General features: G+C 38.8%; 5 protein-coding genes and 1 long non-coding RNA gene across 7 annotated transcripts; 4 read left to right on the forward strand and 2 right to left on the reverse strand.

The window, feature by feature from the left end:
* Nucleotides 1-3,892: 3,892 nt before the first annotated feature.
* Nucleotides 3,893-7,026, forward strand: LOC134662919 (vesicle-associated membrane protein 7-like). Of its 2 annotated transcripts, none has more exons than XM_063519225.1 (4): nucleotides 3,893-4,483; nucleotides 4,744-4,927; nucleotides 5,982-6,040; nucleotides 6,708-7,026. In XM_063519225.1, exons 1-4 carry the CDS (start codon nucleotides 4,280-4,282, stop codon nucleotides 6,996-6,998), a joined length of 738 nt encoding a protein of 245 aa, XP_063375295.1. In that variant the 5' UTR covers nucleotides 3,893-4,279; the 3' UTR covers nucleotides 6,999-7,026. The 2 variants fall into 2 exon arrangements, with proteins under 2 accessions (XP_063375295.1, XP_063375296.1); XM_063519226.1 differs by having other exon boundaries at nucleotides 5,985-6,040.
* Nucleotides 7,027-7,892: 866 nt separating this feature from the next.
* LOC134662920 (lipase 1-like) lies at nucleotides 7,893-9,069 on the forward strand. The gene has a single exon (XM_063519227.1). It carries the CDS (start codon nucleotides 7,906-7,908, stop codon nucleotides 9,004-9,006), a length of 1,101 nt encoding a protein of 366 aa, XP_063375297.1. The 5' UTR covers nucleotides 7,893-7,905; the 3' UTR covers nucleotides 9,007-9,069.
* A 1,303-nt stretch (nucleotides 9,070-10,372) lies between these two features.
* Nucleotides 10,373-33,654, reverse strand: LOC134662667 (sorting nexin-25-like). Its single transcript, XM_063518939.1, has 20 exons — nucleotides 33,203-33,654; nucleotides 32,713-33,020; nucleotides 32,307-32,479; nucleotides 31,713-31,899; nucleotides 30,769-31,012; nucleotides 27,747-27,956; nucleotides 24,482-24,656; nucleotides 20,417-20,577; nucleotides 19,366-19,539; nucleotides 17,405-17,542; nucleotides 16,217-16,357; nucleotides 15,867-15,997; nucleotides 15,147-15,289; nucleotides 14,014-14,164; nucleotides 13,174-13,304; nucleotides 11,288-11,482; nucleotides 10,970-11,118; nucleotides 10,788-10,934; nucleotides 10,606-10,752; nucleotides 10,373-10,570 (listed from the first exon to the last, which is right to left on the reverse strand). Exons 1-20 carry the CDS (start codon nucleotides 33,431-33,433, stop codon nucleotides 10,373-10,375), a joined length of 3,534 nt encoding a protein of 1,177 aa, XP_063375009.1. The 5' UTR covers nucleotides 33,434-33,654.
* A 2,463-nt stretch (nucleotides 33,655-36,117) lies between these two features.
* On the forward strand, nucleotides 36,118-37,593 carry LOC134662473 (pyridine nucleotide-disulfide oxidoreductase domain-containing protein 1). The gene has a single exon (XM_063518705.1). The coding sequence runs from the start codon at nucleotides 36,144-36,146 to the stop codon at nucleotides 37,578-37,580; it is 1,437 nt and encodes a 478-aa protein (XP_063374775.1). The 5' UTR covers nucleotides 36,118-36,143; the 3' UTR covers nucleotides 37,581-37,593.
* Nucleotides 37,594-49,327: 11,734 nt separating this feature from the next.
* On the reverse strand, nucleotides 49,328-50,800 carry LOC134662921 (uncharacterized). Its single transcript, XR_010098106.1, has 2 exons — nucleotides 50,516-50,800; nucleotides 49,328-49,526 (listed from the first exon to the last, which is right to left on the reverse strand). It is a non-coding gene; the product is annotated as an uncharacterized LOC134662921 (long non-coding RNA).
* A 6,102-nt stretch (nucleotides 50,801-56,902) lies between these two features.
* Nucleotides 56,903-60,869, forward strand: LOC134662923 (vesicle-associated membrane protein 7). Its single transcript, XM_063519228.1, has 4 exons — nucleotides 56,903-57,349; nucleotides 57,428-57,656; nucleotides 59,798-59,865; nucleotides 60,592-60,869. Exons 1-4 carry the CDS (start codon nucleotides 57,146-57,148, stop codon nucleotides 60,748-60,750), a joined length of 660 nt encoding a protein of 219 aa, XP_063375298.1. The 5' UTR covers nucleotides 56,903-57,145; the 3' UTR covers nucleotides 60,751-60,869.
* Nucleotides 60,870-63,044: the final 2,175 nt, after the last annotated feature.

Consider the following 63,044-nt stretch of genomic DNA (forward strand, 5'->3'; position numbering starts at 1 on the left):
TTGAGAATCAGGATTGTTTATTGCATTGTTCATATTCAAAATTAGCATCAAACTACTTTGCCACTCTTGGGGATAAAATGCAACTTTCTCATCAGGTTTTGAATAATTTTGAGCACTCTTTCCCAGACACTTCTACTGCTGCTGACTGTACAACTGGTAACTCCGTTACTTTTGTGATAGTTAGATTTATTAATTAACAATACATTCCGCCCCGCTTGTTTGCTAGGAATTTAAGTGAAGATATTAACACCACTTTTTAAATTGTAATATTATTGAATAATTTTACGGTTTAGACTCACTTGTTTTAAGTCACTCGCAAATTGTAATTGTATTGTGTTGTAATATTATTGAAAGAAATACCTAATCTTTATCAAGATCAAAAAAATATGAAGAAGCCGTATCGAAAATTTGGTTGATTTAAAAACGGGGGTTCCTTATATGGAATATTAGAACATTAATAGGACATTCAGCATACACAAATGTAAGGCTCAACACACGAGCTATGTAAATGATTAGCGATTGTATGGAACTCTTTGAAATGAAAACCACATGTGTGGCTTGACATCTAAATAATACAACTTTAAATCTTTGACATATTTTGATGTCAGTTATGTAGGTTACTGATTTTGTGTTTGTTACTCAGATGATTTTACATCTAGCTGTTAAGGGAAAGAGTAAAATAATACCTATAAGAGTGCTGTGATACCAAATGCTTTGAAAGCTATAGAATGGAGAACTAGAGATGGCAGTTACTTTATTATAAAATATTTAATATTTGCATTAGTTGACTTCACCGTGAGACTAAACCATCCGAGTGCACATGTCGGCAGCCGGTCGTAAAATCAGGCAGATCATAAAATTCCTAGGCATATCATGAATCGTGAAAATCGATGAATATGGAAGAGTGATAGAGAGACACAAAGCGTTTCGTTGTCGTTTCGCAGTTTTCCCTTCGGTCATATAAAGCAACCTAACGAACCTATCCTACCTTACCTAGGTACTTATCTATTGGCTTAATGTGATTACCGTAAAAACATGAACTTTACGATCGGCCGCCAACGCACAGATACGTTGAACGCTCAGGGCTGATGTAAACGTATTAGGTTGTCCTGACACTGTTCGTGCCAAAATTCAGTATTATGTTTGTCGATTTGGCCAAATTCATGTCTAGGTTTAACATTAGGGAAATAATAATACGGCTTGGGCACCAGTGCCTCCTGGGTCCAAAGTCGTCAGATTTATTATATTGAACATTAAAAAATAGAATTTATTCGATTTATTCGTGTTTTATTTTTAACCTTAAAATTAAATTTAATGACAATGACATTTAAATGAAATAAATATACTACCTTTGAGTTCACCAGCAAACTATTGTGGTTTGTTTGATTCGAAGATTGTTAAATCATACTAAATATCAAATTACACAATATGAGTGAATAGCAAAAAAAGTGTACTTTCCACAATCATGTTTGTCAAATGTTTTCAACATTAAAATACTTACCTGTAAAAAAATATAGCACATACAATCATTTCATGATGGCATCAAAACCATTAGGTGCGAATTGTGTGAACGTACCTACTTAGTCATATTCGTGATAATTTCGATTGTAACTTTTATAAAAGTAGACCAAGGTGCATTGGGATAATTTCAAATGCGGGGTGATTTTGAAAATTGTAAATATCTACTAAACTGGAAGCATTATCTACTGCTCAAATGGAAATGGACAGGTCACCTGATGCGCTCACAAAAGGACAAAAGATCTCACTGAATGGTACCTAAGAGGAAAGAAAAGACCCCATTGTAAACCGTACAAATGATGGGAAGATGACTTTCCCGAAGACTGGGGTAGGACTCTCATAAAACCGCGAGGAGTGTCGCCGCCTGGAGGAGGCATATGTCAAAGACTGCCTGACAAATAAAAAGAAACAGAAAAAGAGTAAAAACATAAATAGATAAATGCATAACTTGCATAGCGAAGAAAATGTAAAAATATATATAGGTATATCAGGAAAAAAGGGTAATTGAATTCAGTGTTAGTGTTGACAAAGTTGAATACTGCTAAGTGCTAATGGTGTAGTCGATATAAACAATTTTCAAACTTACTCTTCTTACGAAATTACAAATTGAATTATGTACCTTACATAAAAGACAACAATTATCACCTTTAACTCGTTTATTTCGTAATTTCAGATAATTAGAATAGAAGAACCCATTCTACTATAAATTAGGTAAATCTTTACCTATATACCTATTAATACGAAACGACTGTGTATTTATATAACAATTGCTTGGTGCACTCTCAGAACCACAGCCAAAAGCTAACTAAGAGGTTTTATACATATTGTTAATACAATACCAACACTTCAACACCTACGCCTATAGATCAATAGACTAGAAAATGGTGGAAATAATCAACAGTACAAAAAAGATAAAAGTCTAGATAAATAGATTTGATATAAAACTCAGGTACATGTTAACATTTAAGCCGTACAACTAAGAAGCTATTCACACAGTGCAATCTTTGGCACGTAGATATATCTAAGAAATACATTACAGGTCTAAGCATATTACATGAATATAAACTGAACACGAAGGTGAGATCAACCTGAACTCGCAAATACTCATTGCGATGTTTTTTTTTGTCCAACTTCTAACCTCCAAGAGTTCGAAGTCTGTTTACCAATTAATTAATAGATTTTTGTTACATGTAGGTACATACTAATTTAAAAGTAATGGATTGTAATTCTTTCAGTCCACTGTTGTGAAAAATAGTGTAAATCGGAATGTTTTAAGAGAGTAGCAAAATATCAGACAGTTAATTTTTTCTGTAAAATCCCTGTACGATTACGAAATTTGATATAATATTGTCTTGAGCGTCGCTTACTTTCGGGTGTTAGGTATGGTAGCGTTTTAGCTCTGGAAACACCTCCATGAGGACCAGTTCCAAGAGTTCCTGGAACAAAACAAACATAAATAAATACTTACATATGCACTATAACTACCATATTTAAAGACCTACGAATATGTTGAAATGGACATTTCTCAGAACTCAGAATATTAAAAAAAATGTTTCGTACTTATATAAAACCAATTCTTGGTATGAAAAGGTAAAACGAGAGCTTCATAAAATAATTCCTCATCCCATTCCTCATTTCCCTAATTCATACGGAAATGATACCAAACCTTAACCTGATAGCTATACTATAAGGAACAATCTTGTCAAGCGGCATCGTGTATATGTGTGTGTATGTGCTGGTTTCTTTCGACAGCCTCTGTACATGAGGGTGTGAGTGGTCGCGTCCGTTTTTCCGCTTTGGCGACTGTTAGGTCGCGCCCTACCATGTGGGGCGGTCGTTAGCCGCCATTTGAGGACGGCTGTGCCTCAGCCCGAGGCCCTCAGGTGAGCGCCTGAGACCAAATTGCACATTGAGAAGAGAGTGGTACTTAGGTACTTCTCTCACTACCTAGTACAGAAGCGGAATACGTGTCGAAGTTTTTGTAGTTATTGGTGTATTTAGGTATTCATTACATTAATTTACAGTACATATGGGGCTACTTTTCCGCACTAGTGCGTAAAATAGCACTTTTCGTGCGTATGTCGAAACTTTAAAGTGCCATATGTACTGTAAAACGTTGTTCGATACACGTGCGAATAGGTAATTCGTAACTCGTGTCGATTTATAACACTCCCTTCGGTCGTGTTTTAATTTATCGCCACTCGTTTCGAATTTCCTCTTTTTCGCACTTGTATCGAAAACAACTATTTCATATTTCTTTTTGCGGCGGGAGAGATGTAACTTTAGCAGGCTTTGTTCTCTAATATACAAAACATTTCCGATTTCAGATTCCAGAGAATAAAATTTTGACTTGCGAAAAGCAGCACTAAAAAAATTACAATCTTAAAAATAAAGTCCAGTTCAAAAATTCAGCGGCGAACGACACAGAGATCACTGTCCCGATACATGCATGAATCAATTTATCAGAGTAAACGACAGATTCAGTGGAGCGCGCGTTTTTAGCACCGAGCCAACAAGGTAAATAATTTTAGAACAGATATCTCGCCGCTATTGCTAACATGTGAGAATTCTTCGATAGTGCGCTGGTGGCATTTATATGTTTTCGCGTTATAATGTGTCTAAGATATAAACTGTGTTTTGTGTTTATATTAACAAAAAATGTAAATTAAAGTTGCTTTACTGATCTTGAAATAAAGTGATATTCATATTTTCTCCGGTATATAAACAACTAGGTTTTAAGATAAACAAGTGATTTTGAACAATGCCTATTTTATTCAGTGCTGTGGCTCTGAAAAATGTGGTTTTATCCAGATTTGCGTGTTGTGAGGGAAATTTCATAGAAATTGCGAATGAGGTGTTATCAAAGGTTTCGCTGCAAAACGGAAAATGTACATATTTTCATGGACCTTACTTGTTCAACTACATTGCTGAAAATGGACATTTATATTTCTGTATCACAGACAAAGTAAGGGGCTCTTTTTATTTTATTTTTATTTTTTATGCATAATTGCGGCCAAATTAGTTATTTGACCTTGATATTCAAATTATCAAATAGTCAGTTAGGTATTTACTTATTTCGATTAAGATCTAATTGCAAACACAAAAGGTTGTCGAATTTAAACTGTTGTGAGACATACTGACATTGAATAATTTTACGGTTTAGACTCACTTGTTTTAAGTCACTCGCGCGACATGTTTTCGAAAGGTTGTCTTGTTTTTACGCAGACATGCCAACGTTCAAAGGCGTTTCTCTTCCTGAACCAAATCAAAAGGCGATTCAAGTCTGAGGGTACAGCCGACATCCAAATGCTGGCAGACGAGATGTACCGCTACAGCGCGGATCATAGCACCATCGTCATCCGCAAAGGAGAACTGGATGAACTAAATACTATTGGTGTTCGGAGCAGTGGTAAGTTGATTCTTGTGGTTTGTTCATTTTTAACGATAAAACAACAGTAGGTATGAAAATACGATATAGGTGTGTAGGACTGTAGGTATTTAAAAAACTCGTCTGGCTTCGAGCGAGTACAATATGTTGAATTGCTCGGAACGGTAACCCAGATACATATTCGTATTTAATAGTAGTTTATGCAACAGTGACATAATAAGGGTTCTTAAAATTCAAGGGTCGAAGTTACAAAACGAGACGTAGTCGAGTTTTGTAAAAAAAGACCCGAGAATTTTAAGAACCAATTATGAGCTGTTGCATACATTACTTTTTCTATGACAGCTGCAGCAAAAAAAAAAAAAAAAAAAAAAAAAAAAAAAAAAAAAAAAAAAAAAAAAAAAAAGTTATTATTAAAAAAAAGAGATTATTAAAAAAAAGAGTTATTATTAAAAAAAAAGAGTTATTATTTAAAAAAAATTGAGTTATTATTTAAAAAAAAAAGAGTTATTATTGTAAATGAAAACATACCTCTTTCAATCAAGATGATCGGAACTTGTATCTTTAAAAAAAATAAAGCAGTTGTATTATACTCATAAGATGACTGCTAGCAGTCATCTTATGAGCCTATAGACAAAGCATTCAAATGACATTGCTTTAGATATCACTGTCAGTCATTTAATTGACACATTTAAGTGCTGGAGTAGAAAAATATTTTTTCACGTTCGTTAGACAGTTTTAAGTATCTTATTAATTGTAACAGGCCCGCTATTATCTATTTGTTGTTTTACTATTACAATTAATAAAGAGGACAACGGAGTAGGTAGGTATCGTTAATCATAGTTAATAATTGTAACAGTAAAATAATTTGCACAGATTCACGATAGTAGGATCGGTGCAAGTTTACTGTACCTATCGATTTTTATACAATTTGGTTTGTAGAAAGCAAACCCTGGCAATGCGCATAACCAACATTATTCAACTTTTTTTAGTAATTCACCCATGGAAATAAGCTGGCCGAATCTTATGCGGTTACAGCCACGGGTACTACTAGTAATTAATATTTCTTTAATTTCAGAAGAAATACTAGGCGAAAAGTTGCTGTTAATAGAAGACATCAAAAACTTAAACTACGGCGTAAGTAATAGTACATTATTGTCGAGGTTCGGAAGTAGCTACTTGCAGGCTGAGGATTCGTTTTAAACGGACTCCCAAGTCCGTTTAATTGAATCCGAAGCCAGCAAGTATCCTTCCAGCCGAGTCATACATAGTGCTTTTCTCAAAAATGGTGCAAGAAATAGAAATATTATACAGAAAAAAGTAAAACCATTAATAAGATTAGCATGCCGCCTTTAAAAAAAATGAAGTGTATTTTTCTGCTGAAAATACGCCAACGTATTTGAGACACCTAAATAGTCGCGGTACCAACATTATAATAATAAGTGCTGATCATCTGTTTGGCTGTTTAATGGACCTATGCCTTCATTTGATATGGCCATTTAAGGTTTTCAAAAGTTTGGAACTCCGCACTAAACTACGCACTTCGCGACCTATTTTTTAACCGGCAACGTCGACTTTGCCGTCCATTTTTGAGAAAAAGATTATAAAGGGTCACGCGATACCATTAAGGTAGACGCCCGAGTGCTTGTCACTGTAGCTACAAATACATTTGTCATCTCTAAACTTACCTACTTCATTAGTAACAGAGGTGACAGCAGGGTGTCATCTATTGGGCATTAGTATGTCGAGCACTAGAACGTTTACCACACATGTCTTAATTTCTTTATCACGTTTGTCTTTACAGTCAATTACATACCTGGATAAAACCCCAGAGCAAGCAATGATCTCTAACAGCATCGAAGTCGCAGGCGAGAAACCAACGTTTATTACCAACCTTGAAACCAACACTATGACCGAGCCTAGAATTTGTATTACTGGCAGCGAAATAATAGACTGCTATAATAAAATTAAGCTCAACATGCGGATAATAATAGCAATAATTCTATTAGGCCTAGCGATTTACATTTGCGACTTTAAGCCCATCGGGCATATTCTCGTTTTAATACTGTTTGTGATATTTGTTATGTTTAGATAGAGTTAATTCAAGAATATAAATATAATAGATATATTATAGACGAATATATATAATAGAACTTGTTATCGTCAGCATTTTCCTATCGACAGTGTCTCCTCTTAAGAGTCACAAGAACTAAGCCGTAAGTCGATTTTTAAACTACTTGCCGAAATAACCTAAAACTTGGCATCAACATTAAAGTATCATACGAGTATATCTTATTACCTATGTCTGTTATTACTCCGTAGTTAAATTTGTAAAGAAAATGCAACATTTGTATAGTTGTTGATGTGCAAAGAGAATAGAGCGATTAGAAGTTACACTCGCCATTCTACTCGATCTAGCGTAACTCGTTTGTATGACGGTGGCTAAGTTCTTGTGACTCTTAAGCACAGAAACGAACAGCCTCGTAAAATAGATATGGAAGTGCAGAGGAGTAGAGAGTATGGGAATTGAAAGTTAATTTTTTTTATTACATCCGATTGGGTATATTGTTTAAGGCTTTATAAAATTTACCTTAGTTTTTATAAAATGCAATAAATCAACATAGGTAAATTTTTGCAAGTTTATGTATTTCTTACTGAAGGCTTATGGCGCCACCTATATAGTAGTGTTTTTACTTGAAATAAGCAAATTAAAATATTTTCTAAGAATAATTTAACTTGTTATAATACTTCTAATAGTAACGATGATGTCCTCTAGACGTATTATGATTCAAGGTGTGTAACCTGTTTAGCCACAAGCTATTCAAGATATTTAAATAATAAGGAAAATAGGTATAATAGGTTTAGTTTAGTCAAGATGTTGTTAAGTGATTGGACATCTAGCGCATACGATATTTTTAATCAATATTAAAGATTAAAACATGACTATTACTACAATAATCCTAGTTGTCATAGTGAAAAGTGTAATAATCAATTCAGTGTTAATGCCCGAAGATGGTCGCCTGGACTTTATGGAGCTGAGTATTAAATATGGGCACAAGGCCGAAGAGCACAGGGTAGTCACAGAAGACGGGTATATTCTGACGCTGTTTCGTCTGCCGGGCGAGAAACCTCCAGTTCTACTACTTCACGGCCTGATTGGTACTGCAGACACATATATTTTAAGAGGCAATAATTCTTTAGGCATCACATTAGCAAACCACGGCTATGACGTATGGGCCGGAAATACCAGAGGGAATAAATACGCAATGCAGCATACCAAACTCGACCCTAACACAGACGCTTCATTCTGGGACTACAGTTTTCACGAACACGGATACTACGACCTCCCTGCTATGACAGATTATATTTTAAATGTAACGGGAGAACAGAGTCTACAAAGCATTGGACACTCTGAGGGAACGACGGATCATTTCATATTAGGATCGCTCAGACCAGAGTACAACGAAAAGTATAAAATACTAATAGCATTGTCTCCTTCGGCATACTTAAGTAATTTGGTACCACCCATGTCTATATTTATTAAACTGGCTCCTATTATAAATGCAATCTTACGTTCTCTCAACATTGAATATGTGTTCCATTATAAAGGTTTAGAAAGAATTCTTCTTGAAGCTATCTGTAACCCGGGGTCCGTTAGCTATAGTTTATGTACTGAATTTGTATTTCTGATTGGCGGATATGACCTTCAACGTCTGGAGTCGGAATTCTTGGCTGTAGTATTCGGCCACTTCCCGTCTTCACTTTCGCGGAAAGCTTTACTACATTGTGCTCAGGTAGCTCAAAGCAAGCGATTTCCCCTTTTCGACTATGGTTTGGAAGACAATTTGAAACGCTATGGATCAACTGCGCCGCCCGATTATAATCTTAGAAATGTAACCATGAGAACAGCACTTCTTGTGGGTAAAAATGACCCAATAAATGGAGTTCGAGACGTGGAGCGCTTACGATTTGTTCTTCCGAACGTTGTCCATTATCATCTAATGAAGCCAAGACGATGGAACCATTTCGACTTTGTTTGGAGCAATGACTTGCCAAAGACCTTGTTTCCTCATATATTAACATTGTTAGAGAGATTCTCATGAACCGCGTAAAATAATTAAATAAATACCTAGTAGCAATTCAGAAATGTGTATAAAAATATTACATGTCACTCATAAAATAAACTTATAAAGGAAAAAAAAAAACAGTTTTATTTTGCTCCGCGTCCGATTCCAAACACCATGTCTTTACACTATTTTTCAAAATATCATGGTTCTTTCTTGTCTGCACAATTACTCTGCGGCGGTAGCACGGCCGCATTTCATCGCCTGTTACCATGCCTGTCGCGTTCAAACAAGTGGGTAAGTGCGAAAGTGACGGGCGATGAAAATGGAACCATGCTGCCAACTCTGGACTTAAATATATCATCGCGAGCAATTGTCATCGAGCCTAGACACTTTTGTTCTACTATAATTCTAGGAGAGAGCAAAATAAAAGATTGTGTCGCTTTTTTCTTCTACTGATTCTACTAGAATCTAGTGTAATTCTGAGTAGGAATAACCTAAAATTACAATTACCTACAACAGTAAACAAACGCCCGTTAGGACGTACGAGTAAGGGTCGGTTGCACCAAACTGTTCGTAGCGTTAAAGAGTTACTAAATTTTTATGTATGGAAAGTTTCATAGTAAATCGCCGGGGCGCGCCGGCTGACGTTGATCAGTCTGTCAAATGTGGTTGATGCAACTGGCCCTAACACGTTGGAAGCGATGACACTGCAGAACCGGAGCTAGGGTAGAGCGAGTGGAGCGGCCGCTCTAGGCGCCAAAGGTAGCAAGGGGCGCCAAAATGGCAAATACTGTGAAAACAAACTTAAAAAAAAGCGGCCAAGTGCGAGTCGGACTCGCCCATGAAGTATTTAGGCGATTTATGACGTATAAAAAAAAACTACTTACTAGATCTCGTTCAAACCAATTTTCGGTGGAAGTTTACATGGTAATGTACATCATATATTTTTTTTAGTTTTATCATTCTCTTATTTTAGAAGTTACAGGGGGAGGGCACACATTTATGAAGAAGGGATATCGTCCCATAGAAAATTTGAATTTCGCGCCTTTTTTTACTGACAAGATTTGGTTGACCAGCTATAGTACTCACGTATGCGAGCTGCTTGTTGTGCGTGGTGTTCTGCAGCGTGTGGAACAGCTTGTGCGCGCCGCGCGCGGCCGCCTGCTCGCCCACCAGCGACGACAGCGCGTCCACCACCGCCTCGCTCAGCTGCTCCAGCGCTAGCGTGCGCGTGTGCTCTGCGCCGGACAAGCATCCATGACAGTACTCACGTATGCGAGCTGTTTGTTGTGCGTGGTGTTCTGCAGCGTGTGGAACAGCTTGTGCGCGCCGCGCGCGGCCGCCTGCTCGACCACCAGCGACGACAGCGCGTCCACCACCGCCTCGCTCAGCTGCTCCAGCGCTAGCGTGCGCGTGTGCTCTGCGCCGGACAAGCATCCATGACAGTACTCACGTATGCGAGCTGTTTGTTGTGCGTGGTGTTCTGCAGCGTGTGGAACAGCTTGTGCGCGCCGCGCGCGGCCGCCTGCTCGCCCACCAGCGACGACAGCGCGTCCACCACCGCCTCGCTCAGCTGCTCCAGCGCTAGCGTGCGCGTGTGCTCTGCGCCGGACAAGCATCCATGACAGTACTCACGTATGCGAGCTGTTTGTTGTGCGTGGTGTTCTGCAGCGTGTGGAACAGCTTGTGCGCGCCGCGCGCGGCCGCCTGCTCGACCACCAGCGACGACAGCGCGTCCACCACCGCCTCGCTCAGCTGCTCCAGCGCTAGCGTGCGCGTGTGCTCTGCGCCGGACAAGCATCCATGACAGTACTCACGTATGCGAGCTGTTTGTTGTGCGTGGTGTTCTGCAGCGTGTGGAACAGCTTGTGCGCGCCGCGCGCGGCCGCCTGCTCGACCACCAGCGACGACAGCGCGTCCACCACCGCCTCGCTCAGCTGCTCCAGCGCTAGCGTGCGCGTGTGCTCTGCGCCGGACAAGCATCCATGACAGTACTCACGTATGCGAGCTGTTTGTTGTGCGTGGTGTTCTGCAGCGTGTGGAACAGCTTGTGCGCGCCGCGCGCGGCCGCCTGCTCGCCCACCAGCGACGACAGCGCGTCCACCACCGCCTCGCTCAGCTGCTCCAGCGCTAGCGTGCGTGTGTGCTCTGCGCCGGACAAGCATCCATGACAGTACTCACGTAGGTGAGCTGCTTGTTGTGCGTGGTGTTCTGCAGCGTGTGGAACAGCTTGTGCGCGCCGCGCGCGGCCGCCTGCTCGCCCACCAGCGACGACAGCGCGTCCACCACCGCCTCGCTCAGCTGCTCCAGCGCTAGCGTGCGCGTGTGCTCTGCGCCGGACAAGCATCCATGACAGTACTCACGTAGGTGAGCTGCTTGTTGTGCGTGGTGTTCTGCAGCGTGTGGAACAGCTTGTGCGCGCCGCGCGCGGCCGCCTGCTCGCCCACCAGCGACGACAGCGCGTCCACCACCGCCTCGCTCAGCTGCTCCAGCGCTAGCGTGCGTGTGTGCTCTGCGCCGGACAAGCATCCATGAAGGGCATTACACATTCATTGCCGCCCGGCCAAATAAGTGTAAGGCCTGAGTGGACGCTCGAGTTGGGCGTGCAGCGGGGCGGGGCGTGCGGCGTGCATGTTAAACAAATGCAAACGTATAGGAGCGGCCTTAGTGCACGCTGCTCAAATTACTCCTGACCCCGACGCCACGCTGCACGCCCCGCCGAACGCTCCGCTTCGAGCGTCTACTCAGGCCTTACACTTAGTGTAAGGCCTTAGTGGACGCTCGAGTTGGGCGTGCAGCGGGGCGGGGCGTGCGGCGTGCATGTTAAACAAATGCAAACGTATAGGAGCGGCCTTAGTGCACGCTGCTCAAATTACTCCCGACCCCGACGCCACGCCCCGCCGAACGCTCCGCTTCGAGCGTCTACTCAGACCTTACACTAAGACATCCGCGCCAGGCCACAAAAATTTCGTCATATCATCGTAATACCACGATCCCGACCATCGGGTCGTTCGACTTGGGAACGAAATCATGTAATACCCGATAGTCGGGTTTTCGGCACTGAATGTGTTAAGAGGATATTGAACGACTACTCCTCCATACAAACGTAGTCCCCGTTTTCCTCTCTGGATCAATATCCACAACACAATAACCTTAACACTTTTGACATTACCTACCGAAAACATTTTTACACAATGATAGAGTCTGTTCGGAAAGAGAAGAGTCGTGGAATGTATCGGGCCCCATACATTCCACGACTCTTCTCTTTCCGCACAGAATATATTGGTAATAACTCTGGTATGTATTAATACATCAAATTGTGTAAATAATATTTTCGATATTGTCAATATCCAGTGAAGAACTCTTAAGAGCAAATTTTCAAAAAGTAAAAACATCATCATTATTGTACTGTTTTAGTGGACAGTAAGTTATCACTGTAATGTTTTTTACCTTTTAAAAACACGTATTGTCTATGAAAAATCAATGCGAATAGCTAATTAACGAAATCGCATCTACACGACTCGGTATAGATATCATTTCAAGGTAAGGTCAACCGAGGCAAATGCGTCTCTTGTGGTAAATGCGTCATTTGAAGATATCTTCGAATCGCAACATATTATAACTATTTTAGCCGTCTGCATTAAAAGTTCAGTGACCACACTTCAAACAGAGAGGGTTGCAATAGTTCTAAAATGTTCCGTTTAGAAGAAATCTTTAAAAGACGTAAATGCGTCTCTCAAGTGACGCATTTACATCGGTTGACCTTACAGGATAAGGACCTTAAATGTCTTGTTACGAGGCTACAAATCCTACAATAAGGTAAACATTTCCGAGCATATTATAGAAACTCCTACTACGAACGTACCTCTACTAGAATTTTGACTGGACACTGCAAGTTGAACAAACACATGTTCCGAATAGGGAAAAAACAAGATGCGACATGCAGGTTCTGTCAGGAGTCAGAGGAGACTGCTATGCACATTCTCTGTTCCTGCGGACCACTAATGTCCAAGAGAAGTACCTACCTAGGGCGACACATACTGGAACCCTATGAGGTACAGGGCATTACGGCCCAAAGAATCTGGAGCTTCCTGGATTCAACGGGCATCAGTAGTGAACTTTAAAGGGCTGTCACAATAGATCATAGCTTGGTCGAAGCGACACTCAAAGGCCCACAAAACCCCAATAATAATATTAACGTACCTCGGTCGCGCATATTCCTGTTGGCTGGCTCGCTTAGCACTCCGCCCGGCCACCACGACTTGAGAACGACGCTAATGTAGTAATGCAGCATTTGCTCGGAGAACAGCCACATTACCGTCTCCTTTATTTGCCTGAAACCGAAGCTCGTTAACACTGCGATTGTCAAGTGTTGAAAAGTTCGTTGTTATCATAGACTAGGAATCCTCTAGAAACAGATTTCATGAAACCGATGCTGCTAAAAATACTGGGGTGCGGGGGACGAGGTGAGCGAGTCCCGTGCCGTGATTGGTCCGTTCAAAGACACGGACGTCACACAAAGACACTTTGACTCGAGAATGGAGTAAAACTACCGTATATTTGTGACAGAGGGGGTAGCGCTCAGTCTGAGGATGTCTTGTCTGTGGTTGTTATTGACTGTACTCGTAGATAGGACGTTTCATCGCTGTTTGGTGGAAAAACATTTTTTATATGAGTATGTTCAGTTACAGCATGAAAACTACAGACAGATTCGTTTTGTTGAAAGAAAAGGGGATATATTTCACGAAAATCGTAGCTGCATTTAATGTATTTAAGACGGAATTCCGATAAACGATTAGATATATATCATTTTCAAGTAAATAATAGATCAAATGACATAGGGTCGAGACGGACTGCAACACGACTGCAACTTGTATGGGAACTACACGCCGACGTTGCAGATGGCGTGCAGTCGTCTGTACCGGCCCTTGACAGGTAGTTTTCATTCAATATTGAATTAAAATTAGTAAAAATGCAAAGTTTTTGAAATCATTATAACGGCGTCTTTAAGCTCTCACTAATTATTTACTAAAAGCAACGTACCTATTAATAGTTCTCCCATAAGTGATTTGTACGAAGGTGACTAGAGTTTTTCTGAGCCATCGGAATACACCTCTCATATCAAACACTTCGCTCAGTAGCGCGTACAAAGGCTCGGCTATACTGTCGCGCTCTTCGCCCAATGGACCGGTACCTGAAAAAGTTATCTACATTATGTCTGTTGAATTTTTAGGCCCTTCGACAACTTCAGCGCCACGGAGCGGGTTAAAGAAAAATAGTATGAGTAGGTGAGCGTTTTCCAAAAAAAGTGTACATTTCATTCATGTCTTCAAAATATTGACTTCTTGGGCTCATTTTACTCAGAATCATTTGTACATTCACGCCTCATACATGAAAAAATGTGTCCCAAAATTTTGTATGAAAAAAAAATTTTCCAGTGCGTCACGTTCATACAAATAAAAAAAAATTCATACAAGAATGTGACGATCTGGAAAGGAATTTTTTGGACACATTTTTTTATGTATGAGGCGTGAATGTACAAATGATTCTGAGTAAAATGAGCCCAAGAAGTCAATATTTTGAAGACATGAATGAAATGTACACTTTTTTTGGAAAACACTCAGGTAACGCTAACTGGCGGCTCAACTTACACACCCTTGGAGGATATAATCAAACGGAGACGCCATGTCTATAATTTTCTGTACAAAACAGTCTGCCGATTTTTGCGGGGGAGGGGAACGTCAAATGTATGCGTAACGTAAAAATAGCCATGTCAGATAAACGTCAGTCCATACATTGTGTATGACCGTTGGCCGCCTATTTTCGACAGAGGGGAAAGCCTGTTAATGGCTACTCCGTTTAGTTGTATCCTCTAAGTACACACCTGTACATACGAGTACATATATGTAGGTATATCGCAATTCTATCTATGATATTACCAAGGCTCGGAAAACGCCGGTGATTTTGAAAACAAATCATAATTTAGGATCTATTTACGAGTCGAAAATGTTCGTTTACGGTCTACGGATATCATTGGGGCATATTGAATCGTTGACACTGGTATAAAGAAGTCTGTGTTGTACGGAACAGGGTAATGTTTTCGACATGTTTTATCCGAGCCTTGGATATTACGTACGTCACCATTAAAAATAACCGTGTATGCGTAGAAATCATACCTCGCATCGCATTAGCCATGTTCTTACTCGCCGGGTCCGTGCCATTTCCGTCCAGATAAAGCGATATCTCATCATCATCTGCCGACAAATGCGTGAACGCCTCGCGATCTGTCGATGATCTATTCGTTGCTTCGCTGCTTGTACTATAATAAGAAGATTAATAATGTCTTACGAAAACATTTTTTTAATCACACTTAGTTATGGAATCTTTAAAAGCCCAAACATGAGAGGTTTTATGTTCATACTATGAACTGTCATTTCAGTCTACCGAATAAAAAAATAGACTTTACCTAACGAAGAGTTCAACTATCCAACTTTTGGCTCCACCATCATATCAGCCTGATGATACCATGTTATTATATTGTCATTTTACGCATGCAAAGTTTCAAATCGATAAGTGGAGTCCAGACGAGACAATTTTTCGACAATCTCATGAAATTGTCCGATCGAATCAGACCGTGCGGACGCAAACGTCAATTTGATTCCCCGTTCAAATCAGCAGGTGCGGACACAAAAATGCAAATTGGTGATTAAATTTGTGTACGTGTGGACGCTAGATGAGATTGGCGCCAATTATTTTCCTGATCAAATCGGCCGATTTGCCCAGCTCGTCTGGACTCTGTATTAGATGTGCGTTAAAATCTACTTCCAAGAACGTGATATATGTTAATTACATAATTACCTTACGGAGTACATAATTCGCTTTATTACGTGACGTACCTTTTAAATAAAGTAGAAAATGAGAATTTGTTCTTTTTTGGATTGCCTCCCTGTCTCATATATTCGCTGGTTGCGTTGAGGAATGTATATAAAGGTTCACTTTGGTTCAGTCTGTCGTCTTCTAAAACAAACTGTAGATAATAACTTATTAGAGGTGGCAGAAGAAAATAAGTTCTTATGAGTTTTAAAGATCCTTATTCAAAAAATATTGAAATTTCAGAAAAGCACAGAAAATTATGCTATACATAGAGCCCGCGCAATTCTTAAGGTTGGCGACTTAAATCATGTTGAAGTACTTCCCTAGAATAACATGTTATATTAAATAGTCTGATTAACCTGCAAATACTTACTTCTAAATACTTTTGAATGAGGTTCTTCGCTTTATCTAAGGAATTTCTATCATTTTTACCAAACAGAAACTTAAAAGAATTCGAAGGTAGTTCCAAATTTTTCAACTCGGAACACATAGGCCTCAATTTTCGATGTAGATCCTAAAAAAAAACTTTGAATAATACTACGTAAACTGTGAATAAATGAACACTAATCTTTTTCCAAATAGACATATCTATTTTATCTAACAATATACTTAATTATTACTGAGTGGATACTGGATCAACTATTTCTTGATACTTGTAGTCAGAGTTACATCTAGGCGGCGTCTAACTTTACTAGTACCCAACATGCATTTTTACTGAGTATGTGTATTATCGTCCACACTGTCAACTGCTTATTTTTTGTATTTTCTTTGACCACCACGACTTTGTTACAAAACACATAGTAAACCTTATTAGACTGTTTTAAGGTTAATTTTATATTGTAACCTTTGTATTCTTGTTCAATTCCTCCATGATTTTACTAACATTGTATTAAATAGTAATTTGTTTAACATAGGGGCAAAGTTGTTATTTAACCCCGTGCTAATATTGATACCCGAGCAAGCTACTGATCCTAAAATTGAACAGCGTTATAAGGGTTTAAAGGCACGAGGGTTAAACAAAAATTGCTTCCAAGTTAAACACAACATATTTCACTACACCAATGCGAGGAAAATACTAAATGTTAAGCATTACAAATCAAATTCAAATGAACGTTATAGTTTGTCAAACCAAATTGTCAGTAAATAAGAACAAAAAAACTATAGGTACTCATCCTTTTCTTTTGGGCACTAGTACTAGTGTAAGTCAAATAATCATACTAATGATTCTCTCTGTCTATGTTTGAAATGAGACAGTCCTTTGACAAACTATATTAAATGTTTGTACCAGCCAACATAATAAGGAAACAACTCAAAATTTACATAAGATTACTTTGCCTTTCTTGTGGATAAAATGCAACTTTCTCATCAGTTTTTGCCAAACTTGTGTCTTGTGTTAGAGTTTTTACGAGCTGGGGCCCGTTTCTCAAAAGCTTGTAACTTGTAATACAAGTGGAAGTCCCATTCTAACAAAAGCTGTCAAAAAGTGACATCCGCTTGTATTACAAGTTACAAGCTTTTGAGAAACGGGTCCCTGGTGTAGTAAAAACTAATATACTGTTACCTGGAAATCGTTCAGGGTTCTCAATATAACCCAGCCCGTAGAGATTTGTTCTGGCCTTTCCTCTTCGCTTGAGGTAGTTTCCTGTTCGGCCATGTGTACTACTATCACGAACTGCGGGGGTTTGTTTTCGTCCAATATCTATAAATAACGAAGTTAAGTATGTTAAATCGGTTTAAATGGAATAACAATACTATTACAAAAGACAAGCGTCTTTTGATCTACAAACCCTCAAATACTCCATAACTGTGTTCGGAATGTTAATTATATGTAGGCTTTCGTACAGGTGAAGCGTAATTCTGGTGTGTGTATGAAGGAATTGTGCAATAAGGGGGTGTGGCCAGAATTGTTAAAGAAATTCAATAGAAACTCGATGCGCGACGCGCAGAGGGCTTTTATGACTCGGAGTTTAATAGCAAAGTTTAATATTAAAAAAATAAAGCTACCTGTACAATATAGGTACAAAAGCATTTTTACCCAAGCTGAATCGCAGACGCTTCGCGCTCAGTTAACAATCAACCGCCTAGCCTAGTCGGTAGTGACCCTGCCTACGAACTACGAAGCAGGAGGTCCCGGTTCGAATCCTGGGAAGAGAACTTGTATGTGTGTTTATCACATATAGTTGTTCCCTGAATAGGGTATTATACCAACTGACAGTTCTAAAAAAGTAACTGATTTGACTAGTAGGAAAACACATCTGTAACCGAGGTGTCGAACTCGTCCGTCTCGATTTTATATATATCGTCGTTTAGGACCCATAACCCTCGGGCTATGAGTCCTAAACGACTTAGTCGATTTGTGTAAGATTGTCCAATAAATAAGGAACTGACCTCAGCACTCTGCACCGTGGCCCGCCACGTGCCCAGATGCTCGGCCCAGGTGTCGGTGCGCGCCAGGTGCGCCTCGAGCCGCAGCTGCTGCTCCGCCAGCCGCTCCACCTCGCCCTCCAGCATGGCCAGCGCGCGCGACTCGGGCTTCAGCGAGGCGCGGAGAGCCGCCAGTGCCTGGAATATACTGACCTCAGCACTCTGCACCGTGGCCCGCCACGTGCCCAGGTGCTCGGCCCAGGTGTCGGTGCGCGCCAGGTGCGCCTCGAGCCGCAGCTGCTGCTCCGCCAGCCGCTCCACCTCGCCCTCCAGCATGGCCAGCGCGCGCGACTCGGGCTTCAGCGAGGCGCGGAGAGCCGCCAGTGCCTGGAATATACTGACCTCAGCACTCTGCACCGTGGCCCGCCACGTGCCCAGGTGCTCGGCCCAGGTGTCGGTGCGCGCCAGGTGCGCCTCGAGCCGCAGCTGCTGCTCCGCCAGCCGCTCCACCTCGCCCTCCAGCATGGCCAGCGCGCGCGACTCGGGCTTCAGCGAGGCGCGGAGAGCCGCCAGTGCCTGGAATATACTGACCTCAGCACTCTGCACCGTGGCCCGCCACGTGCCCAGGTGCTCGGCCCAGGTGTCGGTGCGCGCCAGGTGCGCCTCGAGCCGCAGCTGCTGCTCCGCCAGCCGCTCCACCTCGCCCTCCAGCATGGCCAGCGCGCGCGACTCGGGCTTCAGCGAGGCGCGGAGAGCCGCCAGTGCCTGGAATATACTGACCTCAGCACTCTGCACCGTGGCCCGCCACGTGCCCAGGTGCTCGGCCCAGGTGTCGGTGCGCGCCAGGTGCGCCTCGAGCCGCAGCTGCTGCTCCGCCAGCCGCTCCACCTCGCCCTCCAGCATGGCCAGCGCGCGCGACTCGGGCTTCAGCGAGGCGCGGAGAGCCGCCAGTGCCTGGAATATACTGACCTCAGCACTCTGCACCGTGGCCCGCCACGTGCCCAGGTGCTCGGCCCAGGTGTCGGTGCGCGCCAGGTGCGCCTCGAGCCGCAGCTGCTGCTCCGCCAGCCGCTCCACCTCGCCCTCCAGCATGGCCAGCGCGCGCGACTCGGGCTTCAGCGAGGCGCGGAGAGCCGCCAGTGCCTGGAATATACTGACCTCAGCACTCTGCACCGTGGCCCGCCACGTGCCCAGGTGCTCGGCCCAGGTGTCGGTGCGCGCCAGGTGCGCCTCGAGCCGCAGCTGCTGCTCCGCCAGCCGCTCCACCTCGCCCTCCAGCATGGCCAGCGCGCGCGACTCTGGCTTCAATGACGCACGGAGAGCCGCCAGTGCCTGGAATGGACATGGAATATTATGAGGCGCCACTCCCACGATAAGTCACAATCTAAGGGTCTACCGCAAATAAGAGAGTCGAAATTTTGTTATCTAACCTCTCTATCATTCTTTCATATTCGAGCGATAAAGAGGAAGATAGCCGAGTTTCGATTTGGCGTGTCCCGGGTAGACCCTTTGTGAACAAACCGCCTTGATGTATCAATGTCATATTTTATTGTCTGTGAAAACTTGTCAAAAAACAGTTTAAGGTACAGTGTGTATAAGTTACTCTATGGTATACTTAAGTCGCAGGTGCTGCACTCTGGCCGCAAAACATTGCAGTAATACTTCCGAACAAATTCTTGTACAAATTTACACAGGACCATCAAATAAATTGGAGGATAAAATAAATTAGATAAACGTTTACTCGGCAAAGATTCATGGATTGTATGAGATATGTAAGTCTAAGAAAAAATCGTGGCCTCAAGTTTAAAAGCTGCTGAACACGGCACCATATGTTGCCTGAATTGTCAAAAGTCAACTTGTGACAGCCCGAGTTACCGTTACGATCGTACAGCGCCATCAACATTAGCTGTCAAGTTCAAACCTACTTGTTTAGACTTTACACATCTAATACAACCAACGAAACTTCGTTTTAACCTCATAAGGTCCAAAGTCCTATAACTCCTATACCTATAGTACCTATTTTAGTTCGATGTAATTTAAAGTATTTAAACCATGTTCAATTGGAAGAGTCGCTTTTGCTTTGTTTTGTTCAATTTTCGTATAACGCAAATTCAACTCTATTTCCCACAGTTTAGGTTCAAATTTCAATTTTGGATGTTTCGTTTGTATGCCTAGCGGTCAAAGGGTAGTGTTTACACTAAGTATAAACCTGGGTTTTGTTGTTGTGTCTCTCCTGCAGTTGGTCGAGCTTTCGCCTCGCGTACGTGGAGTGCTCGGTGAGGTGCAGCCCGCCCGCGACGCTCTCCGCGGACGACACGGACTCGTTGGACAACTGCCGGTCTTCTATTGGAGACCTTTCCGCGATTATTTCTAAAACGAACGACAATATAAAAAATAAAATAAAATAAAATTAATTTATTCCAAGCTACAAGGCTCATAATGGTCTAAGAGCTAGCCACGTAAATAGGTATGCAATTTATAGAGCAACGAAACCCCTCTAGTTATTATGCCATACTATCATTATTAATGAATCCGGGCGCCTGGCAGCTGTCTAGCGGTGGGTGCGGGAGTGGTTGGGCAACAAAGGGGTTGTAAAATCAATCGAAGGTGTGCAATTTATAGAGCTCTGATTTTGGTGTGATATGTATTTAATTCAAATATATAAATGCCAGGCGTTTTAATTGGGGGAAAAGTAGTGCCAGGTGACTTACAAGATTTCGCGAAAAAGTACCAAAATAGGTTTGCATATATAGAGCAACGAAATCTTTCTAGTTAGTGTGCCATACTATCATTATTAATTAATCCGGGCGCCTGGCAGCTGTTTAGCGGTGGGTGTGGGAGTGGATAGGCAACAAAGTGGTTGTAAAATCAATTGAAGGTGTGCAATTTATAGAGCTCTGATTTTGGTGTGCAATAATAGCTAATTATGTATTTAATTCAAATATAAAAATGCCAAGCGTTTTAATTAAAGTAGTGCCAGGTGACTTACAAAATTTCGCGAAAAAGTACCAAAATAGGTTTGCATATATAGAGCAACGAAATCTTTCTAGTTAGTGTGCCATACTATCATTATTTATTAATCGGGGCGCCTGGCAGCTGTTTAGCGGTGGGTGTGGGAGTGGATGGGCAACAAAGGGGTTGTAAAATATGATGATAGTATGGCACACTAACTAGAAAGATTTCGTTGCTCTATAAATTGCAAACCTATTTTGGTACTTTTTCGCGAATCTTGTACGTCACCTGGCACTACTTTTCCCCCAATTAAAACGCCTGGCATTGTTATATTTGAATATAATACATAATTAGCTATTTTATCACACCAAACTCAGAGCTCTATAAATTGCATACCTTCAATTGATTTTACAACCCCTTTGTTGCCCATCCACTCCCACACCCACCGCTAAACAGCTGCCAGGCGCCCCGATTAATAAATAATGATAGTATGGCACACTAACTAGAAAGATTTCGTTGCTCTATATATGCAAACCTATTTTGGTACTTTTTCGCGAAATATTATAAGTCACCTGGCACTACTTTTCCCCCAATTAAAACGCCTGGCATTTTTATATTTGAATTAAATACATAATAAGCTATTATATCACACCAAAATCAGAGCTCTATAAATTGCACACCTTCGATTGATTTTACAACCCCTTTGTTGCCCAACCACTCCCGCACCCACCGCTAGACAGCTGCCAGGCGCCCGGATTAATTAATAATGATAGTATGGCATAATAACTAGAGGGGTTTCGTTGCTCTATAAATTGCATACCTATTTACGTGGCTAGCTCTCCGGCTATAATCAGTTGAAAACAGTTGTCTTATTGCTGCGGGGCATTTCATATGAAGCGGACAGGAAAAAAAAAGTGAGGTTCCCGAATTTGTTTATATTTGGTTTAGTTCTTCTTCTAGTAGGTATAAAACCGGACGCCAAATATTTTTTATATATGACGTTTATTTTAAAAATTATGAGCTTTTCAAAAATTACCGTAATTGAAATTCCGATTTTTTTAAACTCGAATATCGAATAATTTAAATATATAACTTATTATTAAACCAAGCGTTTTGTATAGAATTTTTAATGATCTTTTCAGCGAAGAAATCAATTTTAAAAAATAAATAAAAAATACTGGTTAAAACCGGAAGTAAACTTTTCGAAACCATTTTTCGAAAACTTTGACCAGTTTTTTTTTATTTTTTTTTATCTCAAAATATAGCCCTAAGTATGTACAAAATACACTAGAAGTTGCAGAATGGGATCTCCATTGGTTAAGACAATAGGTCAATAAATGTACATACATGTCGCCCTGAGTGCGACGTACCGTACTGGTATACATGTCGCAGGGAAATGATCAAAACAGAGATTTGAACAAATCTCTAAGGGATATGATCAAATCACGCAGGATGTTAAAATGGCGAATCCATATCATCGTTTCCCTAGAAAAAATCAGTCATTTGACCAAATAAGTGACTCTGTTTAGTGAAAAGACAAAATCGGCCAATAAACGCGAAACGCTTTTTCATTTCACTAGATTTGTTTAGGAATTTGACAAAATCCCTAACCACGACAGTAAGTTGACGATTAGTAAGTTGTATGTTTGAAATTATGATGCCGACAGATGTACCGATTTGGTACGGATAATTTTAAATACCTATTTAAAACAATCCCCGGTACATTACTTCCATCTAATGAACCTCTGTCTACCTTAGGGACGTCCATCAACACGCTTGATTTGATTAGCAACTCTTTAAATTTGTGCAGAGAAGTCTCTTTCATTTTTTAAGCCGATATTTTCAAAAATTTTCACTTAATCTAGTCAGAGCTTTGATCAAATCGCTTAACTGTAGAGTAAACTGTTGTATTCTGTACTTGCTTTCGTCATTTCACTAAACCGCCGTTCAGAGATTTAATCAAATCACCATATACCATCTTCCAGTTGAGACTTTCTCATTTCACTAAACTTGTTTAGCGAAATGATAAAACTAGTTGACTTTTTAAGTTCGTTTCGTCAACTTACTGTCGTGGTTAGGGATTTTGTCAAATTCCTAAACAAATCTAGTGAAATGAAAAAGCGTTTCGCGTTTATTGGCCGATTTTGTCTTTTCACTAAACAGAGTCACTTATTTGGTCAAATGACTGAATTTTTCTAGGGAAACGATGATATGGATTCGCCATTTTAACATCCTGCGTGATTTGATCATATCCCTTAGAGATTTGTTCAAATCTCTGTTTTGATCATTTCCCTGCGACATGTATACCAGTACGGTACGTCGCACTCAGGGCGACATGTATGTACATTTATTGACCTATTGTCTTAACCAATGGAGATCCCATTCTACAACTTCTAGTGTATTTTGTACATACTTAGGGCTATATTTTGAGATAAAAATAAATAAAAAAAAACTGGTCAAAGTTTTCGAAAAATAGTTTCGAAAAGTTTACTTCCGGTTTTAACCATTATTTTTTATTTATTTTTCAAAATTGATTTCTTCGCTGAAAAGATCATTAAAAATTATATACAAAACGCTTGGTTTAATAATAAGTTATATATTTAAATTATTCGATATTCGAGTTTTAAAAAATCGGAATTTCAATTACGGTAATTTTTGAAAAGCTCATAATTTTTAAAATAAACGTCATATATAAAAAATATTTGGCGTCCGGTTTTATACCTACTAGAAGAAGAACTAAACCAAATACAAGCAAATTCGGGAACCTCACTTTTTTTTTCCTGTCCGCTTCATATGAAATGCCCCGCATCACAAGGTATGTACATATGTCATTCCAAAATAGAAATGAGTCCGGGAGAGTTGCTTGCGACGGTTCTTCTCGGGGCTGTTGTGTAGGGTACCGAGTGGTCGTTTTCAGAAGAATAGAATATAGACTTTCACATCTACTTTCGCTTTAAAAAAAACAAATGAGGATCGCCGCACAAACACATTAAATGCGCGTTTTCTGCATTCTCTGCAGTTCAAAATAGTAGTAGGTACCGTATTATTAGATTATGGCTACGAATGATCTGTGGCCAAATATTAAGGGATGCACTCCGAATTTGACTTGCCCTGACAGCTTTAGACGCGATAAAATAAAATATAAAAAAAAACATTGAAAGTAGTATTTCTAAATAAATTATATTTTCACTTCTCATGCTCGTAAACTTCAACTTTAAGTCGTGCGTAGACGACATAAAGTTGCTTATTAAATGTTCTAGAGCATAAAGTAAAACCATCTATTACGACCCTTATTAACTTAGCAATAAAGTCCAAAATATACCTTTATTAGCTTCCTCGTTCGCCAGCTCGATCATAAGTGCTTTGTACTCCTCACTCAGCATAAACGACGAGTAGTACTTCTGCTGTATCGTGTCCACTACGGTTTCTTGCACTTCGTAAAACACTTCCGGCCCTTTATCCCCGAGTAGGAATGCCTCCATTCGCTTTCTCGTGTCCTGTCATGACGATTTCATAAAAAAAACCTTAAGTTTTATTACCCTTTTTTAGTATTTACAAAGTATATTTTTTTTGCAATAGAAGCAATTAAGATGTATTGTCAGCGGCAGTCAAAAGTTACGGCTCGCCTAATAATAAATGGTCATCGACGTCACCGTAGACAATAGACGATTGCAAATTTTCTGAAGGAATTTCAGATTCCAAAACAAAATACAGATGGGTTTGTACACATACACTATGGGTTTTAACTATGTGATACTCGTACCTATACTACTGAACATACTGGTGGAATTGCTCCTTTAATAACCAACTAGAAAATTATAGAAATTATAGAATTATAGAATCATAGCTCAAAAATTACCAGACGGGTATTCTACCATTTCTGCTGCGAGCGTGTGTAAACGGCATGGTTTGACAACGCCAAATATTTTTATGCTACGCAAGAGGTTTGATGTACAGAATAGTAGGTAACATTCAAAACCGGGGGCGAAGTATATTTATGGAGAAGAGATGATTAGATACCTGTCACTGTAGTATCTGGCCCGTTTTTCGACGCCATGTTTGTACTGCATGAGAGCTTAGTTTATATTTTAATCCATATATAGTCAGGTGACAAGCAAATGTCACAAATTACTATAAAATATTTTTTCTACTCCCGTACCTTTATTTCTCATTTAAAAGGTCGTACACACACCTTTAAACCCCTATGTTATAGTTGTCAAGACAAGTCTTTAGTCTATTCCCCAAAAAAGTATTTGTGCATACACGCAGTATCTTTTTGGTACTTTTACGATACTTCGTGTAATCACCACTTAAAAAATATTGTATGAAATACATTGTTGCCAACCTAATTTTAATTGTCATCTCTGACAGATGAGTACTAAGTGCATTGCTGCCAATTTACAAAATATTCATTAGGTTCTATAGTAGAAACAATAAAATTGCTTCAGAAGTCATAAACGCGCATGTCCCACCCGTAATATAGCAAGATCCATAGACTACAAACACCGCTTAGCGTTGCTTGTTAGTCTCCATAGGCTACTGTGGCCAAAATCGAGAAAAAAACTGTCCAAAATTGTAATTTAACTAAAAGCAAGTACCAGGGCCTCATGAGTTACAAGAAGGTATGAAGGTACCTATCGCGATACCTTCATATTCGTACGCGACCCGGCCACCGCGCCCCACGGCCGGTTGGTCAGCGACACCTTGTAACTCATGAGGCCCTGGTACTTGCTCTTAGTTAAATTACAATATCGCGGCTGCACGCGTGTATACTCTAGGTTTGTTTACCTACATATATGTCCTTATATGATTCCACTTGTTTAAATTATTATATTTAATGCATGAAAAATATTTGCTAAATTTACAAATTTTATTCAAAATACTTGGTCGTAGAAAAAGTATTGTATGCAACGTTGTTTAACTGAGTCAAAAAATACTCGTGGCGTCTTTATTAACAATTTTCGGCTTCGCCTCAAATTGTTACTCACGCCACTCGCCTTTTTTGACCCCTCTTAAACAACGGTTGCATAAAATACTATAAACAAAAATCAACCTTCTTTTCGTACTAATATGGTTAACTATGGCTATGAACTTGTGGTGGTACTTAGTGATTTTTAGGGTTCCGTACCCAAAGGGTAAAAACGGGACCCTATTACTAAGACTCCGCTGTCCGTCCGTTCGTCCGTCCGTCCGTCTGTCACCAGGCTGTATCTCACGAACCGTGATAGCTAGACAGTGGAAATTTTCACAGATGATGTATTTCTGTTGCCGCTATAACAACAAATACTAAAAACAGAATAAAATAAAGATTTAACCCTTAAATGCATAGTGATGCATTTATACACACAACATAAACATCAAATGTTATGCATTATTAAACAAATTCTATTTGTTCTTGTATATTATTTCAATAGTAAAACTAATAAATTTTCCGAATTATTACATAAATTTACGCAGTATTTTAATTCATAAAAATTACATTTGTTTATAGACGAAATGTCGGAAAATTTGGAAAAACCTGGAAGTTGATGATTTTTAGTATGTGATTTTGGGCAGATTTTTCGGGGTTTGTAATTATTTTATATTTACAAACTTTATCATAGGAACATCATAAATAGTGTACCTTTCTGATGGCAGTTAAGATTTTTCCTATACCCTTTACAAATACCTTTATATTTCCAAAAATATGATTTAGCCTATGCAACTTTTAACACTGATTTCGCAGTGAAAATCGATGATATAATTTTTTTTACTATTTTTCCTAGAAACGGCAAACAATTATGTGATACATATATTAATTTCGGCCAAAAAGAAAAAATCATGCATTTAAGGGTTAAGTGGAGCTCCCATACAACAAACGTGATTTTTGACCGAAGTTAAGCAAAGTCGGGCGGGGTCAGTACTTGGATGGGTGACCTTTTTTTTTGCTTGTTTTGCTCTATTTTTTGTTGATGGTGCGGAACCCTCCGTGCGCGAGTCCCGACTCGCACTTGGCCGGTTTTTTTGCTTGTCACCTGACGATATATTCCGTCGCTGTCCTTTACCTTGTCGACCTTGATCTCGGCCGTGGGCGACCTGATGTACGTGTAGAAGATCTCTGCGCCGAGCTGGTGCCAGCTGCTGCGCGGGCTGTGCCGCAGCTCCTCCACGCCCATCCAGAACCCGACCAGGCCTTGCGAGCACATCGTCTCCAGTATCTCCACATCCTTCTCGACTGTCCTTTACCTTGTCGACCTTGATCTCCGCCGTGGGCGACCTGATGTACGTGTAGAAGATCTCTGCGCCGAGCTGGTGCCAGCTGCTGCGCGGGCTGTGCCGCAGCTCCTCCACGCCCATCCAGAACCCGACCAGGCCTTGCGAGCACATCGTCTCCAGTGTCTCCACATCCTTCTCGACTGTCCTTTACCTTGTCGACCTTGATCTCCGCCGTGGGCGACCTGATGTACGTGTAGAAGATCTCTGCGCCGAGCTGGTGCCAGCTGCTGCGCGGGCTGTGCCGCAGCTCCTCCACGCCCATCCAGAACCCGACCAGGCCTTGCGAGCACATCGTCTCCAGTGTCTCCACATCCTTCTCGACTGTCCTTTACCTTATCGACCTTGATCTCGGCCGTGGGCGACCTGATGTACGTGTAGAAGATCTCTGCGCCGAGCTGGTGCCAGCTGCTGCGCGGGCTGTGCCGCAACTCCTCCACGCCCATCCAGAACCCGACCAGGCCTTGCGAGCACATCGTCTCCAGAAACATTGACAGGTAGCGGCGGCCGGTCACGCTTTCTAACACTTTGTGGAGGGGTAGACACTGAAATTATGTCACATTATGTAAGTCCAGATCTAAAAGCATGATAATAATACCAAGTCTGAAGGTCTTTTAATAGGAGTAGCAGAGAAAACGCTAGTTTGTGCTTGTCATAGCCTCACTTTTCATTTTTGCCTACTACTAAAGCGTCCTTAGTGCCACGTCAAAACTGAAGGTATCAGCGTAATTCGTCCCATTCGTTTTTCGTTCATTTCTTATGTCCGTCTCATTCTGTGTTCGTCACTCATTCTTTATTCGTCTCGATCGCTATATGTCCCTATCGTCTTAAGTACAATTATGTAACCTGTCTCTTTCTTAACAAGTCTTTTTCGTTTTTCGTCACGGTCTTCCTAGGACTATGTCTTTGTTTGTGTCTCTCTTTTTTGGTATCATTCGCACTTTATCTTTAGTCACTTTCGTTATTCGTCTCACTCTTTTTTTGTCTTTAATGGTAACTCGTTCCGTTCTTTTTTGGGCACGTTCGCTAATCGTCCCGTACTAGTAGGTCTTAGTTATATTAATTAATTATATTAAGTACGCAGATTGTATAAATAGAGTCATACCTCCTTAGCATTTCTAAGCAAATGAACTGTCAGAATTCAAAGTGTTATTTTAAATGTCAGACTACTACGAAATTACATGAAATTATGACGATCACTCGGTCAATAAGATATAATTTAAAAAAAATAAGATTGACGGAAAAAGATAGTTACAAATAGTGACCGAGACGCAAAACGAATGTAACGAACTTAGAATTAGACTGAAAATGAATGAGACTAGAGTCTGTGCGGAAAGAGAAGAGTCGTGGCAGAAACGGGAACTAACATTTTCAATTTTATATGGCAATCAAACCTATGACACCTATCTTGTAAAAAGTAAACAAACTTCTGTCATTGTATATTTTTATTAACAAAAACCGCAAGTTTTATGTATAATATATTTTCAAAACACGATAAAACCGTATATAAAGCCACAAAGAAAATTATATTTAACATTGTTCGGTTTTGTCAGCGGGAAGAATCGGCTAAAAGCCGACTATCGACTTACAAAAATTCGCGGAACGTGTTTCCGCTATTCACGGGTATTGATGTTGTATTTAATATTCAATAATTACCTATTTAATAAGCCGCCTAAGTAACTTGTCTCCGGTACATAATCAGTAAGTATATTCATTGAAAATATATTCATTTTTATAAATATGCAGGTCATTCATGATTTTTAAAATAACTGGCAAATAGTCTTGATACTTGCCATTTTATGCATATTTATATGTAATTTTTTTTTCGGGATTGAGTAAAAGTATCTACGGTATCTCGAATAAAAGACCGAAGCTAGCTCAAACATAAGTGACATTTTAATTCAGACTTCGATTACAAAGAATAAAACGTTTTGTAATAAAATATTTCTTTATTTGTAAGTTCGTTTACTAGGTTCTGTTAGTTACGAAAGTTTGTGGTTACGAAATTATATTTCATATTTAGCAGTGATTGACTTTTCGGCGAAGTAAAATATCGTGAGATGAGAGAACCGGACATACCCCAATAAGGCCTACCTACCTACTTATGCTCTATTTTTATATCCCAGATAGTAAAATTACAGTTCTATTGCCTAATTTCTACCCGACCCGATCTACCCGGTTTTGTATTAAAATAACTGTTTGACTGCACAGATTAGGCAGTACATAAATGAGACTCTATCTTGTTTGGTACTAAAATGACAGTTGTATTGGGCAGATTCTTAACTAGTTTTAGCAGTTTTGTCAATCGCACTGTCACTTTTTAGTATCAGAGACATAAAAACAAGATTGTGTATTAAAACGAAAACTAGTGCCTGCGCTAAATTAAAGGATTGAGTTGACGAGCCGACACAACCACAAGGCTCCGTTTAGAAAGCTGTGGCAAAAAACCGGAACAAAAGGGATTCAAGTATCATGACCTCTAGTGTCGTACTATAATCACGTGACCAGTGTTGTCAGCATAGCAAAAACCATAAAATAGCACTGGCGCGCCCTCAAATCCCACGACTCTTCTCTTTCCGCACAGACTCTAATCACGAATGTGAGTAATAACGAATGCATGAAAAAAAATGAGACGAATAAGTGAATGAGACAAAAATCGAAAGGGAATAAGAAAGAATGAGTCCTAGGAAGACCGTGACGAAAAACGAAAAAGACTTGTTAAGAAAGAGACAGGTTACATAATTGTACTTAAGACGATAGGGACATATAGCGATCGAGACGAATAAAGAATGAGTGACGAACACAGAATGAGATGGACATAAGAAATTAACGAAAAACGAATGGGACGAATTACGCTGATACCAAACTGAAGTAGTATTGTTGTTCTCTACCAAAGCTTTGCGGGGGAACAAAAAACCCCGTACTACGTAGGTTGATTTTGGTATGTTGTCATTGCGTATATTCTGTCCCTAACGAGCGCACGCTTGTAGCAATATGTTCTAGGTAACCTACTTGCTTTTAAGTCCAGGTGGACTGATTAAATACTTTGACGGGTAAATTTTAAGCAAATCCCCACCCACACACCCACCCACGCCCACAATAGGCCGGCAACGCACTTACAACCCATTTGGTGTTGCGGGTATCCATGGGCGGCGGTAATCGCTCACCATCAAGTAATCCGTCTGCTCGTTTGCCTCTTATATCATAAAAAACACAGTAAGCTTAATAAGGCGTGTGCTGTTGGTATAAGTAATAACAATTCAGGAGAATGACTAACATTACACCACAAATAAACTAGAAAACCATATGTTTCTTTCCACATAAGCCGCACATGTACTTAAATCTTTACTTTCTCACCTTGTTATCAGACTCATTTACCGCAGGGAAGGCCCCGTCCCAGCCCAAGCTCTTGAGATGCTCCTCGCACTCAAGTTTAGCTATACTGAGCTGCGTGATGTATCTCTCAAGTTTCTTGGCGTCTGCCATCTGCTGCCGGCTTACGTTCTGCTGACCTGCTTTCTCTGCGTCCACGTCCACGCCTTTAGCTCTTTTCATGTTTTGGAGGGTGGTTGCTTGCATTATTTGAGTAACTATGTCGTATCTACAAGAAATTTAGTTGTAAGTTAAAATTGAAAACATGCTTGTTTCAATGTGCCTAACGTTCAGTCGCCTGCCGGTCTAGCATGAGTTGCGTTCTCGCACGCGATATGCAGTCGCGCAACTTCAAGTATGGACTCGCTCGCGAGAACGCAACTCATACTAGACCGCCACTGCAATAATATCTTGCACGACAAAGCGCATCAAAATATATACCGCGTTCTCATGTCGCTACAAATGAGATTGTGTCAGATTGTTTAGCGGCCTTATTTATACAATGATGTGCTAGAGATGTAGTACTCCAAGACATATTACCCTTCAAGTGGGTGACTAAAGCTTTAAAACCGTGATTGTTTTATCTGCTAAGGTGTCCAAAAATATCTAACCATGCACTCTAACACCTTGACAATAATACTAAGTATAAATACTAAGAAAAATTCGTGCCTCAAGTTTTAGAGCTAAACTTGATGTCGAAATAACGCCTCGTACATTATGCTGTAGTTCTGGTTGTTAAGTCAAATTTACCACAAAACAGGGCCTACTATACGGCGCCAACTAGTTTGGCTGTCTTACATAGTAGGAAGTAATTTTTTTCTTTTTAATTTACACCTCTTACACAATCGGTTACTATTTACCTTGACCAATTTCTTAACATAATTATCTAGTACATAATGAAACAGTGATTATTACAAATGCTTACTAACCGTAACCGCTTCAGCTGGTCGACGTTATCACAACTGCTTATTAGTCGTATGTAGTCCTCAAATGTTTTAGCGTATTCATGAGTCCGGACATGCATGGCGTTCACTTCCTTTTGAGCTTCGAGGTATTGGATGATCTTTTGGTTTATGACGTCGGGCTCTGTGACCAAATCTATGGCTGGTTGGAACACTGAAAGATGAAATATTCAAACAAATAGGGATAAAATCAATTTTCTTAACCAAACTGGCCATTGTAAAACTAGGCTGCAGTAAGACAATAATAAGTATAAGACTTTACACGTCAAAATGCATGAAGTCGTTTGGGATGTAGGACTTACATGGGTAAATCAACTTTTTAGTGTGACTCATTGCCATGATAACCATGTCCACCTACATAAGTAGGTACATATAGTCATATATAAATAAAAACGTATGATATATGCGGAAGACGTAGGTGCCTTCACACACACGCAAGCTTGGTGAGTTAACCAATTCTTGGGAACATTTTAGTGGGAGACACTTGATTAGTTGCCTGTGGTAAAAACGTACAGTCAGCAATAAAAGCTTGTACCAAAAGTTATATTTACTTTGGTTTACCTTTGCAAGCCAGCACTTCTCTCATGAAGTGAGATACCGGAGACAAGGAGTAGCATCTCGGCATGAGGAACATGATGATCAGCTCACTGGTCTGGCGGAGGTAGTGTAGCTCAGTCTCGCAGGACATCAAGTGAGGTGCTAGAGCAAATACTGGTGCCTGGTTTAGCTCCAACCTGTTTTTAGGAGCAAATTGTTAATTATGACTACCTACATACTTATATTTGGATATTTATGAATGCCATTGTTTGTTTTGTTTGCTTAAAATAAATGTAATTAGTCATACACCAAAGTTATACAGCAGAAATGGCTCAGCAATAACTATGAATAAAAAAACCCAAAATAATAAAATGTAAACACTGAAATCTTTCATTTATTTATTTAGTGTGTCAGGTAATTAGATACTTACGCACAGCTCTGGGCAATCCTGATACGCTCAAAATGTTGAGTAATTTTCAAGACCATATCATTGGCCAATAGCTTTTCAGCATCCACCCGCAACAGTCTCTCGTGTAGATTTTTAATTGCTCCCCATATGTGTTCCTTGAATTTGTCCACCACAGGCTCCGGTCTATAGGCAAACTCTATAAGCCAGCGAGTAACAAAGTCTCTAAGGACATAGTCAATCAGTTGCTGTAACTGGCTGTCAACCGTTCGGCCAAAGATGACTGGTAGGTGGCTCTTTTTAACAGCATGCGGCCAGGTGGTTAGGTCATCCTGGTGAGGTAATGTAAGTTTTTAAATTAAAAATATGTATATAAAAATAAAAGTAAAAAATAAACGCGTCACATCTATCTGGATAAATTTTTGATAGTCTATTTCTGAACATAGGTATGCAAAATAAAAAAAATACATTCATTAGGTAATTATATTTTGAATAGAAGTAGGTACCATCATACCTTCAAAGTTGTCTCCAATTGCCTCAACTCTTTTTCTACTTTATCCATCAAAAATATCGAAGGCTGGTGAGGCGAAGACAGAGAGATGTGACCCCATAACGCCAGCGCAAACACCAAAACTACCAGAAAAATAGTCAACACTAAAAGGTAAAGTGGACTCCAAATTATTGGAAAGTACCATGCCGACATTAACCACAAGGGCACTGAACTCATCACTACCCACGTCCACATTATAACTTGTTTTTAGTCACAGTAAAGATATATTATTATGTTTTACAGAACCAATCAATAAGTTTAAGTTACTCATAATAAGAATTACATAGCACTACTTAATAACACGTATAGAACAAGATATAAAACCAGTTAATTTTTTTGGTTAAACAGGAGTAAATTCAAGCACTTTTTCCGACTATTTTATTCGTTATTTCTATTTCCTAATTTGTAACTCGAATGAAGAGAATTGATAAATAAATATATGCTGTCAGTTTGTCACAGCGACGAAAACACCTAAAAGAAAATAAAGCCATTTCAGAGACACTCCAATCAAAAAGTACAGTTTAATTTTAAACCTTATGCAAACCGGAAAAAGTATATTATTATATTTATTATGTTTGGACACGGACACCTTAAATGGACGAGTTTGGGACGAGACGGTGCATCGATAAAGGGCTTAATGGCTCCTCTACACGATGGGCCAACGCCGGCCACTCCAAGGGACGCATTTATGCGTTAGAGGGAGCAAGTGATATTGCTATCTCATTCTACCGCATGGCTGCGTCCCTTAGAGTGGCCGGCGTTGGCCCATCGTGTAGAGGAGCCATAATAGACCTTGCAACAAATCCTCAGAACAAAATGGATACGACTTTTTATACTGAGGCAGCCACGAGGCAGCCTATGGTTTAAGCCTAGTCAGAAGGACCAATTAAAAAAAAACAATGTCAATTGTTTTGTCAATGTCTTTGTCACTGTCAGTAGTGTCAGTCAACTTGTGAAATGTTAAGTGCAGTGTGCAACTGTCAGCGTTGCCAGATGGTCACAAAAGTCACATTTTTCGTGACTTTTCACCTGCTCGTGTGACATGCGCGTGACTTTTGATTTTGAGGCAATTTTTGTGACTTTTTAAGATAGTCGATTTTTGGACAAGTTTATTTTTGCAATTCGTATTATTTAGGAACTCTCCCAAGTTTACTAAGCTCTTTAAATTTGACACTTGCACTGACCGTTGACGTTACAACAACAATCATGTTTATTATCATAGTCATGGCAAAATGAGACTTGTTACCTTGACGTGACGGTGTTATATAGTTTGATAGTAGTAGTTTTTTTTAGTGTAATGATTCATTTCTTTTAGTCTGTATCTATACTACTCATTGTACTGCATCAGTCATTTTGAGATTTTTGAGCGCTCTAAAACCATTAATTTTATCCGGGGGTAAATTGTTTACGCATATACTTTTTTATTTTCTTTTGATTAAAGATTCGCAAACAGGGAAATCGACTCCACACTGTAAACTTTTAAAACTTTTTTCGCACTGACTGACTGTGACTCGTATCATCTTAGTAGTTTGTGGACTGATGTGACTGGGTTAAGGTTGGTAGATTAAGGCGTGCCCAGACGAAGACAATCCCCCCCCCCCCACTCTGACCAAACTATCCGATCAAACCAGGACGCGTGGACGCAAACACCAATTTGGCCAGTTTCATCAATTTTAATTTTATGGTGATATTTTCTTGACTGCATATTTCTTATAGGTTTTTCTGTCATCTATAGGTAAATAACTATTTTATGTATTGTTTTCAAAATTTTAGTTCCAATAGTTTCGGAGATAAGGGGGGGGGGGGATGGTAATTTTTTGCCTATTTTCTTGAATAACTGCTAAACTATTTATCCTAAAATTATATTAAAAAAAATATTTGAGATTCTTACAATGAGCTCTTTCATTTGATATGTAACACAATATAGTTTGAAAAACTTTATTTTTTAATTTTCTCATTTACGCCAAAAGTGGTCTCCATATTTAAAAGTCATTTATTTACGTTACACGTCCATTTTTGGGTGACAAATTTACATGTGTGCCAAATTTCAACTTAATTGGTCCAGTAGTTTCGGAGAAAATAGGCTATGACAGACGGACGGACAGACAGACAGACGGACAGACAGACAGACGCACGAGTGATCCTATTAGGGTTCCGTTTTTTCCTTTTGAGGTACGGAACCCTAAAAATGCCCCTAACCGCGAAAACTAGCGTCACAAATTGGTATTCTTGCGTCCGCAGCCGCACCCCATTGTATCGGTAGTATCGGTCATAATCGGCGAGCCAAATTGGCGTTTGCGTCCGCACGTCTCGACCCAATCGGACAATTCAATCAGACCGGCGAAAAGTTGTCCTCGTCTGGACTGAAATGGCTTGACAGACTATAGTATAGGCCACTATAGTCTGTCAAGCCATTTCAGTAAGTAGAAAAAAGCGTCAAATTTAAAAAATGTAGGCGCGACGGGTCTATCTTCCCATAGAAAATTTTAATTTCGCGCCCTCTTCTACTGACAAAGTTATTTGACTGACTTTATAATAACTTATTATCGTAATTTTTTTTTTCGTTTTCAACAAGAAAAAAATCAAGAAAAAAAAAGGAATTTACAATTCATGAAATCGATCACAAATAGCATTAAGTATAAAGAAAAATCATATAAGGTTAGTCGATTTTTTTGTGAAAAATATTTGTTTCTGATTTTTTTCTAACTAAATCGATTTACCAAATCATACTATAAAAATGTGACTTAAGGAGCAAAAACGTGACTTTTAGGGAAACGAAACGTAACTTATGACTCCAGAGCCCTGGCAACACTGGCAACTGTGAAGTTGTTGACTTGTTGTTGCACTTGTTGCCGCCTGGTCGGCCTAGTTAATATGCTTTTGTAGAAATAGAATATTCATTGTTATGGCTGCTAAACAAATCAATTTAAATACCACTTATTTGGTAATAGGTGGTGGCATTGCTGGCGTAACATGTGTAGAGAGTTTGGCTATACTGCATCCCGAGGAAACCTTGGTGTTGATCACAGCATCTTCACTGGTCAAAAATGTGAGCAACGTCAGTTTTTTTGCGAAAACTGTAGTCAAGTTTGATGTAAACGAAACTGAAGCAAGTTCGCTGCAAAGAATACACCCTAACTTGAACATAGTTTATGATGCATTACAAAGTGTAGACACGAGAAATAAATTAGTGACAACATCAAAAGGAGTGGTTATTCAATATGATGTAATATGTATATGTACAGGAGGCATACCGAAGCTCATCTCGGACTCAAATAAATCTAAAAGGGTGCTCGGAATTAGAGACACTGAGTCTGTTCAAGAGTTCCAAGAAAAACTGAAAACAGGTCGAAAAATGATTATTGTTGGTAATGGAGGCATTGCATCAGAAATTGTCCATGCAACTAGAGGAATCCAAAAAGTTTGGGTGATAAGAGATGACTATATATCTTCCACATTCATTGATCCTGGTGCTGCTGAATTTTTCCAAAACACTTTCCGGAGCAAAACCTCTGAAGCTGATCCACCTAAACATATTATATCAAGAAGGCATGTGTTCTCCGAGGAAGACACTCTTGTTGCTTTGAATAAAGACCTGAAATCGGCTGCTCTTGGACCAGATTGGTTTAGAAAACTTGAGGGTATAAGAAATGAAGTTGGGGAGCAAGAATTAGAAATAATTTATAAAACTGAAATTGAATGTGTTAATGAAATTCAGGACAAAGAATACCCACTACAAGTTAAGCTGACTAATGGCAGAACAGTATTTTGTGACTTTGTTATTTCAGCAACAGGGGTGGAGCCCGCTGTTAACTTTTCATGGGACCAGGAACCCGAGAAGGGATCTGATGGTGGATTAGTTGTTAATGAGTACCAAGAAACATCCATTAGAGATATATTTGCCGCTGGTGATGTAGCTCATGCTGCATGGAGACATGCCCCACACTGGTTTCAGCTCAGACTCTGGACCCAAGCAAGACAGATGGCAGCAATGGCTGCTAAGTCAATGCATGCCCGCACTACAAACCAAGAAGTCTTACAAGATTTTTGTTTTGAATTGTTCACACATTGTACATCTCTTTTTGGGTACAGAGTGGTATTACTTGGAAAATATAATGGACAAGGATTGGGGACTGATTATGAAATTCTGTTAAGAACAACTCCATGTGTTGAATATGTAAAATTTGTGCTTCAAAATGGTAGACTTCAAGGAGCAATTTTAATAGGGGAGACAGATTTGGAAGAAATGTGTGAAAATCTTATACTTGACCAAATAGATTTGTCTCCATTTGGAGATGATATTTTAAATCCTGATATAGATATTGATGACTATTTTGATTAAAAATATTGAAAAAGTGTTTTTATATTCTTATTTGACAAGTAAATGGTTATTTATCTCAATAACAAGATATTTACTTGGTCAAGCAGATCTTGTCAGTAGAAAAAGGCGGCAAATTTGAAAAATTTAGGCGCGAGGAGATATCGTCCCATAGAAAAATTGAATTTCGCGCCTTTTTTTACTGACAAGATTTGCTTGACTTGCTATAGTTTTTCAAAGGACGGTCCCATTTCAAACATAGCCAGAGAGAATCATACTATCTTTATCATACAGTAGTACTAGCACGAGTAGCACCCAAAAGAAAAGGATGAGCATAGTTTTCTTTGTTCTTATTTACTGACAAATTGGTTTGACCAACTATGTATAAAGTCCGAGCTAACGTTTCTATTCATCTTCAGATACTTTTCAATGGCAAAGCAAAGGGACAATGAGGAAATTTATTATGGCTCTGCACTATCATGGCACTATCACATTTTGCCACGATACGACAATGTTGGTGCATTTATAGTGCTGACAGACTGGCGTACCGGACCTCGACCTTGGTCACAGAATAAATAATAGTACTAAGTATAGTTTGTAGCTTTCTAGTAGAGCCCGAAGGCTTATCCTATTGTCTATTGTTCAGTAAAACCGCACTTGCTACTTACCTGCAAAAAAGGGTCTTTTTTATTCTAATTTGCACCTGAGCGCAGGCTAGTCCAACGCTCAAAAAACCAGTGTAGGTGCGCTCTCCGATAACGCGCCTTTGTTACGCATCTCAATGACACATTTTAGACTGGTTCTGTAACGTTCGACTCGCCGGCACTCAGTAACCGAAGTACTGACCACACACATCGGTACAAAATACTTATCCATTAGTTCGTTTTGAATCTTATTGCAGTTTCCATAGGAGTTGTAATTCAATTACCTGGGTAAAGTGAACGAGCGATTTTTTATGCAGGTGGTGGCACGTGGCACGAGCGGTTTTACTAACAATAGACAATAGGATTAGCCGTCGGGGTCTATTAGAAAGCTACAAACTATACAGAAGACTCACTCTCTAACAAAACGCGTCTGTTACGATCAGCACAGATATGATCGCTAGGTGGCGACAGCGCCACGCGCGGCTTATGGCTTTCCCCAAAATTGGGGCCGAACGGATGTACTTTTAGCTACCTGTAGCAAAGCGACGAAATCGCGGAGTGAGACACGCCTGCCTTGGTCCCGTTGGCTTTCCGGTTTTTCGCTTTCACTTTTCAAAGGGTAGGTTGTAGGTTTATTAAGCCCTAAGGGATGTATGAAACCAAAATCATGTAAAGTAGGTATATAACTTATATCTATACTTTATTTTTTATTTTATTTATAATTGTTATATATATATTATTTGCTGACCCATTTTACAAAAGTCTTTTTCAATAAAGAGACACGTAATGATCGTGTATTTGTTTTCAGATGAGATTAATGCCCATTTAATTTCCGATCAAATTGTCAATTTAATTGTTCCGTCTGAACTTGCCAATCACAAATAATATTCAAGTAATGAGTATGTAGAGGCCCTAAACAGTCACAGTGACACCAGTCTCTGGAAACTCCCTTATTGACAAAAAATATGTGGCGATAAAGTTCGCAAGGCGACAACATACCGGACCGGAACCGGAACTTGACATTAATGCGTACATACGAGTGTCAGTCGACCATTTTGCAAAAATTTGAAATCCTACATTGGATTGTTGTGTGTGTGAAAATGGTCGGAAAAAGCCGATATTGTGAGATATGCGGCGTGAGAGAAATTTTCAGAGGAGGCTTCTTTGCCAAATTTCCCAAGGATGAACTGCGGTAAGTCAACAAGTTCCTAAATACAACTAGGGAATAAATCAAATTACTTTATTAAACATTTTGATTTGTTAGCCGCGTAAGCTGAAGGCCGACTGAGAAGCCGGTTCGAATCCTTCACTCCGTAATGCCGCAAGGGATTCAAATAGGAGGAGCAAGCACGTACTGCTCGCCCATAGAACTTTGGTTTAGACTTTCTAGGGTGACATCATAGACCGTAGTCTGTTCCTATATGAAGTTTAATTACTTACCTACTACAAAAGCTTTGATGTAATTCATTTTCATATTTAGCTACCTTTCTAAAGTACTTAAATTATTGGTTTACAGGTGTAAAACTTGGCTTAGACTGGTTGGAAAAGAAGATCTGATTCATGTCCCCATAGAGAAGTTGCATGAGCTACGTCATGTTTGTGGTGACCACTTTGACCGGAGAGACTTTGGGAAGACAGGAAATAAGCTAAAAAAAAGAGCATATCCAAAATTAAATCTTGCCGCACCTCCACTGACAGACCATCAATTAAGAGGATTCCCTCAACATGTAGCAAGTAGACGAGGTAACTTTTTATTAGTTAACATATTTATTAATTATCCTTTAAAACAGTGGATAGGTCCAGCACAGCAACAAATAAATTTCATTTCTATCACATATATGCGACTACTTATATATATTAGTGATAAAAAGAGTCCCATATACGTGACAGAAATGTTTCTATCACTGGAAAAAGGCCACAGTTTTACAGCTATAGTATGGAAGTAGTATAGGTACATACTCTACTTGGTTAACAGCCGACTACAACTGACAAATAAAAGTGATAAGTGATGGTAATGTAATATGTACCTTTCACTTACCACTACCAGGTATGTTTGTAATATCTTTTTTAAACTTATTATACGTGCTGCGGCGCCTGCGGGACAGCCGCAACAGTCTCCCGGCAGTTATAGCTGACAGGCTTGATAGTCAGCTTCTCGTGCACCGGACCAGGGTACACTCAATGGTGTATGTAGTTATTATTAGTAGTGTATATGCCTGGCTCCAGCCAAATAGATATATTATAATATTGTAAATTAAAATTAATAACTTATAAAAATATTCAACCGGATAAAGGTAAGCGTATTATTATGAGGATGTTACTTGTTGAATAATTTCTAATAACAATAATTTATTTTAGTTCCTTATTAAGATAGTAAGTATTAAGTACTAACATGTATGGACCGTTATGAAGAAGTCTGCAATAAACAAATTTTATATTATTTTTATAACATGAGAAATGTCTTTAGATAATGTAGTTATGTATTTTTTTTGGGTTCCAGCACAAACTTCATCAGCTGCTGCATCTACCAGTACTAGCCAAGCTTGTCTGCAATATGGACTATTAGGCATTCAACCGGATAAAGGTAAGCATATTATTATGAGGATGTTACTTGTTGAATTATTTCTAATAACAATAATTTATTTTAGTTCCTTATTAAGATAGTAGGTATTAAGTACCGTATGTATGGACCGTTATGAAGAAGTCTGAAATAAACAAATTTTATTTTATTTTTATATCATGTGAAATGCCTTTAGATAATGTATTTATGTATTTTTTTTTTGGTTCCAGCACAAACTTCATCAGCTGCTGCATCTACCAGTACTAGCCAAGCTTGTCTGCAATCTGGACTATTAGGCATTCAACCGGATAAAGGTAAGCATATTATTATGAGGATGTTACTTGTTGAATAATTTCTAATAACAATAATTTATTTTAGTTCCTTATTAAGATAGTAAGTATTAAGTACTAACATGTATGGACCGTTATGAAGAAGTCTGCAATAAACAAATTTTATTTTATTTTTATAACATGTGAAATGTCTTTAGATAATGTAGTTATGTATTTTTTTGGGTTCCAGCACAAACTTCATCAGATGCTGCATCTACCAGTACTAGCCAAGCTTGTCTGCAATCTGGATTATTAGGCATTCAACCGGATAAAGGTAAGCGTATTATATATTAAGTAACATCCTCATTTACTTGTTGAATTATTTGTTTATTATTTCCTATTGAGTACATATGCGAATTGTCTGCGAACTGGCAAGAAAATTAGGTAGTCATATTTAGGTTTGGTTGCACCAAAGATTCTGTCATCATTAAAACGTTCGCAAAGTTTTATAGTAAGCATGGAAAGTTTCATAGTTTTCTTACTATAAAACTGAGTGACGTAGATTAAAATAGAGTACATAGCTGATTTCCTCGACTGGGCATTTTTAAGTAAAGGTGTGATGGAGTTTTGGAGAGATCTTTTTAGGGTTCCGTAGCCAAATGGCAAAAAACGGAACCCTTATGGATTCGTCATGTCTGTCCGTCTGGCTGTCCGTCTGTCTGTTCGTCTGTCTGTCCGTCTGTCTGTCCGTGTATGTGACAGCTACTTTTTCCCGAAACTATAAGAACTATACTGTTGAAACTTGGTAAGTAGATGTATTATGTGAACCGCATTAAGATTTTTACACAAAAATAGAAAAAAAACGATAAATTTTGGAGGTCCCCCATACTTATTTTCATCAAACCCATACGTGTGGGGTATCTATGGATAGGTCTTCAAAAATGATATTGAGGTTTCTAATGTAATGCGAATGCGCGAGAGACACTTCCAAAGTGGTCCCCCCCTGTAACTTCTAAAATAAAGAGAATGATAAAACTAAAACAAATATATGATGTACATTACCATGCAAACTTCCACCGAAAATTGGTTTGAACGAGATCTAGTAAGTAGTTTTTTGTTTAATCGTCATAGATCGTGAACCGCTATTTTATTATGTTACTTGCTGTTACGGAACCCTTCATGCGCGAGTCCGGCTCGCACTTGGCCGCTTTTTAGGGTTCCGTACCCAAAGGGTAAAACGGGATCCTATATTACTAAGACTTCGCTGTCCGTCCGTCCGTCCGTCCGTCCGTCTGTCACCGGGCTGTATCTCACGAACCGTGATAGCTAGACAGTTGAAATTTTCACAGATGGTGTATTTCTGTTGCCGCTATAACAACAAATACTAAAAACAGAATAAAATAAAGATTTAAGTGGGGCTCCCATACAACAAACGTGATTTTTGACCGAAGTAAAGCAGCGTCGGGCGGGGTCAGTACTTGGATGGGTGACCGTTTTTTTTTGCCGTTTTTTTGCATTATGGTACGGAACCCTTCGTGCGCGAATCCGACTCGCACTTGCCCGGTTTTTTAGTTACTTGGTATTGTATTGTACCCTTTTTAGGATTCCGTAGTCAACTAGGAACATCTCCTCTACAAGTTAAGTGGAAGTGAATTTTTTTGTACTTTGTTAATACCAGTGAAAATGGTAATTATATGCTAGTTTTGTTTTAAAAGTATTTTCACACAGATCTCAAGATCACGTTGCTATTCGAAACCTATATTCCGATTTGTGAACATTTTTAGGGTTCCGTAGCCAAAATGGCAAAAAAGAAACCCTCATAGTTTCGTCATGGCCGTCTGTTCGTCCGTATGTCACAGTCATTTTACTCCAAAACTATAAGATTATGGGTATTTTAATAAAATTTGGAACATGTGTTTTTATATGACATAGGAGGCAAACGAGCACACGAGTCACCGTGATGGTAAGAGATTACCGTTGTCCATGGATACCCGCAACACCATAGGGGTTGTAATTTCATTGCAGGCCTCTTTTATTGAAAGTTTGAAGGTTGTAACGGTCCGAAAATACCACACGCGACAGTTCATTCCACAGTTTGTCTGTGCGAGGCAGGACGTGTCTGGAGAAACTCATAGTTGATGGTCTTCGCATGCTCTGACTGCTTTGTAATAGTTTACTTGAGGACTCTTTACTAGGTACCTACTACTCCTACTAGATAAGTGAGATTTGCTCTCACGCGGACGCCGATATGCATGTCTTCAAGCAGGTTATTAGTATCAGCTATAAGTAGGTCAAATAGATCGGTATAAGGGCCCCCCCACATCTGGCGTCTTTCGAGCGTCGGCTTCTACAATTCTATGGCCGCTGCTCGATGCAACGTCGACGCAGCGTCGACGCAACTGCGCAGCGACGTCATTTTCCATAGCGCTGACCAGACGCCGACAGACGCCGACGCTCGAAGGACGCTAGATGTGGGGGGGGCCTAAAACAGATAAGAATAAGTTCAAAGTAATGTACATACCTACATATTTACACTTGGTTTACCGCCTCCGCCTACTAGGACTGACAAATAAAAATAAGTGATGGTACTAACTAATGTATTATGTACCTACCTACCTATGATTGTAATTTCTTTTTGAAACTTATTTTAACGTGTGAAATTTCTTTAGATAATTTAATGTAGGTATGTATTTTTTTGGGTTCCAGCACAAACTTCATCAGCTGCTGCATCTACCAGTACTAGCCAAGCTTGTCTGCAATCTGGACTATTAGGCATTCAACCGGATAAAGGTACCTTTTTTAACCGACTTTCAAATCTCAAAAGGAGGAGGTTATCAATTCGGTTGTGTTTTTTAGGGTTCCGTAGTCAAATGGCAAAAAAACGGAACCCTTATAGATTCGTCAGGGGTCATCCATTAATTACGTCACACCAATTTCTATGTTTTTTGACTCCCCCCCCCCTTGTCACACTTGGTCACATTTGGCAAACCCCTCCACCCCTAGTGTGACGTCACATTTTTTCTACGAAATCGCCAAATAGAATTAAGTAAGTACCTAAGTATTATTTTAATATACTAACTTGGTCAAGCAGATCTTGTCAGTAGAAAAAGGCGGCAAATTTGAAAAATGTAGGCGCGAAGGGATATCGTCCCATAGAAAATTTGAATTTCGCGCCTTTTTCTACTGACAAGATCTGCTTGACCAAGTATATTTTAAACTTTCGCGTTTTGAATACATATTAACTCACATTATAGACGGGTCTAACGCGAATTATATTCAATTACCTTTATTTACCGACGTTTCGACACAGGTCCACCACACACAGGACCAGTGAAACCTGTGTCGAAACGTCGGTAAATAAAGGTAATTGAATATAATTCGCGTTAGACCCGTCTATAATGTGAGTTAACAAGTATATTTTATCAAAATATTTCTGACGATATAAATATTAGTAATTTTATAACCCAAAACTGCTTAGGAAAGAAAATTAAACGATTAAAAACTATTTTCGTTTTAAAAACTTGTTATTTAAATATACAGCGAACTAAATAATTTACATCAATTTTCGGTTACTGATGAAGTTAAAGTGACGTCACAAAGTTTGTCTCCCCCCCTCCCCCATGTCACAATATGTCACATTTTCTTGACCCCCTCCCTCCCCCTAAACGTGTGACGTAATTAATGGATGACCCCTCATGTCTGTCTGTCTGTCTGTCCGTCCGTATGTCACAGCCACTTTTTTCCGAAAGTATAAGCACTATACTGTTGAAACTTGGTGAGTAGATGTATTCTGTGAACCGCATTAAGATTTTCATACAAAAATAGAAAAAAGACATTAAATTTTTAGGGTTCCCCATACATAGAACTGAAACCCAAAATTTTTTTTTTCATCAAACCCATACGACCATGTGGGGTATCTATGGATAGGTCTTCAAAAATGATTGAGGTTTCTAATATCATTTTCTTCTAAACTCTAAATAGTTTGCGCGAGAGACACTTCCAAAGTGGTAAAATGTGTGTGTCCCCCCCTGTAACTTCTAAAATAAAGAGAATGATAAACCTAAAAAAAATGTATGATGTACATTACCATGCAAATTTCCATCGAAAATTGGTTTGAACAAGATTTGGTAAGTAGTTTTTTTTAATACGTCATAACATAAACCGTAAACCCCAATTTTATTATGTTACTTGCTGTCACGGAACTCTTCATGGGCGAGTCCGACTCGCACTTGGCCGCTTTTTTTCTATTAAGCGTATTACTAGTATGAGGGTGGTGAAGTTACACCAAGAAAAGTCTGCAACGATTTGACAGCCCTCGCAGTGCCAGTGTTATTTTAATCGTCAAACTTCCATGAAATTATGACGTATAAATAACACTTCCACTGCGTGGGCTATCAAAATCGCTGCAGACTTTTCTTGGTGTAACTCTAAGTACCTACTGGTAGAATTATTTCCTAATGAGTAGGTATGCTAATTGTCTGCGAAGCGGCAAGAAAATTAGGCATCTAGATTTAGGGTCGGTTGCACCAAACAGTCTGTCACCGTTAAAACGTTCGCTAAGTTTTATTGTCTGGGAAGTTTCATAGTTCACTCCTGACTCTCCTGAGTGATGTTTATCAGTCCATTATATCGATGATTATGTGACGTTATAGATTTAAATTAGTTGTGCGATGAAAATAGTACCTTTGTATTTTAGTTTTAAGTATGATTTGCTCGACAGGGCGTGACAAATTTTAATGGATGGGGTGATAGAGTTTTGATTTTTAGGGTTTTGTAAATGTAAGTATAGTCAACCAGGAACTCTTACAGTTTCGCCGTGTCCGTTCATCTATTTGTCTGTGCGTGGCTTTTAGCTCAGTGACCTTTAAGTACTCGGAGATAGTAAAGCTACAGACATGGGTATACATATAATATATCTGTTTTATATTTTACTTCTGTCCCGATTGGTTTTAATGCTATTAATTTAAATTAATTTTGTTTCAGTGCAAGATGTTCTTCGTGATCACAATTATTTTAAACATAATGATGATGAGGAAGACACGTCGACGAAAGCACAAACCCCAGTGTTTGACACCGCAACGTCTGCGACTACCATTCGAGCTGATCTTCAATCTACATGCCTAAGAATTCAACCGGATAAAGGTAAGCGTAGAATTATGAAAATGTTATTGGCTCAATTAAATGCTATTGAGCATGCGACTTGTCCACCGAACAAGAAATGGTTAGGTATGGGATCATCCATTAATTACGTCACACGAATTTCTAGGTTTTTGACCCCTCCCCCCTCCTTGTCACACTTGGTCACATTTTGCAAATCCCTCCCCACCTGGTGTGACGTCACATTTTAGGCAATTTTGTTTTCAACGAAATCGGCAATACTAACTCGGCATTGTATAGCGGGCGTGGGTATAGTAATAGTCGGCACTGAAGTTAAAAGCAGTTTATTAAACTTAAAGTACACGGATTACGATACAACACAGTCCACTACACATTAAAATACTAAGGGTCGGTTGCACCAAACTGTTACGAACGTTAAAGAGTTCGCTAAATTTTTATGTATGGAAAGTTTCATAGTAAAGGCGCGGGGCGCGCCGGCTGACGATGATCAGTCTGTCAAATGTGGTTGGTGCAACTGGCCCTAAAACTGTTACAATTGAACAAAGCTATGATCGGTCGTAGGGTCGGATACACGCATACGTTTATACACAAAGGTGTCGGCTACCGAACTAACTCGCGCGCAGCGCCCTCAGCGATCACGCGATACAACATGGCGGCACACGCGCCCACCATAAGTTGACCCGCGGCTTAATCTGTTAAGAAGCGAGCCGGGGGTCGACCGCGATTGGTTCTCTTGGGGAGACGCTTACAAGGCGCGATATCCCTTTCTAACGCACGCGTGGGCGTGCTGTCCCTGTCACACGCTATAATTGTTTTTTTTTTTTAATATTTTTGGTAAAAGAAATATTAGTAAATTTATAACACAAAACCAATTAGGAACGAAAATTACTTACCTACTTCCAAAACCTCCCACCCCCTAAATGTGTGACGTAATTAATGGATGACCCCTAATAGCTTAAAACCATAAATTTGACCAGACAAGTAGAGTCTGTATAAGTGAAGCCTGTTGTGAAATATGCAATAATTTTATAAGTATTAAAATTATTTAAGCACAAAGGTATTTAATTTATTGGACTTGATGCATTATAAGGTTTTTTACTATAAGAGCCAAGTGTTCAAATGATCCTGATGCGACTTTATTGTTAAGAGAATTAAAGAGCGTGTCAAGGTAATTTTGAACACCTCGACCGCTTAGTAACTTCTGCTACTGACTGTAGGACTGTTAAAAAAACTCTGCCTATGTTGACGAGCTGCAGTCCAAACAGCTGGAAGGAATTTAATGTATGAGAAGTCGTCTTATTTATCACTACTACATAGTTGAGTTTGCTCAGAGCAAAAAGTCAACCACGGCGTTGCCTGAACAAGAGATTTCCTTTAGCAGGATTGGTCCTTAGGACCCAAGGATGGATTTAAGAAGTGGAGCCACTGAGATTTTTGATGTAAATTTTTAAGGGGGGGGGGCTCTCAACTTGATCTTGATATCTGTATCGTTTAAGCTACTAGGTCAAGTTTGGTATCGTTTCCGTATAAAACGATTTTTATACCACGTCGGCGGCAAACAAGCTTACGGCCCGCCTACAAGGCGTACGATGCTATCTCCTCCTCTGCCCCGTTCCCTCAGCGTGGGTGCTTCGTCTGCCACGCGCGCTAGGGTGTACGTGGGGGGCGCTTCGGAACAGAAGGCGTACCGCGAACACCGGAGTTCGCAAATTGGAGGCATCTTTCTATGTCATTCTCTAATTCTGCCTTACTTGGAGTAAAAAAAGAGAAAGATGCCCAATGCCGCAACACTTTGACTGTCACCCCAGATCTAGACGACATAAAAAATGATGACACGTACAGTTATATACGTCTAAGAGAGTGGTGGGGCGAAAAACAATCCCTAACATACCCCTCAAAGAATTTATGTTGTCTAGTAAAACGTGCTACGGAAATAATGGAAACCGATATTTGCACAAGTCTCCATAGAATAGACGTATTTGTTTATGCTGTGACTTTATTCAATACCGGATGTGACACCACATGGTTCGATTGCGCGTTACACAAGACCTTTGTTTTCGACAACATCTTCTCCACTATGGCCCACCTATTTATACGACGCCAATGTCAACGACTTAATCAAAGTTTGGCATCCCGAGAAGAAGCGTTATCGGATGCTATTAAAATGGCACAACAGCAAGGCAAAGCCAAATAGCCACGCATACATAAGGCTTTCCAGGTACCCATAAAAACTGAAAAAAAAAGAGTAACAGGTTAATTTTATCTTTAAATCATGACATCTATATTCAGGTTATAATGTTAATATAATTTTTAAAGGATATTCTGTTTTCAGTTGCTGCGGTAAGCGCGGCAAGACGGGCCATAAGTCTGCGGAGCTTCAATCGAGCGGAGGCGTCCAGAGATGCGACCGCGGCGGCTACCTGCCCTCGGCTTCAGGCCTGGGACACTAAAAGAATTGATTTGTAGGGAGACACGAAGCAACGTAGAGTTTGGGGAAATGAGCCGAAGCAGCAAGTACCCAATACGGCTCCCGCGATTCGGTATGTACGGCGCGAGCCAGCAAAGACCATGAGGAGGTGGAGGGAAATGTCCCCAACTACTATATTTATAGCGAACTCAAGAAGGAAACTCAGCCTCCATTGCGGATCATCCGTGGTCCACAAAGGAGCCGGTCACAAGCCCGGGTAAATGAGGAGTGCACATGGTCGTGTTGTCGTCGTTGAGGGGAAACTCAACATGGCAACACGCCCTAAAGCTATCAATAATTTATTTTAAAAAGGACAAAAAATTTACTTTAAGACAAAAAAAAGAATTACTTACTCAAATCGGACTACGGATGTCGGAGTAATCGGTGAACGTACCTACATAGAAAAAAAATAGCCACAACCGAATACAGAACCTCCTCCTTCTATGAAATTGAAGTTGGTTAAAATAGTTCTTTACCTATAGATGACAGGAAAACCTGAAATGTGCAGTCAAGCATGAGTCGGACGTAATGTACGGAACCCTTGTCCGACTCGCACTTGACCGGTTTTTAAGCTTCCAAATAAAAAAAAATCGCAGCTGAACAAAATGGGTTTTCAAAGTAACATTTTACTCCTAGGGATAAAGTAATCGTATGAAATCCCATTTTATTCCGATGCTCTAACATTTTAAATCCTGCATATAAATTAATAGACCATACACGGTGTAACATGAGTAAACCGAATAATTTTAACAGCGTATTCCTGATCATATTTAGAAACAAAAATGTCCTATAAACTTTTTTTTAAAAACGCCTAGATTCAGAGATAATATTAATTTCAAAATAAACAAGTTTTTGTTGTTACATAATGTAAAAGGCCTTTTTGATGGTGATGTTGCTGCTATGGGACGTAGTCTAAATATCGTCGGTATACTTCTAAAACATGATAACTACCTGAAACATAGTTTCGAGAAATCGCGAGTTGAAAGTTTGGTCCTCAAATAAGGGAATTTAGAAACCCGTTTTGACTAATTTACTTTCACACTTAAAATTTTTGGATATTAAAATTGTCTATTAATTGATAAAAGTGATATTTTTAAACCGAAAAATATAAAATATTGGCCGACAAAAACATGGCATGTGTTAGTTATCATGTTTTACCTGTATAAAAAATGAACTGATTTTGGTGTATTTGTTTATAATCATATAAAAATAATTATATATAATTTAAAAAAAAGACAGTGATAAAAAATACTAGTTCACACGATATTATAAGCAAATTCTAAACACTAACGTAGAAATAAAAAGTAATAAATTACATGCAACGTGTAATTATTTACATGTAAACAGTTATAAGTGATTCTAATATTACTTTTCTCTCCTTTATTGAAGAATCATATGACAATACACTCCTTATTAACTAAATTACTTCAAAAAATTATGATACTGATATTGTTAGCGTTTACCGAGCATACTTAAATCAGTCTTAAGTGAATTTAATATTATTTAGTTGTATAATAGATCGTGTATTGAAAGAAATGCCTATAGGTAAATAATAATGAATAATGTTATGATATTTTACCAGTTACTCTAACTAGGTTCTAATTAATAACTACACTAATAACGGTAATTATAACTACATTCAGACAAAACATGTTAACGTTACTTTATATATTTTGCATGACCAGTTTTACGAGATATGTTGTTTTAAATACCCTTATTATTTTTTACGTGTACACTATATTTAATTTCCTGTCTGTTAGTACTTTTTTACACTCTATAACTTTGTAAATAATAAACATAAAAAAAAAATCACATATATATTTAAAACAATAAAATGTGAACAAAACTATATAAACAACTCATTTTTGACCATTTTGTCAGTTATCATGTTTTGGAAGTACACCGACGATATCTTTATTGATAGATGTCAAAAAGTGACAAGTAACACTTTGCAAAAAGAAGGTTTTACGAAAAAAAACATGTAAAAATCAATTTAAGTAACAAATTTACCAATAAGATTTATTATTTATGTACAAATACATTCAAAAATTTTAAAAAACAAACCAAAAAAAATTTTTTTTGGCGAAATTGACCTAAACTCGTGTTACATTCTTTCCTTCTTTTGACCTCAGAAATGCGTGGTTAAAATTATTCGGTTTCCTCATGTTACACCGTGTATATAAGGAAACCATTCGTTCAACCAGACAAATATAGTTGGTAATAGTAGATTGTACAACAAGGGCATAAAAGTGACATAAAATTATAAAAATGAAAGGGCATAAAATTGTAAAAATGGACATTTATAGCCCTTGTTGTACACTCTGCTTTTCACTACGATTGCGAGGAAAATAAATTATATTTTTCACGGCAATTTACACCATGAAATTGTCGTAAAGCGAAAGAACATAATACATATCCAATTCCCGCCAACTAACTTTTTTTTTATTTTCAACATGTGATCAGAGTTTCTGACGCTTGGTTTTCTGCCAAGTCAAACATTTCGGAGCATTTTTGAACGATAATCGATTCCTATTTTATGTGATTTACTAAATTTAATGACGGAAAATACGGATTTCAAATAAATTGTAGCAAAAATAAAATAATATAACAAGTTTTGTCATCTACACAATTTTATTGCTCAGTAAAATTGTGCAATAAGTTTTAACTGTTTGGCTGTTGAGACCGATTAGAAGAAAATCACCTATCAATCAAAGAAAAGACCTTAGTCTTAGAAGAAAATTTTACTTTTATGCTCTTAACTGCAAAACGTAATTCAAGACCAAAACAAAAAAAGTAAGAAATGTTGTCACTTTTTTACTAGCGCGTCTTGTTGCAGCCCTTGTCTCCTGATTTTAAACTGAAGTATTGGCTGCTGAAGTTTTTCTCTTGGTGTGCCTTGATGGGGATCGTATACCACGTCGGACACACAAATACTTCCGAAGCCACATTCGTTCGGTTCCGAGTTACCTCAAGATCGATGGACGTTAAGGCCAGTTATCTTTTACCTACTCACATACTACTTATTTATTTTATTATAGTAATAGTAAAGTAGTATAGTAAAGGCAACCATCATGGGACATTTAATGCAGGCCACACACGTAACGATAAATCGTAGCGATAAAACTGTGCAGTCCGATTTGCGCAGTTTTATCTGCCGTGTGTATGACAAATCGTTGTCGATTATCGTTGATCGGTGGCAGTTGCAAATTAAAGGCTTGCTACACGGTCGCCGACAAGCCTTCTAACCGTCTGACCTTGGTATGTCCTTAGTCAGTTTTGGTCAAATTTTGTTGGTAACAACTCTCTACACGGTCCGGGACCGGCCAAGGCCACGCGGTCTGGGGGCTTGTCGGCGACCGTGTAGCAAGGGCTTTATATCAGAAAAATCGTTGTCGATGCGTTTGCACAGTTTTATCGTTGCGTATGGATGGCGATCGTTCATTTCGGCAGTACTTCACGTCGCTCGCTTGTGTGCGCACGTTCGTTCCTCAAGTAAATAATGAAAATATAATTTTGAGTATTTGTGATATTTCCCTGATACATGTAAAAGTTCTACCGCTTAGCGTGTTAAAAGATGAATGTCCTATCAGTCTTTCCTGATTCAGGCGTGTTGTATCAAAGATACTGCAATTAGTTTCCACATACTTAACAAATTAAAACTAGGTTTTTTCTCCAGTCATCGACACCAAAGCTCCAGTAATGGAACCCCGGTAATGGACGTGAATCCAGTAATAGGCCCCCTAGAATGGACATACCCTATCAGTATAAGATATTGGAATAGGGAATAAGTATTTGGCAAAAAACTAGTTATTAGTTATTTTTGGTATAAGCTTTTATGTAAGAATGTATTTGTCTTTCCACAGCCGACTAATACTCATCGAGACAATTCTAACAAGCCCAAACACAATTAGGTGGCGTTTATCACAGAGTTCACATGGCCACCTCCTGTCTCCATCATGAGATCAGGTCAATGTTATCATAATATTGCATTGTCATCCGATTTGCATACGTATCCAAAATTTCAACTCAATCGGAAATCCGAAAGTGGCTCAAATTAGTTAATCGGCTCCAATGCTACCTATTTTGGATTTTTCCGCGGATGTACCTGGTACCTCATGAAGTTTACCATCGCCGGAAAGCTAATTGCTGACTGTAATTCACCCTCCTAAAGTTTTGGACTCATCTAGATCAAAGTTTTGGTTTACTACTGTCACTACTGACTACCAAAGAGTTCATATAGGTATCCACTTCTTATCATCAGTTCAGCTTGATATATGGTACCTACCAAATTAATGAAATTGATTTAGGTAGTTTAACAAAAATACCCAAGACTGAACTAAAGGTAGGCTGAAATCAACTTATAAAAAAATTATTATATTTTTAGTCCGTATCGCGTTACATTCCATGCTTGATACGTTCACGACAGCACGGTCATAGTATGATACTGCATGGATGGGTAGAGCCTTTACGTATTTTTAGTCACTCGCGCGACGGGTTTCCGAAAGCTCCATCATCATCATATCAGCTGAAAAACGTTCACTGATGGACAAAGGCCTCCCTCAACGATCTCCACAGCGGCCGGGCACACGCCGACCCCATGCAACTCCATCTTGTAGAGGACCTTCCCACGCTGCGTCTTCCGGTCCGTGGTTCCTAGAGCATATACTTGTAGGTCTCCATTTTTAAGTAGGTAGGTACTAATAACAGAGGCAAGCAGAGGTCACGTTCACGATGGCCCAGCGCCGCGTCCTTAATGCACGCGCTGCGTAGGTAGTACGCGACACGGCGCGTAGGTACCTACTACGCTCGTATAATAATACCTCTATAATTATGCGGATTATTTAATTTCAGCTTCAATACCAGCGAAACGCAGGGGCCTTGCTGACGAACTACCTGTTGGATCTAGGGATACTCTAGTTCTTGCTTCTGATAATCGAAAAACGAAGAAAAGGCTGGTAAGTCAATACGGTTTTGTTACTCATATTAAAAAACCGGGCAAGTGCGAGTCGGACTCGCGCACGAAGGGTAAAAAGCAAAAAAAAACGGTCACCCATCCAAGTACTGACCACGCGACGTCCGACGTTGCTTAACTTTGTTGTCCCATACAACTTAATCTTTAATTTTATTGCCCCATTTAAATCTTTATTTTATTCTGTTTTTAATATTTGTTGTTATAGCGGCAACAGAAATACATCATCTGTGAAAATTTCAACTGTCTAGCTATCACGGTTCGTGAGATACAGCCTGGTGACAGACAGACGGACGGACGGACAGCGAAGTCTTAGTAATATAGGGTGCCGTTTTACCCTTTGGGTACGGAACCCTAGGGTCCCGTTTTACCCTTTGGGTACGGAACCCTAGGGTCCCGTTTTACCCTTTGGGTACGGAACCCTAAAAATAAGTTTATCTCTCAGTAGTTTGAAGCATTAATTCCAAAGTTCATATTTATGCACAGCATATTATTATCTCATCTTCGGTTTAAAGGATGTATACGGCGGAATGGTACCAAATAATACTTTTTAATATTAGCCTGCATAATACATACCATTGCTTAAAACAAACCTAATTTCATCCACTTGGTAAAAGGTTCTCATACATCTTTTAATTTTTCCGCGGATGTAGTATTATGTTTGCATTGTACGAATAATGCATTTACGAGACCAAAGATTTCTACGGAGTTTCTTTAAAATTAATTTGGACTTGTTACAGATTACACTACAACGAAGAATGAATTGCTGAAGAAGCTCCAGAAAGTGTAATCGACTTTACTTTATTCAGCTTTTTGCCATCTTAAAACCATAGCTAGGAGTACAGAGGGAAGTAGGATATAAATAGTAAGCCTAATTCATAACTGCCATAACGAAAACTACTTAGAACACAGTTATAGGATTATTTGTATCTTGTTGAAAATGAACATATTTTACATGTCAAGATATTAGGTACATTTTATTCACAAAAAGATTGTCACATAGGTATATTTATATATTTATTTAAAAAACACAAGACAATAACAGTGACATAATCTAAACTAAAACAATGAGCATTAAAGTAATAAGTCCTCGCTGTATCACAATACTTATTCATGGCACGTATTTAACCGGTCAACTAATTAATTGAATTTGAGTAGTTTAAAAAAATAGAAATGGGTACTAAAATTAATAGATTGGCAACAAAAACTGAGCCTTAAAATATATCAATATGAGACAACATTTAATGCCGTTGCAGCTTTTGTTTATTTTTAAGCAGGTACCAAATATTTATTTGGCAACTGAATTATTATATTGGAGACCATTTATGAAGCACATTTTAAAAAGAAAACGGCTATCTATTAATTAAAAAATTAAGTTCTTTTAAAATATTTTGTCTGGTCACTACACGATCCTGTTTTCTTTTCAAAATGTGCTTCATAAATAGTCTCCAATATAATAATTCAGTTGCAAATAAATATTTGGTACCTGCCTAAAAATAAACAAAAGCTGTAATGGTATTAAAATGTTGTCTCATATTATATATTTTAAGGCTCCGTTTTTGTTGCCTAACTATTAATTTTAGTACCCATTTCTATTGTTTTAAACGTAGGTCAGGAAATGAATGCTCAAAAAACGTTGTAGAGGGAAATGCTAGGAACACAATTTTTGACTCCGTAACTTTGTTTGGACTAGTTAGGAGGTGAACATATCAAAAGTCCCCGGCTGTAGCCCCAGTGCTGGGGGGTAGAGGGGGGTAAGAAGGTCGGATTTTTCGATTTTTCATTGATATCTTGGAATGTCTTGGAAACTTTGCGTCTTAGCGACATGAATACTAAGACAAACCGAAAGCTTGTAAAATTAGTTACAAGCTTTATCCAGTCAAGTTTTTCGATATCTTGAATAGTTTTTGAGATACCCGCTCTTGAAAGTTTATTCAGGGATTTTAATTTTATCTTGATATCTACATCAGTGAAGCTGTTAGGCCATGTTTGGTATCATTTTCGTATAAATCGGGGGTGCTGAATTTTATTTTTGTTGGGTGGTCCACCACCATTCCTAAGAAAAAACTTTCAAGAGCGGATATCTCAAAAACTATTCAAGATATCGAAAAACTTGACTGAATAAAACTTGTAACAAATTTTATCAGCTTTTGGTGTTTCTTAGTAGTCATTTCGCTAAGACGCAAAGTTTCCAAGATATAAGTGAAAAACCGAAAAATGAGACCTTTTTTGCCCCCTCTACCCCCCCAGCACCGCGGCTACGGCCGGGGACTTTTGATATGTTCACCTCCTAACTAGTCCAAACAAAGTTACGGAGTCAAAAATTGTGTTCCTAGCTTTTCCCTCTATAACTTCTTATTGCTTGCCCTACCTACCCAAATTCGATTAATTAGTTGACCAGTTAAATACGTGCCTTTTGTTTTATTCGTATTAACTTGGTGATTGTACTTATGTAGCCATTCTGTGTCAGGGGTTAATAAGGGTCACATCACACAGTCCACAGCAGATCCGGCTTAAAGTTACCTACCTAGGCATATATAATTTCGATTCTTAAGTGTGTTAGGTATATATAATTCGGTTAGTTCCTACTTCCCTCCTACAGTTATATTTTTGTTTACCTTATCCTATTTAAATATATTAAATTCTAAGATTGGGTAAAAAATCTTTAGACCAAAATATTTGATTTTGTAACGAGCACAGTGTATCCGTTTTTAAATTCTACCTGAATATATTTTGTACAGTTCAGTGTGTAAAAATATAGGTACAGCATAATTATTTGTACATTCAGTATTCAAATTGTGCAATAAGAACAAATATGTATATACCAAGTATCAACTTAAGAAATTAATAAACTTTGTTATAAACTCACTGGTGTTTTATTTTCTACGATAAAAAAAATGTATGAGTAGGAGAGGAGTAGGATTATCAAGCGGACGGTTTTTATCGGTTTAGGAAGTCACTATTATCGATTTTTCGCAGCACTACTTTCTGTCATGTCGGTTATTATCGTTTCGAGAACTCACTATTATTGATTTTTCGCAGCACTACTTTCCATAAACTAATTGTCATTTGGCTTAAAGGTCTCGTAACCAGGCCATAAAATCCCAGAAAAAAAACTTTTCATTATGTTGGTATGAATGGAACTCCGACGATAAACGTCAAACCAAACCGTTTGACAAGTACTGTCAAATAATTACGTACTATGGAGTTCCGTCTCTTAGAACGTAGTGATTATATGCTCTTTGAGTGACACCGAGTGACAGTTTATTAACCTTAAATTATCTGTGGCCTAAAAAAGTAGTTAAAAAAAAGCATTTACTAATACGTACGTCTTCGTGGACTCTGATTATTTATTTTGTTTTCATGCGTTTTGTAAAATTAAATATAAATTCAATTAGTAGCGACGTTCGCATTCACGTAGATAGCTGCAAGTACTGTTCTAGATTGATCCTCCACTAGTTCCATAGCATAGTGCTATTAGTTTTAATCAACTATTGTTTTGTCATATTCTTTGTTATTTGAGTTGAGATATCCGATTATTGTGATTCATCTTCGCATCACAATGCCTATTTTATTTAGTGTGGTGGCCCGAGGCACAGTGGTTTTGGCCAAATTTGCCTCGTGTGCAGGGAATTTCACGGAAGTCACGGAACAAATACTGTCGAAAATTCCGCCTCACGATGACAAATTAACGTACTCTCATGGGAATTATTTATTTCATTACATTGCTGAAAACAAACTGGTGTACTTCTGCATCACTGATGATGTAAGTAATATAAATACTTTTTTTAAATGTTTTATTCTTACCATGATAGGACTGAATTTGTATGTGTAAATATTACAGAAATTCCAACGTTCGAGAGCATTCCTTTTCCTCAATGAGATCAAACGAAGGTTTACTGCAGCTTTTGCTGAGACAGCCCAGACTGCTATCCCTTATGCTATGAATGGCGAGTTCGCCAGAGTCCTGGCCGCTGAAATGAAACACTACACAGAGTCTGGGGACCTCAACACTATATCTACAATATATGGAGAACTGGATGAACTGAAAAACATCATGGTTAAAAATATAGGTAAGTTCTTACACATAACTATGGTTTAGTGTTACCTACTTGAGCCCTCATTGGAAAGTAACATTGCGAGTCCACAATTTCATACTGTTATGAAATTGTGGAAACATTATTGAAGTTATGATGCTTGTTGGGGTTAATGTTTGTGTCTTTAAATAAGGCCTTCCCACATAACATAATAATTAGATCTGGCGACGGATGAAAGTAGTAGACATCGGCCGACGGATTGCTACTCTGTAATAGTTGGCTGGGCTGGACGTATGTCACAGAGATGATGAGAGATGGAGCAAGCGTGTTCTAGCGTGAAGGCCTCATTCAAAAAGACCAGGTCAGGATGACATCAAAAAGATTGCAGGCCCACTCTGGTGGAGAGAAGCAGCAAGCTGCGCTGCTTGGATAAGATTTGGGAGAGGCATATGCCCAACAGTGGGCGCTTGGGCTGAATGAACGCGACACGCGATCGACAGCCCGCCTGCTTACGGCCGGGCGTCCCTACACTACAAAGGACAAAGAAGATAATAATTAGGACAAAACCATTTCCAAGTTAATTTTACATTGTACAGATGTAGTGCTTAAATATAGAAAATAATTATGCACTACATCTGTACACACAATGAACATTCAATGATTGGTTTCTGGTTCGGATAGCTAATTTATTTATATGCACACAGCTTATCAAACCTTTATCTTTGTTATTTATTTACCAGCAACAGCATTGTATGTTAACAAGTGATATGTATGGAAATGTTCCTAGCTTTTGTTACACTAATGAGGTGGAAGCATTTACTGTTCAATGTAGATTGAATTTAGTAAATTACCTTATCAATGGCATTTTAATGTAGATCATTAAATGACAAGCTTTCTGGGTTACTATTGACAGGCGTGTCTCACTCCGCGATTTCGTCGCTTTGCTACAGGTAGCTAAAACTACATCCGTTCGGCCCCAATTTTGGGGAAAGCTATAAGCCGCGCGTGGCGCTGTCACCACCTAGCGGCCATATCTGTGCTGATCGTAACAGACGCGTTTTGTTAGAGAGTGAGTCTTCTGTACTTAGTACTATTATTTATTCTGTGCTATTGAGTAGTTGTTTACCATTTGTTTATGGGCTGATTTTATTTACTTTTGTTATGTTTAATAAATATTTAGTTCCTTGAGCTTGACATACCTACTCTACTAATAAATTATTTTAAGTAATTTTGTTGACTGGCTTAAACCTAGGGCTTAAAGGATAGGCACAATAATGTTTCTTAATGACATGTGACTGCTTATTTTTTAAGCTGTGGCACATAAAATATGAAAAATTATTATTGTTCTGATATAGATATTATAGATATCTATTAGATGAAGTGTGTTTGTGTGTCATGTGTGTGTGGCATGAAATGTCATCAGACCAAATAGCATTTTCATAAGTATACAATGAGTAGCATAGTTAACTACATTCAAGTTATTATTTACTGGAACTGGACTTACTTGTATATACTTAAGCTTTAAAATTACCTCCGACCCTTGTGGTCTCAGCGAAAGACTTATAGTAAATAATAATGTCTAAAAATCGTGACAGTTTAAATCAGAATTTTACATTCAAGTTGTTACACATACCCACAGACAACACATCCTCTAGACTGAGCATAGTAACGCTACCCCCTCTGCCACTCATACGGTAGTTTTACTCCATCTTCGAGTCAATCCCGTGCCGTGATTGGTCCGTGTCTTTGAACGGACCAATCACGGCACGGGATTCGCTCACCTCGTCCCCCCGCACCCCCGTATTTTTGGCAGCATCGGTTTCATGAAATAATTGCTCTAAACTCAGTCTAGAGGATTCCTAGTCTATGCACATACCTTAGTTAGCCATTGTTTTTCTAATATACATTATAATGTGTTAACAAACCTTAAGTGAAATCTGTGCAGGCATTACTTGCAAGGCCAGAAGTAATTCACTTAGTTGTAGATAGTATAAGCAGATAGCTCATGTGTTAGAGGTTAATTTTTTCTTTCAGAGCGATTATATCCGAATTAGGCTTCCTGATTGACTAGAGAACCCTAAAAATGAAACTAGTTATAGTACCATAACGTCATAGAAAACTCAAACAGCTGATATATAGAATAGAAAATATTTATACATGTTTTCTTTCTTTTGCAGACAATATGGCGACTCGGGGCGAAAAGTTAGAGCTGCTTATCAACAAAGCTGATAACTTGGCCACAAATGTAATTATTCTTTTACAAAACAAATCATTACACACCATAACATTATATTTGATTATTTAAAGTGATTAATTATACAAATAAAAGGTAATTAATTAAATTGTATGGCAAGTAGGTACATATTTGCAATATAATTTCAAAGCCATAACAGACTATCGCACGCACGTATCAATAGTGTGTAAGGCCGTACGTGCGTTAAGGACACAGCTATATGTTAGAGCGAGAAAGATATATTTTGACCGCACCAAGGTCGCGGTGCGGTGCGTTAGTCTCTTACGGTTTTAACCTTTTGGACGCCAATTACCGATATATCCGCACCGTAGGTTCAACGCCAAAGACCGATTAATCGGTCTCAAACAACAGAGCAACATAGACCTACGTGCATATGCATAAAGTTCAATTTCAGTTTTGACACTTCGGTGACGTGGCGTCAGCGTGATAGCTTTTGCGTTTGACACGGCGTCGAAAAGGTTAATTAAACCCAATGCTTAACAAACAAACTTACTTGTTTTTATATAGTCTGTTCAACTGCTATTTGGGTTTTATAGAGTTAAGTACATTCGACAGTTTCATTTATAGTTCAATTTTTTTAATGCTATGATGCATTTTTGATGACAGCCTGACAGGATCATTTGAGACCTTGAAACAAATTGCCATTAATATTGGTCTCAAATCTTTTCAAACGGTGGTAGACGCATGTTGTTTACCCAAACCTTTAAACTTTTCCAGTCTGTATCCTTCAACGGCACCGCGCGGACGTTACAGCGCAACCTCTTCTGGAAGAACATCAAAATGTACGTGATCATGGCGCTCGTGGCCGCGCTGGCCGTCTACTTCATCGGCGCCATGGCGTGCGGCGGCCTGGCGTGGAAAACATGCGTCGGTTAGACTTTACTATATGAGAATAATAAAATAAGGCGTATAGAAGCAACGATCCTGGCGTCATATAACACTGCACTATTGTGGGACCAAAATCAATGTGCTTGCAGAGTCGTAAATGATTAAGCCGGCCGGTTTCTAACGACGTGTATTGCGGCTTTCTCATTCTTATTGTCCTAAATCCAACGTACCAATGGTTTTGACCTCACAATAGTAAAAGTTGCCAGTCCAATTCCCTGTTGATAGATGATGAAGGCTTTATTCCGTGTTAATATAAGTAATTAAAAAAAAAAAAACAAACCGGATCGTACTAGTCTTTCAAACGTATAATTGTTTGCATGAAACGCTATGGTAATTTAACAAATTTACCAGATTACTAGTAATTTCAGTTTACACATTTACCGGTTTGCATTTCCTATTCGTTAAATGGATTGCAATGGAATTATTACCTCGGTTATCGTGTTTCAAAATTCTTACTGGGTTACACTCCAAGGTTATATTTAAATGAAATGCTTGTTTGCAGTACTATTAGTTACAGTATTATTATGTATGTACATATTTAGCCTTTCGACGAAGCCTAATGCATGTCGATAAGGGTATATATTTAATTCGAACCATTATAGAAAGTATCATAACAATCTCGACACTAGGTACTACGAATTATAAAAAAAAATAGAATTATATATATATCTTTGCTCTGGATCACTCTGTAAGTAACTACAGACACTTAAACATCGTCATTGAATAACATGAAAGCTTCATTGTTATATTGGTATTAAGTTTTGTAGCAAAAAAATAAGCAAATTTTTCTTTTATTCTAAGTAATTAAATAAATAGAGTATTCACAATAGATCATTGCTCTATTACTGCAACTAAAAAAGTTTTGCACTTTAATTGATGAAGTCACTTTTCAAAAATAATTAAACGCGGCTTTTAAATTAGCAAACACTCATTAAAAAAGCCGCAGTCACACAAAAAAATATTTTGTATATTTATAAATATGTAGTAACAATGGCATATTTCAAAAGCCGTTCTTGGTCTAAAAGTTTTATGACACCTGGATAAACACTATCGTAGGAAACGACGCATCTATACGCTTATATTATTCATTATTCTTTTGGTAAATGTGATGAATTGATGATTATTTAAATGACCAATTTGATGTGTGAATTATTTTTGCCTGTCTTTTGCGTTCACATTAAAAAACAAAAGTACCTACCTACTTGATCTAGCTGTTTTTAAAAACGTATTAAGATCAGAAATGGTGCGTCATTTAAACTGCGTATATTGCACCAAAAAACTAGGTACTTAGACAATTTGAACTGGGCACCTAAGACAATTTTGCGACGTAAATTCATACCACGAACTCGTAAAAACTAAAAATGTATAAAGATTTCACAGATTCTATCGAGTGTTCTGTGAAGATAATCTAAAAAAAACTAGCTGGATGAAAGTAACAACAGTTTTAACGATGTGATGCGTATTGATATACTAGTTAGACGTAGGTATTTTTTATTTTTTTTACATAAATCACTGCACTGTCAAATTGATTCATACTGAAGTAAAAACACGAGCAAGTAAGTTATGCAAAATTTAAATATTATTTTCAGTAGATAATTTGCTCCATGTAAACGTGTAATAGTATTTAGGCCAATGTGTGATTTAAATTTTGCTTATAATGTTTGGAACCTGTGCCGTGTCGCCACTGTCACGTTGAAAAAATTTCAAACACTTTACTACTAAATATTCGCCAAATTACATTTGGGCATGATGCCGCTTAAAATTGAACCGTTTTCCAATGTATGTAAGTCGCAATTTCTTTGTTAGCGATGAAAAGACATGACAACATAACTTGTACGCCGGTACAGTAGTCGTACTTTTAAAGGGTTAATATTCATATAAAACGTAGATCCAAAGATATATACTTACTCCAACAGAATATAGCTAATATATGCACCTTATCTATATATTTGTTTTATAAAAGGTTTCCTAATGAGGTTTATCGATGTTGAAACGGGATAAAAAGCTGAGTGAGAGTTCCTGTCGTCGACACACACTGCCCATTAGTGAACCTTATTGCACCGAGATAAGGTTCACGCATGGTGGATGGCTAGCCAATCCTTTTATTAGAAACACCATGATTTCGTTCAAATGCCCGCTTCTCTTAGTGGTACGTGTGCGATAGGCCTAACTTAGGGAAAGGATAGCCACTGTGGTGTATGTAATGTCGAGTTTGAAGGTACCATGTGCAGATTTTTAGCAATTGTGTAACTTGTAATCATTTCGTCATGAATTGGCATCAA

The sequence above is a fragment of the Cydia amplana genome, chromosome 3 (genome assembly GCF_948474715.1).
Source record: "Cydia amplana chromosome 3, ilCydAmpl1.1, whole genome shotgun sequence".
Taxonomy (NCBI): domain Eukaryota; kingdom Metazoa; phylum Arthropoda; class Insecta; order Lepidoptera; family Tortricidae; genus Cydia; species Cydia amplana.

Excerpts from the sequence above, each read along its gene's own strand:
- LOC134662919 (XM_063519225.1), top strand. The coding sequence starts at position 4,280 with ATGCCTATTTTATTCAGTGCTGTGGCTCTGAAAAATGTGGTTTTATCC. Across the intron at positions 4,928-5,981 it reads TATTGGTGTTCGGAGCAGTG|AAGAAATACTAGGCGAAAAG; the intron begins GTAAGTTGATTC and ends CTTTAATTTCAG. Across the intron at positions 6,041-6,707 it reads TCAAAAACTTAAACTACGGC|TCAATTACATACCTGGATAA; the intron begins GTAAGTAATAGT and ends TTGTCTTTACAG.
- LOC134662920 (XM_063519227.1), top strand. The coding sequence starts at position 7,906 with ATGCCCGAAGATGGTCGCCTGGACTTTATGGAGCTGAGTATTAAATAT.
- LOC134662667 (XM_063518939.1), bottom strand. The coding sequence starts at position 33,433 with ATGTGGACGTGGGTAGTGATGAGTTCAGTGCCCTTGTGGTTAATGTCG. Across the intron at positions 10,935-10,969 it reads ACAACAAACAGCTCGCATAC|CACACGCGCACGCTAGCGCT; the intron begins GTGAGTACTGTC and ends TCCGGCGCAGAG. Across the intron at positions 10,753-10,787 it reads ACAACAAACAGCTCGCATAC|CACACGCGCACGCTAGCGCT; the intron begins GTGAGTACTGTC and ends TCCGGCGCAGAG.
- LOC134662473 (XM_063518705.1), top strand. The coding sequence starts at position 36,144 with ATGGCTGCTAAACAAATCAATTTAAATACCACTTATTTGGTAATAGGT.
- LOC134662923 (XM_063519228.1), top strand. The coding sequence starts at position 57,146 with ATGCCTATTTTATTTAGTGTGGTGGCCCGAGGCACAGTGGTTTTGGCC. Across the intron at positions 57,350-57,427 it reads ACTTCTGCATCACTGATGAT|AAATTCCAACGTTCGAGAGC; the intron begins GTAAGTAATATA and ends TAAATATTACAG. Across the intron at positions 59,866-60,591 it reads CTGATAACTTGGCCACAAAT|TCTGTATCCTTCAACGGCAC; the intron begins GTAATTATTCTT and ends AAACTTTTCCAG.